Source organism: Phaseolus vulgaris, chromosome 4, assembly GCF_051622355.1.
Source record: "Phaseolus vulgaris cultivar YP4 chromosome 4, ASM5162235v1, whole genome shotgun sequence".
Lineage (NCBI taxonomy): Eukaryota > Viridiplantae > Streptophyta > Magnoliopsida > Fabales > Fabaceae > Phaseolus > Phaseolus vulgaris.
Window position 1 is genome coordinate 6,957,641 of NC_143501.1, and position 72,089 is coordinate 7,029,729.

The 72,089-nt window shown below is 31.5% G+C and overlaps 5 protein-coding genes and 2 pseudogenes across 6 annotated transcripts in view; 3 read left to right on the forward strand and 4 right to left on the reverse strand.

Moving 5' to 3' along the window:
- The window catches only part of LOC137837052 (amino acid transporter AVT6A), a 4,909-nt gene extending 2,806 nt beyond the window's left edge, over window positions 1-2,103 (reverse strand). The window contains exons 1-4 of the mRNA XM_068645909.1: window positions 1,707-2,103; window positions 1,122-1,608; window positions 705-857; window positions 227-430 (exon numbers count right to left, since the gene is read on the reverse strand). Of these exons, the coding sequence (XP_068502010.1) occupies window positions 227-430; window positions 705-857; window positions 1,122-1,554 (790 nt within the window). The 5' untranslated portion in view covers window positions 1,555-1,608; window positions 1,707-2,103. The remainder of the gene's footprint in view (window positions 1-226; window positions 431-704; window positions 858-1,121; window positions 1,609-1,706) is intronic.
- A 6,556-nt stretch (window positions 2,104-8,659) lies between these two features.
- LOC150027852 (uncharacterized) lies at window positions 8,660-9,179 on the reverse strand. The gene has a single exon (XM_090301700.1). The coding sequence runs from the start codon at window positions 9,139-9,141 to the stop codon at window positions 8,809-8,811; it is 333 nt and encodes a 110-aa protein (XP_090157826.1). The 5' UTR covers window positions 9,142-9,179; the 3' UTR covers window positions 8,660-8,808.
- Window positions 9,180-9,263: 84 nt separating this feature from the next.
- LOC137836970 (uncharacterized) lies at window positions 9,264-11,182 on the reverse strand (annotated as a pseudogene).
- Window positions 11,183-11,185: 3 nt separating this feature from the next.
- LOC150027853 (uncharacterized) lies at window positions 11,186-13,666 on the reverse strand (annotated as a pseudogene).
- A 14,991-nt stretch (window positions 13,667-28,657) lies between these two features.
- APS2 (Pseudouridine synthase/archaeosine transglycosylase-like family protein) lies at window positions 28,658-33,620 on the forward strand. The gene is made up of 5 exons (XM_068645910.2): window positions 28,658-29,484; window positions 31,162-31,567; window positions 31,756-32,016; window positions 32,367-32,453; window positions 33,129-33,620. Exons 1-5 carry the CDS (start codon window positions 28,910-28,912, stop codon window positions 33,261-33,263), a joined length of 1,464 nt encoding a protein of 487 aa, XP_068502011.1. The 5' UTR covers window positions 28,658-28,909; the 3' UTR covers window positions 33,264-33,620.
- A 12,830-nt stretch (window positions 33,621-46,450) lies between these two features.
- On the forward strand, window positions 46,451-51,001 carry LOC137837054 (WPP domain-interacting tail-anchored protein 1). Of its 2 annotated transcripts, XM_068645912.2 has the most exons (5): window positions 46,469-46,596; window positions 46,754-47,327; window positions 47,899-48,992; window positions 49,852-49,957; window positions 50,682-51,001. In XM_068645912.2, exons 2-4 carry the CDS (start codon window positions 46,799-46,801, stop codon window positions 49,909-49,911), a joined length of 1,683 nt encoding a protein of 560 aa, XP_068502013.1. In that variant the 5' UTR covers window positions 46,469-46,596; window positions 46,754-46,798; the 3' UTR covers window positions 49,912-49,957; window positions 50,682-51,001. The 2 variants fall into 2 exon arrangements, with proteins under 2 accessions (XP_068502012.1, XP_068502013.1); XM_068645911.2 differs by having other exon boundaries at window positions 46,451-47,327.
- A 3,521-nt stretch (window positions 51,002-54,522) lies between these two features.
- LOC137837055 (uncharacterized) lies at window positions 54,523-56,305 on the forward strand. Its single transcript, XM_068645913.2, has one exon. It carries the CDS (start codon window positions 54,722-54,724, stop codon window positions 55,859-55,861), a length of 1,140 nt encoding a protein of 379 aa, XP_068502014.1. The 5' UTR covers window positions 54,523-54,721; the 3' UTR covers window positions 55,862-56,305.
- Window positions 56,306-72,089: the final 15,784 nt, after the last annotated feature.

Sequence of the window (72,089 nt, forward strand, 5' to 3'; positions counted from 1 at the left end):
TACAGTTTTTTAAGCAGGTTTTGCCACACAACGGTTGTCTCCCCTAAGCCATAAAGGGGAGAGTAACTATGTGGTTGATGTATACGGGTTGGGATACCCCTGAAGTATCCCTCTTAATTTTATTTATTTATTGCTGATAAAAAAAAAAACATATGTCTGTTTTCAATAAAAAAACATTAAAACAAGGGTAAAGAGTTCAAGACAAAGTTCTGAGAAATTTTCTCACCATTGAAGTGGCACAGATAGGCTGTGACAACCACAGGAGTTACTGTGAACAGTTCAAAAACTGAGGATACATCAGTGATGATAGGGAATAATCTAGGCATCCCAATGCCTCCAATAGCAATCTTAAAAACTGAAATTCCCACAGCAATGACGAGAAAGACAACTGCTAAACCAAATGATAATGCAGAAGTGTATCTCAACGAATCTGCAAAAAACACAGCATGAACAAAAATCTTCATGGGTTTCTTGTTATAGAAATGAAGCAAATAGGTATTCCCATTTTATGTCAAGCCTTAATGCTAATTCATCTTGACTATCAACACATCAAATAAATACTTGAGTAATTTGAGATGAAAACTGCCATTTTAACAACACCTAAGCATTGTCACAACCACAACAATTGGTGGTCAATCCCTAAATTGTGCTAATATTATGTTTTTTTAATTTTTCACTTTAATCCAAGAAAGAAGAACACTCACCAATTCGCTTGAAGCAGGACAAAGGTGCAAACACAAAAAGTGTTATAACAAGAAGAACAAATGAACGTCCTGTCCACAAGTGAACTCCAAACCATTCTTCAAGTAAACCAGAATGATGAACTCCGCCAGAAGATGTTCCAGAAATCACATCACCTTCAATATAAACAACACAAGGCTGAATCACAACCCAAAATTCTCATCTAAACAGATTGAAGTGTTCAGGTTCAACTAAAATCTTAATCTATGAAGTAGATAACGAGTCCACCAAAATAAAATGAGATTAATTTCATACACGATAAGGGCAAAATTAATGATCAGATGACAACACTGTATAAAAAAATAAATATTTACCTTATCTGAGTATTCCAATTAAGTTCATAAAATCTTATGTATTAATCTTAAGAGTATAGTCTTTACCGATAATAATCATGTAAATGATCAGCATTCCAATGTTGTTGATTACCACACATATCTGCACCAGGGCTTTTCCAAATTTGCCAAATGTATCCCCCACTAGATTCGCATAAGAAGAAAGATTTCCTTCCCTGGAAATCCTAATCATGAACCCAATTGACTTCTCTGTCAACAAAGCAATTAAGGCTATAGCAATAAGACCAGGCACCATCCCCAATTTTTTCACACATGCAGGCAACCCCATGATCCCAGCACCAATAACTGTGGTGGACAAGTTGAAAACAGCCCCAGAAAACGAAGCACCGTTGAAATCATCAAACCCTGAAGAATCAGCTTCATGAGTCTTAGGTAACAAAGGTGCCTTTTCATCAGAAACTGCTTTGTTCCTCCTTGATTTTGTCTTCTGTGCCTTGGGTTCTAGGTTTACAATTGTCATTTTCAGCTTTCAAGTTTTCTCTTTTCCTTGAAATTTAAAACCAGCTCAAATGATCTGCCAGAAACCAAATACACCCATTTTTCAAGTTAAAGCAAAGATTCAAACTTTGGAACAATTAATACAGAAATATTTGCGTGCTCAGTTATACAAACCTGAAAATAAAAATTTCAAGACACCCCAGAATCCAGAAAGAAGAAAACAACAATCAAGATTGAAAATTTGAAACTCAAAAGAGAGGATCAACAGAACCCAGATCACCAAATTGCTCGTAACACAGAACCCAAATCTCTCTAACAAATCAATCCAAAAGTCAGAGATTTTGGGTGTGTTGGAAATATGGAACCAAAGAAGAAAACGAAAACAAGGAGAGAAAGATTAGAAATCAGAGGAAGTGCTTGATGAAGGCTGAATGAAGATTATTTATTTACTACAATTTGAGTAATATGCCAAAATAGATAAGATTGAATAAAGAAAAAAACTAACGAACAATAGTAGTTGGTGATCAAACTGTTGCACGTAATTCACATGACAATTAAGTCACGGGACAACATGCAATAAAAATTGATAACTTTATTTAAAGAAACATTGTCTTTATTTAATAAATGCATATTCATATATACTAAATACTTTTTCATTTTTCTTATCATATTATATATTTTATAAACTTATAACTTTCCTTTTTCTTAAAGTATATATGGAGTGTTGATAAATATTTTAGTGTACATGAATCATTTTCCTTATTTAGATTCCTTTAGATGAGTTTAATGTTTTAATGTGTAAGGAAGATTTGAATGTTTATCCCAATCTGTATTATTTTAATATTTTTATATAATATTATTATATTATAAATTTATAATATGTTTTTAATTAATATATGATGAATTTATAAGTATTATTATATATTTTATATTTAAATATAAACTTCATTTCTTAATAATTTTAATAATTACTAAAATAATAAACTCACATTACAATAATATCATTTTGGAGAAATAAACTTTAAATTTAATTTCATTTTATAAAATTAGTTTACTTTACATTCATTAATATATTTTATATCTAGTCATCCATATGGATAAAAAAAATAAAAAAATATATATTAAATTTTATAAAATAATATATTTTTGTTTAATAATATTTTTTCATGTGATGGTAAATGATTATTTAAAAAAAATTATAAAAAATATATATCCATAAAGATAATTATAAAAGAAATATTAAAAATGTATTCTCTCTTATATAAATTTTTTAATATGTTAACAAAAAAATTTATAGTAATTATTTAAAAAAAAATTATAAAAAAATATTCATAAAAATAATTGTGAAATAAATAATTTTATTGTACGTAATATTTTATTGTAAATATTTAATTAAATTTTAAAAGAAATTACAAAATGTAAAGGATAAAATAATAAAATAAATTATATTGACAAGGTATAATTGATAACTAAATGTGTAGAAAAATCATGTTATAAAAAAAATCATCTTTCTTAATAGTTATAGTAGTTATTTATGTACAAATAAAATTCATCTCTTTAAAATTTTATTTTTATCTAAACAGAAATTGTAAACTTTAATTTAGTGTTATTTAATCTTTAAATTTAACTGTTTTGTAAATAAATATCTCAAACTAATTTTATCTCAATTGTTATTTATTTTATTTTTCAAACAAAAAATATTGAATTTTAATTTTTGTCTAATTTAAATTTTAAGATTGACCTATTTTTATAAATAGAATTTTATATTAAATTCGGGTTAAATTTTTGTAAGGAAAAAACTTAATAATTTATTTATTTTAAATAAATTACTTATTGTTTTGATTTATAAATAAATACTATAATATTTATGGGGATGAGAATTATTTATTAAATAATTGTTAGCTTCAAACTGATATAATATGGTTATATATAACAAAATTGTAACTAAAAATTACATAAAAACTTTTGATTAATTTTCAATGTTGTATGTGTATTTTATTGTAATACTTGGAAAAAATATTTGTAATAAATAAAAAATTGGTAGTCCATCTACTTTCATATAAGTGAATATCAAATATTAAATGAGTAAAAGTAATTTTTTTAATTTATATTTATACATAGTAAAAGTTTTACATGTGACACTATCACTATATAAATAGATCTGAATTATAAGGAATCATCCAATATTTATGATATATATTTATCTTTTAAGTAATTATATTAATTCATTATTTTAATATGGAGGGATTAGTATAAAATAATATTAACAGCCCGACTTTTATTGAAATAACTATTAGTTATCATGGATGTGATATATCCATTATATTATCTTAATATTAATAATCCATATTTTTTTGGATTGGGTAGTACACTTAATATATAAGTAAAATATAAATTTAAATGTTTAAACTTTTGTTAAATAAATTCATTTAGAGCTAATTTAGAAATTTTTAATAAATTACGAAAATATGCTTACTAATTTAACAAAATATATTTAAAAAATTAAAAAAAATTATTACATTTAATAAATTCGAATATGTATTCCTAATTAACTTTTTTATGAGATCGACATTTAAAGAATATATATTTAAGGTTTATAGCTCTTACAATTATAGAAGTTTTACCTTTCCTTTAATTATCAATTTTAGTCCCTATAAATATTTATTGAATATCTTTCGGTCTTTATAATATATAGTTATATATATTATATATATATATATATATAACTTTAATATCATCTATATCTTATTTATAATGTAATAGGGATAAAAAAAATTAGTAATAACCTCTATAAAGACTAAATGAGATTATTTGTAGATATGTAAATATAAAGACTAAAAATAATGTGTTTAACTAAAAAGGAACAAATGAGTAGATTTATCTGTATTTAATTTAATTTAATTTTCAACCATGAAACATATTAAAGCATTAAGTACATTGTAATCTATCTCATTATTATTATTAAAAGAATTGGATAACTATTAGTACAAATGCATTGAATTGAATTATATAAAAATCATTAACTAATATCTTAAACTAAGACTAACTAGGGATGTAAAGGGTGGGTTCTTATCCGAAGTTAAAATTCATTACCATTATCATATTTAAAGTAAAAATTTGTTTTCATTCTCACCCATATACTTAATGGATTTTTTTTTCTCATCCTCATCTCTAATGGAGAACAAATATACTAGTATTTGAACATGTATCTACCATTTTACTATTCTAAATATTAATTAAATTATTTTTATTAAAACATAAAAGATCACAACAACAAAAACATTTTAATATCAAAATGATGCACATATTATTTTTTCCAATATCAAATATTAAATTATAATTGTATAAATAAATATCAAATGAGAGCATTAATTAATAATTGAATAAAGATCAAATAATTTTAGAAAATAGTAAATATGATCAAATGTATGACTGGAGAATTAGTTATGAAACCAAGGACCAAACAAAAGTTAATGAGTTTTGTAGGTTACCTAACAAACTAAATATGTTAGTAAATTAAAATGCCGACACGTATGAGAATGAAGATGAGTATGGAGATACGAATGAGGTAGATATGTACATATTTATTCTCATTCTCATACCTAATTTAAAAAATCGGATATTACACATACTCATATCTAGTTAATGTAAAGATTCATCGTAAAAATCAAAATAAATTCGGACAATACCTACATAAACAGACTCATTTATCATCCTTAAGAGTGAGACCAAGAAAAAAAAAATTAAAAGAAAACACCAAAAGGGTTCATTTCACCATTAGACCATCCTTAGTTTATTTTCTTAATGTTCCCTTTGTTTGGTCCATATACTCCATGCATCATTATTATCATTATGAACCCCACTTTTTAGTGTAAATCTCATGTTGAAAATTGTATATCAACTAGAAATTAAGTCAATTTACAGTGTATAAGTTAAATAATCATCACTTTATAAATCGGTTTTGTAAGAATAAGTTAGACTTTAACTAACTTCTTAATATCTCTTATCTCTTTGGAAGAAGAACCACAAACCCTTTATTTTGTTCAAACCTTTTAAAGTCAAAACCAAGTACATACCTTGAAAATCTAAGGCAATACGCCTATGATGTAATTGTTGGCAATGTTACCAACACCCTTAACCTAATCAACCACTTCATTGCAAAGAGTAATCCACATACTTAAGTTTTAATCATAAACATTAGCTTTAGCTTTTCTCTCTCATGTTCCCCACTGATATCTAACATGGTATTTAAAGCTCTTTTTCTTTTCCTTCTCACATGTCTTCCGCCACCTCCACACTCTCCATGACTTCTTCATCTTCCTCCTCCTCCTCTTCTTCTTCCTTTTCCCTCCATTTCTTCACCACACCGATCTCTCTCAAATTGTCCAAAGAAATTTTTTTGTTGTGGAAGCAACAAGTTCTTATCACAATAGACGACTTACTTATGTCCAAATTTCTTGATGGGTCTCAGGTTCCTCCTTCTCTTATTCATGTTGTTGATGGTTCTTTCACATGCAGTAATCATGCATTTACCGCATACAACCAACAAGATAGTTTTCTCTAATAATTTGGGCGTTGTTCTCCTTAATGTTAATCCTTTCATGCACTCTCTAACACTTTGAGTTAGATCTTCACTTTGTTAGAGATAGTGTCCAAACCCAACAAGTTCAGCTCCTTCACATTCTAGCATGTTATCAAGTTGTTGATTTACTCACTAAACATGTGTCAAGAGCCACTTTTCTTCGGGTTCGAAATAAACTCAAGGTTGTTCCTGGTCCAACCATGAGTTTACGAAGGGGTGTTAGACTGTTACTGCATACTCTATGTAACGACCCTCACTACAAAAAAAAAATCACTTTTAGCGACTACCAAATTCGGTCGCTAAAAACACTATAATTGGTCGCTAAACATATCTGCGACCGAAACGGCCACCAAATAAAGATGGAAGCGAAAACCCTAGTCACAAAACATTTAGCGACCGAATTATAAAGTGGTCGCAAATTTGCAACTGAAATTTCGGTGGCTAAATCAGTCGCAGAAAATTTGGTCACCAAAATATAGTAACCAAATTAGTGATCACTATTTTCGGTGGCTAAATCGGTGGCTGAAATAGAAGGTGATAGCGACCACCATTTCCGGTCCCTAATAAATAAATAAAAAATTAATTAAAAAAAACTTGTAGTTACTAATTCAGTGACTGAATGGAGACCCTTATAGCGACTGATTTAAGTTCGGTGACTAAATGAAGACCCTTATAGCGACCAATTTGATTTCAGTGGCTAAATATTTCTTTTAATTACAGCGATTGATTGTGTTTTGATCGCTAAGCAGCTTTATAGATATAGTCACCAAATCAGTTTCAGTGGCTATTTTTATATTTATTATTAATACCTATTTAAAAATGATATTTTTTTATATGTAATATTGTCTCTTGCCAGTTTCAAATTATATAATAGAATATTTTCTATATTGTGATAAAATGGTAAAATTGTTATTCATTTAGTTTAGACGAGAAACCAAAAAATAGAGGTATTACTTAAAAAAATAATCAATTTTTTATGGTTTTCTAAAGTGACAAATACTAATACAAACTAAAGTCAAATAATAAGAAACATATAGAAATATTGAAAATTGGTAATGAGAAGTATGTTCGCCTTCCAAGCAATGCAACTTTTCCAGGCTTGATATCCCATGTTGTGATGCTGTAAAGAAATCCATTCTGAAAAACAAAATATTAAAAAAAAAATATCAGAGTTATTATGGTTTGTGTTTCAGAACTTAAGAGTCTGCTCCTTGTGAAATGACTTTCATTATTGTCAATTGGTCAATTTATTTTATTTGGAATTATTATTTAGTGACATGTTTAGTGTGTACAAAAGATACAATTTGGTTTTTCCAGACTGAATGGGTGTTACCAGACTAATAAAAAGTAACAAATCATTAAGGAAACCACCTAAATTTTATCCCATAAATTAATGTACCCCAACCTCCTCTTTTAGTGCAGGACCCTTAACTAATTGTTCCCGTTATTTTTAGCTAATGTAATAAAAACGACAATTGTCAACCTAATCTAGGAAAACGAAGACATGTCAAATAAATAATTATTAAATCACTTCAATCATCCACGTCAAAATACCCACGTAGGTAATTAAGAGCATCTTTAGACATCTTTCATTTAATTTTTCTCTAAATCTAGATTTCAATTTAAAAAATTAAGTAACATTTTCTTGGTTCTATATTGCTCTGTTAATCTTTAAGTTCATTCCACCACATCTTAGTTCAATAGGCAGTCGTTATGATAATATACACTATATTATTTTAATAAAGTTCAAGGGATTATAATTTAGAATAAGGAGATATTTTGTTTCATAAATTAGAACTTTTGTTTATATTCTACCCAATGATCAATAAATCCATCAAATTGACAGCACGTGATGTTATGTAACTAACTAGTAATGTTATGCAATTTGAATTGATGTTAAACAAGGTGATATAAATCTGAGATGACAGACTCAAGTAAAAAATTATTAACATGCACCATAAAATATAAAAAAATCTATGAAATCTAGCTAAAATATCACCCTAACAGCAACAGAGAGATTGAAGACAAATATCTCCAGTTCCAAATCATCCTTTTGTTCAAACATTACAAGAAAAACTCAAATTACATACAGCCAAAATCCGTATATAATACACAAAATCCGTATGTAAAACATAGTTACATACTGATTACATACGGACAAAAATCTGTATGTAAAACTGTCGTAGGTAATTCTTACATATGGATTTTGGATCCGTATGTAATTACATACGGATAAATCCGTATGTAAAATCCGTATGTAATTAACGGACAAACTTACATACGGATAAATTTGTATGTAACATTCTACACATCAGTATCAGTTTTTGTATTTGGAAGCACCCTATATTTTTTGTATTTAGAAGCACCCCATATTCTACACCTGCATATATTCATCAACATTTCAGTACATTCCAGTTTTTAGAAGACAAATATTCATCACATTCAAAGTTGTCCATACATACAATCATGGTTGTCAAACTCGCGAGTCTACGTAGACTCGTGGGAGCTCCGTAGACTCGTAAGAGTCTACTTTCATATTAAAATAAATAGTGTAAATAACTACATTTAGTCCTGAATGAGAATTAATAATATACCAAATCATCTAACTTCAAAGTCTCAAATAAAGAAGGTCATACTAATACTACAAAAGTTAAATTGTTCAATTCAAGTCATAGAAATTAAATAATTAGAAATTCAAATTTCTATGTCCAATCCTCTAATGATATCATCTCCTCCATCATCTCCATCATCATCTCCATCATCATCTTCATCATCATCTCCATCTTCATCCACATTGACATCAAAAGTCAAATTTTCAAGATCAAATGCATCTAGAGTTGGAACTGTTATTGCCGGATTTAAGTGAACATTTGCATCTTGAACTTGATCAATCTCATCAATATTATCTCCCTCTTCAGTTATCCATTCATCATCTGATTGAATATCATCAAAGGGAAGAGCAACTGTTTTTCTAATTTGCTTATTACTCAACTTCAAGTTGTACATGACATACACCAAATCATTCATCTTTTTCTGATGCAAACGGTTTCTTCTCTTTGTATGAACTTATATTAAATAGGAAATTTAGTAACTAACCATATAAAACTAAATAAAGAAATCATAAATAACTTCAATTACCATATAAAACTTCAATTTCGCTCACATCCAGAAGAGCTACAAGTCAAGCTTAGAATTCGGATAACAAACCTCTTCAACTCTAGAGTTCTATACCCAAACATCTCCCACCATTCTCCAGGAAATATTGTTTTTCTACTTTCCTTTGCATCATCCATTGCAAAGGCTCCTCTACCAAAATGATACTCAACAAGTTGCACATTAATTATCCTTCTTTCAGCAGCATCCTTAACCAATCTTCTCATGGATGTATACAAGCCTTCTTTCACCTCAGGATCGTCAGATCTAAACTCAGGTTCATAATGGAATTGGGGATTGAGATAGTATGCAGCTGCATGCAGAGGCCTATGAAGTTGATTATCGCATCAATTATTTTCCAAACTTCTTCATAGCTACATACATTCATTCAATAGTAATCAATACCAACCAACCAACTATCATATAAGTAATAGAAGAAGAAGGAGTAATTAAATTTTTAAAGAGAAAAGCTATAAAATTTTTACCTTTTCTTAATATGATTAAAATTGTTCTTAATCTTCTCCTTTGCACGATCCATCTCTTCATATATGAAACCCATTGCAGGTTTTGCATCTGAATCCACCAATCTTAGGACCACCATAAGAGGGGCAGCAACTTTGAGGCACGTGGAGATATTCTTCCAAAATCGGTTGTCTAATATCATATTTTCAACCTTTTTCCCCTATTGTGAAGTTCCAAATTTACTTGTTTTCCATTCTTCATAACTGAACATGGTCAATAATGAGGCTTTCAGTTCATGAAGACAACCTAGAGTTAAATAAGCGGTGGCAAATCTAGTTACACTCAGTCTTATCAAGTCTCTTTCTTTTGTGAACTTCTTCAACATGCTAATTAGCATTGATCTGCCATAAATATAAGTGATGATCTTTCTTCCTTTCTTGATAGTAAGCTCATGGACCTTCAACTTCTTTTCAAAATCTTCAAAAATCAAATCAATGCAGTGGGCAGCACATGGGGTCCAATACAAATGCTCCCTTTTTTGCATCAACAACTCTCCAGCTGCCTTGAAATTTGCAGCATTACCAGTCACCACTTGCACCACATTTTCTTCTCCAACTAATTCAACAACGTCATCCAGCATCTTAAAAACTTTATCTACAGTTTTTTATATGTCTGAGGTGTCCAATGAATACATAAAAACAGTCCCTTTAGGACTATTTACCAAGAAGTTGCAAATATAACACCTCTTTTTATCTGTCCACCCATCAGACATGATTGTGCAACCTATTTTCTTCCACTCTTCCTTGTATTCTTGAAGCACTAAATCAGTTTTGTCAATTGCTTGCTTCAATAGTTTTTCTCTAATATCATGATAAGATGGGGGTTTATATCCAGCTCCATATTTTCCAATCATTTCACACATCTTTGTAAAAGCTGGATTTTTAATTACATTAAACGGAATGGCACTTGTGTAAAAAAATTCAGCAACTTGAGCATCCACTTCTTCTTTATAACCTTTCTTCATCATTTGATTTACGGTAGCTTGAACTGCCCCCTACTACCAACTTTTTCTTTTCCTTTAGAACCAAATATATGTTGTCTTTCTTCAAGCCCCTCACATCCTTGGTTTTCATCAATTATATTTAACTTTCTTTTTTTTCAAAGAGGCTTGCTTAACTTCTGCAATAATTTTTATCATTAAATCTCTTATTTCTTCTGGAACAGAACAACAAGGTTCAGAGTCCTCCCTAGTTCCAGCAAGATGATGTTTGAACCTAAATATTCCTCCACTCACAGTCTTTGAACAATAACTACACTTCACTTTTTTACCATTTCCATTAATATCTATCTCATGCTTCCATCCAACATCAGTTCTATTTCCTGGAGCATTTTTACTTCTATTAGAAGATGCAGTTCTATTGAGCTCACTTGAATTTGATCCACTCCCAGACATTTCTTAACAAAAATATTTCTCCTCCAAATTCAATTTCTGTCAAAAAAACAAAAGTGCAGGGCAATCAGCAACTATTCTCAATTAAAAAACAGTTCATTCTGCAACCAATGACAAAAAAAACAGAACCCTAATAATCCCTTCCCTTTCCTACCCTAATTTCACACCACCCAACTCTAACCTTATATGATGAGCAGCAACAAACCACAAGTCCGACGAACACTCTGACGCGACCACCGCAACGCACCACCGCGACACCCCACCTGTAACAACCCATGAGTCCGACGAACACTCCGACGCGACTACCGCAACGCACCACCGCGACGCCCCACCTGTAGCAACGCGACGCCACCACCTGCAGCAACTTGCGACGCGACCACCCCCTACAGCAACCTGTAGCAACTCGCGACGCGACCACCACCACTGCAACTCACAACTCAATCTATCACTGCCAGACTCCACAGAACAGAACGGAAACACAAAACGAAACGCAAAAACCTAAGTTTTTTTATTTCATTCAGGCCCTCCATTCAAAACGACACAGTTTTGTTTTTTTTAAAAAAAACCCAACTGGACTCGCCAACTCGGACCAGAGTCGCGAGTCCACACCGAGTCTACCGATTCCACACCGAGTCTACCGATTCCACACCGAGTCCACCGAGTTTACCTCAAAACTGAGTCTGCTACCGAGTTAACTCGGTAAGGCAAAGTGGAAACGTGAACTCGGACGAGTCAACGAGTTGACTCGCGAGTTTGACAATCATGCATACAATACTTACTATTTCCAAATATCTAAAATTTATTTTCTTTAAAACAAAGTTCTAGAGAAACTAATAATTATTATAATCTTCACCAGGTGAATTTGTTGTTCATCATGATTACTATGATGTTGCACTTCATTTGACTGCTGATTCGGTTGAGTTGGTGGCGGGGTATTTGGGTGCTGAAAAAACTGTTGTGCTGTAGCTGCTGCCTCAGGTGGTAGATATTGCATCATAAAATTTTGAAAGTTTTGAAACTTTGCATCCATGCGTTCAATATGCTGCCTAAGTTCAACAATTTCTTATGAATCAGCCTTCTTATTACTAGAAGATGGTTGTGTTTCTTGTAGGTAACGACTAACACAATCGTCCTGACAATCAACACGTCCAACCCCATATACTCGTCCCTTGTACCTTCCACCTACAGTTTCTAACCAACAACGGCTTCTCAATCTTTCCTCCTCAACAGGATCTAATGGAGTAGATATTGAGGTAGATTGTGACTCAGATAAGGCTTGAGACAATCTACTTTCAAAATCTTCCTACTAAAATGAAAAATATTTTTTATCATACTAATTAATGTATATGAAAAAAAAGTTTAAAATAACTAACATGAGTCCGCCTTGATCTATCATCAACAAAATCTCCAGTGCTCTTTCATATATGTGTTTGTTGAAACACTTCATCAACATGGACCGAGCAGCCAAGCTCCTCTGTGTATAAAGAAAACATTTCATAAATTAAGAAGATAATAATTAATCAAAAATTAATATAAAAAAATTATATGGAAATCATACCATATGAATAGCGTGTTAATAAACACTAATAGATCCTCCAGTGTGCAAACATCCACCTTTTTCAGACAAACGATTCTTTTTAGTTGTATCACATTTAGATCGATACACAGACATGTTCCACTGTTCAAGAAGGTTGTTCCAAACATTATTGCCAATCCATTCTGGTCGTTTACCTTCTTGGCTAGCATCTTTAAACATTTGTGAAAAGGTGTGAGAAGCTTTTGTATGGAAATTTTTCTTAACTTTTTCCTCGTCCTCAACCTTCCATGTGACCTTCCTCTGCAAAACAAAAAGAATCATCAATCCAAATTGTAAAATATAAAAATTTTAAAGGGAATAAAAAAACAAGTACCTTAAAACGTTGAAAAAATATATCTCGTTCACCCTTTGGGATTGCCCCCCATGTTGGCCATGGCTCACCAAATTGTTGCTTGATGCTGGCAGTGATGGCCTTTGATACAATTTTTTATGGATAAAACCTAAATACCTAAACAAAGTTAGTCAAAATTATAAGACAATAATAATAAATTATATAAATTTAATTTTGTTATATTCTTACCCTCCCCCAATAGGCTAAATCAGAGGGCGATCACCAACTGAGAAGACCTCGTCCTCTAAGTTATTCGCTGCAGAAGCTGAGTGCATCCCTCCAAGATTTGTATATGGGATGGTGTAATATCTGGTGGGGTTGATGCATTATAACCAACACGTGGAGATGGTGTTGATGCAATAGCATCTTGTACTGGTGGGGTGGATTGGGTAGCATCTGCTACTGGTGGGGTAGATCCATGAACTGAAGAAGAAATAGGTGTATTGGGTTGACTGGATGATGAATTTTGGTTGTTAAATCGTGATAACAATTTTATGACATTTTTTTCCCTTTTTTTGTTGTTACTCGGTGATGGTTGATCAGAATCTCTGGATGACATCTATATATATGGCATGAAATGATAATGAAGGTTATATAAGTTTATCAATGAAGAAGAATATGCCGAATATAGTTTAATAAAAAAATTGAAATAAACATGTACAAATTTCATCAGCAAACATAAACCTCAAATTAATTGGAGTAATAAACAGTATGTTAACAACAACAATACAATACTAGTTCCTACAATAAATATTATTTGTTAACATTAGCTTCCTAAGTCTATTCAGAGCTAGAGATGTTAAAGTCATCTCCATATTCATCTTCACTTTCTCCCTCTTCATTGTCTTCTTCCCATTCATTTGTTTCTTCATCTATCTGATATTGAAATGATGATGCATTGTTTATGTCAACTTCTTCAAGCTCAGCCTCTAAATCTTGTAATCCTGAAACCCTTTGAACTTCAATGACTTCATTAACATGTGACATTTCATCCACTTGATATGGCACTTCAACTTCTACATCATCAGAATCTATACTACCTCTGGGCTTCGTTTTGATTGCAACACACCAACCACATTTGTCTCTGCGTGATGTTGGATATGGTACATAATAAACTTGTCAAACATTATGTGCAATGATAAAAGGATCAAATGGCACATATCTTCTATCCATTCGAATATCCACATTAATAACTTACATACGGAAATATCCGTACGTAATAATTTTTATTATTTTTTATTTAATTTTAAAATCAGTTACATACGGAAAACATTCGTATGTAACACTTTTGTTTTTAAATAAAATTATAAATAACTTACATACGGATTGGGTCTGTATGTAATGTTTCCCGCTTCTTGGCGCCAAAGTTACATACGGATTTTATCCGTATGTAACGACATTTTGCTTACATACGGAAAAATCCGTATGTAATGTTTATTTACATGCGACATTTTATCCGTATGCAATCCCACTTTACATACGAATTTTTATCCGTATGTAATAATCTGTATGTAATTTGAGTTTTTCTTGTAGTGAAAGTTGTTTGAGAATCCAAACTACCTGATGAATGTAAACACTCTACTACTATTAGATATATCTCCCCAATAAAAAGTTTAAAAGCAAAAGCTATTGTTATGCTCTGAATATAGGACACTGTCAATACAACTTTATCAACCATTAAATTTATCTAATTGAGCCAAGTGGACTAGGAGAAACCCGTTATAGAAAGACAAAATAATTCCAATCAATGATAATATATCAAATATAAAAAGTTTGGTTTTCTTACAATGCAACATCAATTATAATAAACTTCTAAACAATCTCTATCAAACAATATAGAATCATAAATAACAGTTTCAGTTCATTTAAGAATAACCACTATTTGATTTAAAACTAAGTTCAAAATTCAGAGGAAATATTTTCAGCAACATAGCATTTCTTCATACTCTACTCATTAAAATAGAATATACCATCCTGGGAAGCAAGATTGTTTCTTGATTCTGCAAGCAAAAGCTCAACTTCCATTACTTCATCTTGAAGAGCAGGTACATATGATTCATCCACCTGAACCTAGAGAAATTTAAAACAGAGATATCAACAAGTGATACGTTTTATGCAAACCACTTTGCTACTTTGTTTATTTAAATAGTAAAGAGAATTATGAAATAATGAAGTAAATTCATGAATGCGTTCACAGAGAAATAACCTTAAAATCCAACAAAATGCTTTAACATCCAAGTTGAAAAAAAATTACAGATGCAAAAGAAAAAGGCATGGATGAGGATTGATCACCCTCTCAGAGAATCGACTTCTTCCCGTGTTGAAGTATCAAGTGTTAAGCAATTCTTCATAGTGGATCATCGATTGAACTTTGAGGATAAAATCATGGCCCGCTCCAACTACATTACCACTAAATTAAAATTATGAAAGCTTCACAACTTAGTGCTATTGGTGGGTTCTCAATACTAATTATCTTACCCCCGTTGCCTTCGACTTCTTCGTTCCCTCCTCGCCGCCATTCCACCTGTCTCCCTCGCTGCTTTCCTTGTGCCGCTTCGACGACGACACGTACTCGTCAAAGTACTCCCCATTTCCATGTGCCTTCTTCAAATCCAGCCTTCGCTTCTCCCCGGAATCTGACTCCTTCGACGCCTTCACTTTACCACTCTCCTCCTTGCTCCTCCGATCCTTCGTGTCGGAATCTCGCTTGGAGTCAGAGTGTTCCCTCGCGTCCGAGAACTGTGCTTACTCGATTTGTGCTTCGAACTACGCGGCATCGCGGAGGCGAACCACGGAACAACAAAACCCTAACCGTGGAGTTGAATCGGGAGAAGTGGAGCATGTCGCGAACAGAAACCCTACTAATAAGGGATTGAGTGAGAGAGAATGAAACGGTTGAACCCTAACAGAGAGAGTCATCGCACTGGATCGCAGAGACCGATGTCACTCTCATGTTCAGTGGCTGATTCGGTTGCTAAACTAACTAACATCACTAAAAATTTATTCGGTCGCTTGCAGATTTGAGACTGAGGGTATTCAGTGGCTATTTCAGTCGCAAATTGCGACCACTCATTTTCGATCGCTAAATTCGGTGACTAAATAGTTATTTTCTTGTACTGGATGCATGCTCTACGTAACTACTGTTGGGTTTAATAGTGCCAAAGTTCAAGAGGGGGGGGGGTGAATTGACCTTTTAAAACGTCTTCGCAGAAACAGTGTTTAACCCAGTTTTACAGAAAATAAATCGATTTATGTGAAAATGAACAGATTTATTTCAGCACTGTTTTTCTGTTTGAAACGCTTTTAATTCAGCAAGATTAATCACAAGATTATGCGGTGAGAATTTCCAGCAGCACACACACAAATATCATATTTGAAAAAAACAGTGAATCACAGAAACTGCAAGCTTCAATTTCAAGCAATTGATTAAGGTTCAATTGATAGCATGCTAATTAATTGAGTTACCTTTGCACACAAGCTGTTCCAGTGGACTTTAACAGACTATGAATGTTCTTCTTGATATTAAGCAATTTTCCAGAAATTAAGAACACTTAATCACAGAACAGCAAGCTTCAACTTTTAGCAATTTGTTTAAGGTTCAATTAATGATATTGACAGTTTCTTGATCAGTCTATCACAGTCAATCTGTTCCACTGGTTTTAGCAGATTCTGTATGTTCTTATCAGATTACAACAGCTTTTTCAGAAATAAAGAACAGTATGCACAGTGCCCAGAAAGAACAGATTTATTTTCAATTGAACAGATTTATTTCTTTGCTGTTTTATCAATTATGCAGAAACGAAATTGCAGAGAGAGAGAGAGAATGAACACAAGCAATTATACTGGTTCACTCAACCTGAGCTACATCCAGTCTTCACCAACAACAGGTGGAAATCACTAAAACACAGTACAATCAAGTACACTTCCCACTGTTCTTGAAACCTACAAGAACTTAGGTACTCTTGCTGAAAAAACCTATTTCAGCACTCACACACACATCCACTCTCCAAGAACACCAATCAAGAAGAGGATTCAACCAAACTTTTACAAGTAATAAGAAGTGAAACGACTACACCTGATTGAGGTAACAAAGATCAGCCTTAAACCAGTAGGCAAGATTGCTAGAACAGTAGCTGCACCTCACACCAAGCTTTTGGAACCAAACCAAGAACAAGCACTTTGTGATTTTCGAAATCTTTGAAGAACAAATGCTAATCCTTGAAAACACTTAACTCTCTGCTGTCAAAACTAGTTTTTTGCAAATGTATGAACTGTTTTAATCATTATTAAACTCAGAAAACAAGTTTGCATTTTATAGAAAGCCAGCTTATAACAGATTTTTGAAAAACAGTTAAAGCTGTTATAAAATGAACAGATTGAAAATAAAATGAACAGATTTATTTTCAAAAAGCAGTTAGAGAATCTGTTAAGTGAGGAGATTTAGTCAACCATTCTGGTGCAGAGATAAAACTGAAAACATTTAAGCTTGTCATGGCACCAGAGAGAAAAAGAATCTATTCATTTACAGATGAACAGATTTATTTTTCAAAACGAAAACAGAGAAGGTTTAACTATTTGAAACTCAGTCGTTTTGAAAAGAAGAAGACTTAGTCAAAATTCCTGATGCACAAAATCAAATTTTTACAAGACTTTAGCCAAGGCATCAGTGAACAAAATGAATCTGTTTATTTAGAAAAGAACAGATTTATTTTTATGCAGTAAAACGTGTTTTTGTGTAAAACATGTGAAAAACAGTTTTAGAAAACTTATGCTTGTTCTTAACACATGGCCAGTGGTTATGAGGTGAGTTACTCAGCAAAAAGCTACTCTTAGACAACCTCTAAGCACTAACTAAGACATACTTAAAGCAAAGCACAAAAGCATGGAAAGTACATAAATGTCTTCATCAAACACAACATACAAGTCTTCATCAAACACAATCTTGAAGGGGCAGCAACCATCTTCAACAACTACATGGGTTTATTATATATATTCATTTGCACCTTCTAATACTTAAGTTTTAATCAATACCTAGAGATTTATAAAATATATCGTATCTCAACCAATAAATAAGATTTTTTTTTAACGTTTTCAATAACAAAGTGAATTAAGTTTTGAATTTTTTTTAGAAAATGTATTTACATGTTAGGGAAAGAAAATATCCCATACATATTTAACAAGAAAATGCATATAGGAGATAAAAATAAAATTATAATAAATTTTTATGGATATTATTTTACTAACTTTGTTTCCGTAATTGATTTAAAATATATATATATATATATATATATATATATGTTTTAAGAGATTTTTTTTAAATGAATGCAACATGAATATTTTATTACTAAAATTAAAGTTCTTGTAAATAAAAAAATCATGTTTTATTTTAATATAACAATCATTTCTCTTAAGATTTTTTTTCTTTTTCTCCTATGTCATCTATTACTTTTTTATTAAAGTAAGTGTATTTTTACTCATTCTTCTTTGACTTGGTTTTTACGTCTTTCTATGTACCTATATTTCTATGTATCTATATAGAAGTGCATTACACGTGATGTGATTGATTATAGGTTTAGTCTATGTTAGTTTAGGATCTTAGTGATGTTTTTCGATCATTAATCAGAACTTTGTGGTGCATGTTAGGTCGTCTTTGTTGGAAAAAACGGGTAATTTTCCCACTAAAACAAAACCCTAACAGAGCTACCCGACAAATAATATTGAATAAATAAAGCGGAATAATAAAATAGATAAAAAGGAAAAACACACCTGAAAATTGTTAACGGAGTTCGACCTGTTTAGCCTATTCTCCGAGCACAGCAAAAACAACTCCCTTTTATTATTATGAGAGAAGATATTACAAATTGGGATATTCAACAGTGAAGGAGGAGAGTTTAATTTATAACCCTCAAACCTCCTTCCCAAACAATGAACCCACCGATGTGGGACTTGGGATTAAGCCAAAATCAACAAATCTCCACCTTGGCTTAATTTCAAGTCTCACCTAAAACAAATCTTCTCAAAACATAACAAAAACAAACTTTACAGTGCTTCAAATTTGCGCCTCCGTGCGCCAACTTCAAATGTGCAAAATATTAACCAAGTCTAAACAATATTCAAACTTGGCCCTTGTAATTACCTTGCCTTGTAGCGAACATCTTCTTTATTAGAAAATTCTTCTTTCTTTGCAAATACCCATTTGCACCCAATTGCCTTCTTACCTTTTGGTAATTGTGCCAACTTCCACGTCTTGTTCTTCTTCAAAGACTGCATCTCCTTTTCCATCGCACCCGCCCAATTACCACTCTCTGAACTCAGAATGGCTTCTGGGTAAGTGGATGGAATGTCATCAACAACTGGAAGTGCATAGGCAACCATATCCATGAAACGAGCAGGCTTCTGAATATCTCGTCTCTGTCTTCTAACTGCAATTGGCGCTGATTGTTGTTGAGATTCTTGGGTAGGAACCTCTTCCTCATCTGACTCTTCTTCTGCCATAGGAGAGTCACTTGTGGTATTTCGTGTTGGGATCACCACTGTCGGCTCAAACTCCACCTGCTTCCGGGCACACTCCACCTGTTGCGGAGTACTATCAGCTCCTTCTGGATTTACCTTCTTTAACATGGCAGATTCATCAAAGGTAACATCCCTGCTGATAATCGTCTTCTTTGCCTCTAGACACCACAAACGGTATCCCTTCACTCCAGGACTAAAGCCCATGAAAAGAGCCTTCTTTGCCCGTGGATCCAACTTTGATTCAATCACATGATAATATGCAATAGAACCAAAAACATGCAAAGAATCATAATCAGTTGCAGGTTTTCCAGACCATACCTCTAACGGGGTTTTGCCATCTATAGCAGATGATGGCAAACGATTGACGAGATGTTGAGCGTATGTCACAGCCTCAGCCCAAAACTCTCTGCCTAACTCAGCATTAGACAACATACAACGAACTTTCTCCACAAGTATCTTGTTCATATGCTCTGACACCCCATTCTGCTGTGGTGTTTTTCTAACAGTGAAGTGCCGAACTATGCCACAATCTTGACATACCTTCAGGAACGGATCACTCTTGTATTCTCCTCCATTGTCTGTTCGGAGAACCTTAATCTTCCTTCCTGTCTGGTTTCAACTTCAGCTTTCCACTTAAGGAAAATTTCAAGCACATCATTTTTGTTCTTCATAGTAAACACCCAAACTCTCCTGGAAAAATCATCCACAAAAGTGACAAAATAATGCCTACCTCCGATTGACGGAGTCTTGGCAGGTCCCCACACATCTGAATGCACATAATCCAGAATACCCTTGGTATTGTGAATTGCAGTGTCAAACTTCACTCTTCGTTGTTTTCCCAGAACACAATGCTCACAAAATTCAAGTTTGCAAGCCTTCGTACCTTTCAACAATCCCTGCTTGGTAAGAATTTGCAAGGATTTCTCTCCAGCATGTCCCAACCTCATATGCCACAACTTCGTTGCCTCAGCATCCTTCTTAGAGCTAGAAGTTGCTGCCGTTACTGTCCCCACCACTGTACTACCTTGATAGTAATACAAATTGTTCTTCATCACGCCTTTCAACATCACCAGTGCTCCCGAAGTTGCTTTAAGAATTCCATCTCGCATCGTCACAACTAGGCCTTTAGATTCTAAAGCGCCCAATGAGATGAGATTCTTCTTCAACTTTGGCACGTACCGTACATCCCGCAAAATTCTGGTGGATCCATCATGATTCCGCAGCTTGATTGAACCTATCCCGACTGTCTTACATGGATTATCATTACCCATGTAAACAACCCCGCCATCGAGTTCTTGAAAATCAAAGAACCATTCCCGAATGGGACACATATGATAAGTACAACCTGAATCCAATATCCACTCATCTGGATACGATGATGCTGAAAGCGAGACAATTAAAGAGATATCTGATTCCACATCACTTTTGCATTCTGCAACATTTGCATCTTGCGGAACCTTCTATTTCTTCTGCAGTTTTGGACAGTCTTTCTTCCAGTGTCCTTTCTCATGACAGAAAGCACACTCATCTTTGGCAACGGCTCGACCTTTAGATTTAGACATCCCTCTTCTCTCCTTTGTTTGGCTTTGCTGACGACCTCTTGCCACCAGTGCTTCTTCTGATGTCGTTGATTTGGTTTTCATCTTATCCTGCTTTCTCAATTCATGACTATATAAAGCAGAACAAACAGCATCTAACGACACATTCTCCTTCCCGTGAAGGAGCGTAGTCTCCAAATGTTCAAATTCATCAGGAAGAGATGATAACAACATCAAAGCCAAATCCTCACCCTCAAACTTCACATCTAAATTCAACAGGTCTGCTACTAATTGATTAAACATAGTGATGTGTGCATTCATAGTAGTACCTTGTTGGTAGTCAAATCGGAACAACCTTTTCTTCATCAGGAGTTTGTTCTGACCACTCTTCTTCAGAAAATTGTCCTCCAATGCCTTCCACAGTTTGTGTGCAGAAGTCTCGTTTTTTACAGCGTACTTCTGCTCTCTGGACAGGCAGGATCGAATAGTTCTGCATGCCAACCGGTTGATGATGCTCCAATCTTTCTCCTCTACCTCTTTTGGTTTCTCTCCTTCAATAGCAATATCAAGACCCTGCTGAAAAAGAGAGTCAAAGACCTCTCCTTGCCACATGCCAAAATGTCCAGTGCCATCAAATATTTCCACCGCCAATTTCAAGGTGGACACCGGGAACCTCGACCATGATGAAGAGGAGTCCGACACTCTGGATACATCCTTGGCTTCTTCTTCTTGATTTGCCATTACAAACTCAAAATATAATATTCAATATTACAAATAATTTCAAACAACCCAAGGCGAACCTTCGGCTCTGATACCACTTGTTGGGAAAAACGGGTAATTTTCCCACTAAAACAAAACCCTAACAGAGCTACCCGACAAATAATATTGAATAAATAAAGCGGAATAATAAAAGAGATAAAGAGGAAAAACACACCCGAAAATTGTTAACGGAGTTCGGCCTGTTTAGCCTAATCTCCGAGCACAGCAAAAACAACTCCCTTTTATTATTATGAGAGAAGATATTACAAATTGGGATATTCAACAGTGAAGGAGGAGAGTTTAATTTATAACCCTCAAACCTCCTTCCCAAACAATGAACCCACCGATGTGGGACTTGGGATTAAGCCAAAATCAACAGTCTTTGTATATTTATTTTTTTTGGAATTGGAGCTCATATTAGGTACTCAACGATCCAATCAGAAAAGGAAAGTTAGACTTGAGTCTCAATAGTAACATGGGTTAGAAGTTCTGAATGTGGAAGTGACTAGGTAACTTAGTTGAAATTTCTTATAGGAATTAAGTGTTATTGAATTACATATTGTTTAAATTGATAGGTATTATGAAATTATATTGATGTTTGGAGTTTGTGAGTATTGTTTACTACATTAATTGAGCTTGTTTAGATTGATTAAGATGTATTGATAAAATTATGGTTATTATTGATATATGTATGAGTTTATGTTGATATCTGACTTGTTGGTGTGGACATCTACTTGTTTGAATTGTCTGAATTAGTATGTATACTTATATGAGTAGTTGTAGAAATTTGAATAGGATCAAGTGATTTGAGTAGGGGTGTTAATCTTCAAAAACAAGTAGAAAAGGTTCTAAAAACCCTTTTGGGTCACTTGGACCAATTTTAGAATTCCACAAAATATGTATAATTATGCAAATTTGTTGGGTGAGTCCTATGCTTGTTGGGAAAAATTCATAATTTAGAAAACCCAAGAGCATTAATTGTTGGGCGAATTTGGTTCCAGAAGGCCATTCCCTTTTATAATAATAATAATAAGTATAATTATAGTAATTCACACACCTAAGAGAGAACTAATTGTTTTAAAAATCATCATACATATACATATATCAATCGCATCACACTATACAACTAACACAACAAATTACTATTGAATCATGTCCATCCAAGAATATAAGAATCTTAAACTATATCTTAATGAAATATAGTGTAATTTGTCACACTTAATGTCTTTCAGAAGAATCATATTAAGATTATCTTATGATGACTATTTTACGGCAAGTGTACTGTGTCAAAAGTAATAAATTTGTCTCTAAGGACGTATATCGAACCCACAAGGAATAGTTGAATTCTCAAGTATAATATTCACTAAATAGAAAAAATTATAATAAATTTTATTGGAAATTTATTGTGTATGAGATTGCAAGAGTGTAAATAAAGCAAAGTAAAAAGTTGTTGATTCAATTGGGAAAATTGAGATTGTGGTTCATCCTTCTCACTCTTTTGTATTTTGAAAAACATGATAATATTATATCTTTGATGTTTCTCCTTAACAGTTGTCTCCTTTAGGATTTTCTATCTTCTTTTATTCTCCCAATGATTTCAATGATGTCTAGGGTTGTATCTCACGCCTCATATTTAACCTAGTTGGGCTTTAGCTAAGTGACTTCTTGCTTAGGCGAGCTATAGCTTGCTTGGGCAAGTTGGACGAGAAAAAGCCCAACTTCTTTGGAGTGATCTCGCTTGGGCGAGATTGGGCTCGCTTGGGCGAGTTCCTCTAAAGTGATATGGTTAGGCGAGTTTTGAGCATTCCAACTTTCCCTTTTCATCTTGTCTTTTCTCCTTTAGCTCTTTAACACAAATTTGAGAATAAATCGTTCTTATTCATATTATAATCACAAAATATGTAAAAAAGGTTTAAATTCATAAATTAAGGGTTAAATTATAGTTATTTTATCAATAAATATTCATTAGTGTCTGTCTTTTAATGTAAAATATTACTGAAATATGACACTTATCATCTTAGCAGAGACTAACATTTGACCCATCGAAAATACCATTGATAAAAAACAACCAAAGTTTCTTATGTTAGGGTGATTCTTTGCATATGTTATAAAAAAGTGTTAAGACAAAATCTCCTTCAACTTCTCACCACCTATTGTCTTATCGATGATTGAATAATTAATTATGCATAGGATATTTTCTTTCTCTAGTGAATTGTGTGCTCAATATTATAATCATTAGGGTCACAATATCATTTGAGGTATTCGTTACCACACACCTATAAAGGGCTATAACACACCACAAAGAGCAACACACTCATAGGGGTCAGAATCATAAAAGGCAATATATCCTTAAAAGGATATCATATCATACATATATCACATACAATATAAAACACAATGTATATCAAATACTAACATACATTTAATCATTATTAATAACCATACCACATATGCATATCAATATACTATTCTCATGTATAAACATCATCACATGTTCATCATCAACATCATCTCATCACCAAATATGGGTCGTTTAAGCAAACTCATTTCGCGTGAGAAACTTTATTTCCTTAAATAGAGGAAGACTTTATTGGTTCTTCATCTTGCTACTTTTTCGGAGTTTATTCTACTAGCAAAGTACAATAGTAATTTGATTATCTAAGAAAAAAAATTATAAAAATTTAAAATAAAATAAAGTGTCTATAACTTATTTTATTCACTTTATATTCTTTAACTATTTAAAAATTACATTTTACTAAAGTCTTACAAATTTAATAAAATTTAAATAGGAAAAAATACAATTAATACTTTTTTTCCCACTATACAAAATTAAACTTTAAATAAAGACATAATAAAGCAGATATCGAGCGCATTGAAAATACAAATAAAATATCAATACTTTTATTACTTAATATAATTTTCTTGGTAAGGAAATAAGTTAGAACGATTCAACATTATTTATTTGTTTTACTTTTCTGAATAAAAAAAAACAGAAGAATCACACAAAATTTGTTTTCATTTTCATTTATCAATTTCGACTACGAAGAATATATGCTAGAGTGATGTTTTTCACACAGCCCACGTGAAGTGGTGAGAAGGGTGGGAAAATGACAAAGGAATAAAAAGGAAAGAAAAAGTGAAAAGAATGTAAGAATAAAATAAAAAGAATAAAAATTAATAAAAAAGGAGAAACTATAAAATGAATTAATTAAATATATTGATAAGTATTATATGAAAAAAGTTACAGAAATATATTTTCCTATTTAACTTTAGATTTTAAATTTTAAGATTGGAGTTTAGAGTTTATGATTTATGGGTAGGATTTAGGGTTTAAGGTTTAGAGTTTAGGATTTAGGGTTTATATTTACTTTCTTCATAATTACATCAAAATATCTATAAAATATTTTATTTCATTCTTTTTGTATTGATATTTTTTCATAAATTTTCATATATTTAATTTTCAAATTTCAATTTTCAAATTTTCTTCTATTTCAATTTTATAAATATTTAAATTCACTACAATTTTATAAATATTTAAAAGTTAAAATAGTGTTATATGATGAAAAGTCAAAAATAATGTTTGATAGAAAAATAAAAATAAAAAGATATTAGATAAAGAAATAAAAGTAGAAATAATGTTATTTAAGAAAACAAACACACTAATTAAACTCTATTTAAAAGAACTCACACTTGAGTTTATTTGGATTGAGTTTGGTAAATATGTTATTTTTTTTTTAAAATAAATTATAATTTTTAAGTATTAATCTAATTAAAGAAAATATCACAATTTTCATAAAATTTAATTCAAAACTTTAAATAAAAAATCATAATAAATTTGTTTGAACTAATTCAAAATATTAAAAGAAAATATAATATAATTTATATATAAGACTTATACTAAATTTATTATTTTGATTTAATAAGAATAAGTTATTTGGATTGAATTAAGTTTAATCAAATTATAAATAAAAATTTCACTCAGTTTTATTAGTTGATTTGAATAATCAATATCCTAACTTAATAAACATCCCTAATTTTCCTATGACAAATAACTAATATGCTTCTATGATCCATCTAAAAAGTAATTAATTTCAATTACTCTTGAAATAGATGATCTTTTTGTATATATATAACAAAAAATTTAAACTTTTTATGCGCAAAGAAAAAAATCATAAAGAACATAAAGTAAAAGAATTTATTTTATTATCGTTGTATATATTATTAGTAAACCATTATTAAAATGATTATATTTTTATTTAAAAGCTTTAAATAATTTTATTTATAATTTTTTAAAATACATCAAGTTTATACATTTTTATAAAACTATATAATATTATACAAAACTAAAGTTTTTTAAGTTTTATTTTACTATAATATTCATATTTTTTAATCATATATTGATTAAATATAAGTAGTGAGAAAATTCGTTTTATAAGATAAAGTTAGATTTTTATAATATTTTTTTTAATATCTTTTTTTCCCAATTTTTTATTTTTACTTTCGTATTTATTTTATACATATCAAGTTAAACAGGATTTTGATAGAAATAAACCTATTCTTCATGTAGAATTTTTTTAAGACCCATAAAAAGTTGGTCTCTAAATATGTTTAAAATTTATTTTATTTGCAAGGAATATAATATTGATAGGCATATTGGCTAAAAAAATGTCTATCAACCTAAGAATGTGTAGTAGTCTTGCACATTTTTTATATTATTATTTTTATTATTATGTATAAGATATTATATGTATTAATATAACTCCATTTATAAGATATAATATATTTTTAAAAATATTTAATTCTAACTTTTTTAATAAACTAATGAGTAGTCTAACTTATTTTCATTGTAAATTTTTTGGATTGGATTTAATTTTCTTTTAACTTTATTCTTTCGATACTCTTGAGACCTAACCCTCACCTTATTTGGTGAATATATCCATAAACGATTGGTATTTTTTCTTTCACTTCCAAATTTTTGACTCACTTTCGTAAGTTTGACATTTCTCATTTTGTTTTCTATAATTAAAAGACAACTTTTTAATAAAAGTTTTTAATTATATAATATATGAAGAGATTTTTTTTAACATGAGAAAAATAGATATAACTATTATAATACAAGTTCTATAGGTTTTCATATAAATTTGGAGTTTTTCAAAATATTTCTATTATAAGATTATGTCTCATAGGAATACAAATATTTATAATATAAGGTTTAAAACATCCTAAAGTCTTTCAAGACCTTCTACTCCTGTGTGATCATATGTTAATGTACGTACAATCATCGCAGTTCAAACACAACAAGAAAAACACAAAAGTAAGCTAGTGAAAATAAATGTTTATAATATACACAATTAAATCAAAAGAGAAAATCAAATTACATAATCATTTTCTCAATTATTCAATATTCTTCAAATCTCAAGAATAAAACAATCACATAGATCTTACATCGATCTACACATCCAAGATATTTAACAAACAACACTTTCTGAAATACCCGTATAATGTAAGTTCTACCATAGACTAATACCTAATCCAAAGATTACCAACAAATCCAACAGAAAGGAGGGAAACTCGAAAATCTTTGTTACCACATAAACATCAATACTTAATACATAAACAAACAGCAATCCATACATTATTCCAAATGTATGAATTCAATTTTATACCATTTTCATTATATAATATCATTCTAAACGCATCTACAATATTCAAAATCCCATTTAACATAAAAAATACTTAAATATTAAACCATCAAATTCTAATATTTCTACAAGTTTAAATAATATATAAACAAACAACACAATATATAAATTCACAACATCCCTACAAGAGAAATTGAATATTAAGACCATGTTCCCTCCACATCCAGATCTTCTAGCCTAGGGTACTATTGAAATATAAAGTTAACTTCCCTTACCTGAAATTCCATTGATGAAAATTCTCCCTTAAATAGGGAAATCACTCTAAAATTTAGGAACCTATAACAAATTATCCAAATATTACCAAACTTTAGTATATGATAAAATAAGTTGAGAGGAACAATTTTCTCAACTGGTCTCACTAATATTAACGACTAAATCATATAGAAAAACATAAAATAAATGAACTTTAGAGTAAAAATGAACTTACTATGTTTGAAAATCTGATCAGATATAAATGTATCCTTGACTCCTCAGCTACTACAAGGTGTGATCAGATTTTGAAATAAATGACATGAGAGAGAAAAAAAAAAAAGAGAGAGAAAAATAGAGAGAGAAAGTGAATTGAGAGAAAAAGAAAAAGAAAATGAATGTTGGGGGGCGCTGTTTCCTTTTGTTCTCTACTGCTGTTACAATTTTCCCTTTTAAATTGCACCATCTAAAAATAGTTAGATTATACAATCTAAAAATAAAAATAATTTCTAAATTATGTAATCTGTAAACTTTAAATTTAATAAGTAAAAAAATGATTTTTAAATTATGTAATATAAAAGTTAAAAATATTTTTTATATTGAATAATATTTTTTATATTTAATCGTTCAAACGACACTTTTAACTTATGGATTGAAGAATTAGAAAAAGATAAAATAAGAATTTATATATTGATGACAGTAAAGGATGAAAATATGAAATTGAGGAAAAATGAACGGTTGAATGAATTTTGATTTTGGTGCGGTTTGAAGAATCAATGGCTGTAGTTTGAGGTTCGAAGCTTTTAGTACAAATCATGGTCCCCAGTTGCAGCAGCAATGACTGCCACCCTTCTCTCGTCCACACACTAAAAAAAGCATACAACCCCACTTGCGTGGCCTTATCACTCCGACATGTGCTCCATATTCATAGGTTGTGGTTGTCAGTGAAACCATGCCATACCATAATACCACAACGCTCTTTGTTGTTGTTGTTGTTTCTGTGTTCCCTACGTTGTTACACGCGTTGGTTTCTCACTTTCCTTTTCTCCTCACAAACTTACTTGTTTCTCTCTCCAACAACACCCCATTTCCTTCTATAGCATGTCTCTAAGTTTAACCATCAAGCTACACTTGGCTTCATCTTCTTCTTCCCACCTTACCCTCAACACCCACCACCACCATGCAAAAAAGGTAACAACTTTCAAAACTTGCTCCCACAACACCAAGATTCGTCCCAAGCCCATTTATAGCACCAACCCTTTGATCGTCCCCACGTGTAGAGTTAGGTCAAGAGTTCAGTGTGCTGCCATGATCAAGAGTTCTTTGATAGAGCCTGATGGAGGGGCATTGGTGGATCTTGTGGTGCCTGAGAGTTTGAGGGGTGCTAAGATCATTGAGGCCGAGACGCTGCCCAAGGTGCAGCTCACAAGGATTGATCTTGAGTGGGTGCATGTGGTGGCGGAAGGGTGGGCTAGTCCCTTGAGAGGGTTCATGAGGGAGGAGGAGTATCTTCAGAGTTTGCATTTCAATTCCCTTAGGGTCAAGGATGGTTCTTTGGTGAACATGTCTCTTCCCATTGTGTTGGCCATTGACGACGAGACCAAAGGGAGAATTGGGTCCTCTTCGCATGTGGGGTTGCTGGGGCCTGATGGAGATTGTGTTGCAATTCTTCGAAGGTTAGTCAGTCCGATGGCATTTTTTGTTTCTGGTTGGTGTTTAATTTCTTGTTGATCCTTCCATTGTGGTGTTTTGTATGAATTTTGGAGGGATAGTTTAATGATTAAAATTGTGAAAGGAACAAATACTAGGAGTACGGTATCTCCATTTGAATCCCTAATGAGAAATTACCATTGCAGAGGGGGTTGGTTGAAGAAAATTTTTTAAACCCCAAGAAAGGGGATTGGTCGGCTGGTTACTGTTACCGTATAGTCTTAAAGGACTCAGGTTTGGTTTCTGCTGCCAAAAATATGCGCTGGTAGATGATTTGTGAACATTAATGTAACTGGCTATTGTAAAACTGAACAGTAAGCTTCATAGAAGGATGAGTGAAAGACTCAGTTAATTGGAACACTTCACAGAAATTATATATTGAACCATCTTGGTCAAATTACAAAATTCTTTTCCTCAAGTGTTAATACGTATGCCCCTTGATTTGAAATGCCAAACTTGTTGAGCTAGGATGAGAATTGTTTCCATCCGGATGCTCTAGTGCAGATGGCTACAAACTGCAACTGGCGTTGTGTTGTGGAGAGATATGTTCTCTGTTTGAACTTGTTCACAAACAGTGTGGCAGTCCATTTCACTATGTCTGGGGTGTTCGTGAAAGAATTGGATGATATGTGGAATGGGAACTGTTTGTTAAAAAAGGGATGTTTCAATGGGGTTGAAAGTCCAAAAGTGTCAGTAGCACTCATGTGATCTGAAGTATCAGTATCTAGAGTCCATTCTTTAGAGACATGGATTTGAGTTTTGAAGGGTCTAGCTGACATGAAAGGTCTTAGCTTCTGTTTCAAATTTCTGAAAGGCAAGACAGTCTTGCTGAGCATCCTCTCTTGCTACAAAGTTATGAACATTGCTCAGATTTGGGAGTGGCTCAATTCAAATTTGAGATGGCACAGCACATCACTCCAAGCATAGTTAATTCCATTTTTGCGAACTCCTTGGTTGCAGGGATGGCCAAAAATGTCACCAGTTCTTCTCACAAAGTCTTCATCTTTATCAAAATATGTTGTCGCAGTCCCTTGTTAAAAATCAACCTGAGATCTACACTCATTTTTTCTAACTGTCTGTGTAGGCAAGACTATTGTGAAAACCTTTTGACACAATCTTATCCTTTGAGCATGTAAAAAACTAAAGAGGTGCTGGGATTATCTGAAGAATTTCCGGAACAAGGTAAATAGGGATGAAAGGAAGTTAGGTTTGGAGGGTTTGTGAAGCTTGAATCACCCATGGGATTTAGATTGTGCTTTGAGCTGTGGAGCTAAGATAAATAATTTTGAGTATATGCAGAACAAGCATTCTACTTGGTGTTGATACTTTTGTATTTGGATTGTATGAGACTGATTATGCAGCTAATTTGGAGACCTTAAATAACTGAGTAAAAGACTTGATAAAAATTGCTAAGAAGAAATGTTGACCTATCTTAACTTATATTTTCATACATCTCACATTTTAATACTTGGATGATTAAAGTTATTCTTCAGTTTCAGTCTCCTGTATTGTTTTAACTGTAAACCATAAAGTCATTTTGTGATTTTATTTTGGAAATAAGATGGTTGAAGTACATTAGCTATGTAAGTAAATTTCTGTCATGGTGTCTCTAAGCTATCATTAACCATTAAGCTCCTATACAGTTTTGAAATCTACAAGCATAACAAGGAAGAGAGAATAGCTAGAACTTGGGGAACAACTGCTCCTGGATTACCGTATGTCGAGGAGGTGATTACTCGAGCTGGAAATTGGCTTATTGGAGGAGATTTGGAAGTGCTGAAACCTATAAAATATAATGATGGCCTTGATAACTACAGGCTCTCTCCCAAACAACTCCGAGATGAATTTGACAAGCGTGAAGCGGATGCAGTTTTTGCCTTTCAGTTAAGGAACCCTGTGCACAACGGTCATGCCTTGTTAATGAATGATACCCGCAAGCGCCTACTGGAAATGGGCTACAAAAATCCAATTTTACTGCTTCATCCTCTTGGAGGATTCACAAAGGCTGATGATGTTCCCTTGGATGTTAGGATGGAGCAACATAGCAAGGTAATTCCCAACTTCCCACTGCTCTTCTAAAAAATTAGAGTAACCGTAATGTTAGTGTGAATGTGAATGTTCTGTATCAATGGATGCTCAGAAGTGATTGAACTGTTGTTCATTTTCAAAAATCTACCCATTTTTTAATTGCAGTCCATGGAATTTTATTCTATCAAGTCTTTTTGTGTTCATCTTAGGTCCTGGAAGATGGAGTTCTTGATCCCGAGACTACCATAGTCGCCATATTTCCATCCCCTATGCATTATGCTGGTCCAACTGAAGTACAGTGGCATGCCAAGGCACGCATAAATGCAGGTGCAAACTTCTATATTGTTGGTCGTGATCCAGCAGGTATGGGCCACCCAACTGAGAAAAGGGATTTGTATGACCCTGATCATGGAAAGAAGGTGCTTAGCATGGCTCCTGGTTTGGAGAAGCTTAACATTTTGCCATTCAGGGTAAGAAGTATTACTTTTATATATGGTTATAGCTTCTTAATCCAGTGAGAGATACCTTCTTTCAATGCTATCTTCTGCACAATGCTTTACTTAATATTTTGTACTTAGTTTCTTTCAAGCTGATACTCAATTAAATCAATTAATCAACTACTTAGTCAAACATACAATGACTTATTTTTGGGATGGGAAATAACATTATTTTGTTTATTTATGCACAATGTTGTTTACATAAGTTTAATATGCTAGCTGAAGTTATGCTGCTGATTTGTTTGTTTCCTTCTGTGACTGTTTGGACCATACATATATGTCTGATAATAGCCGTTTTCTTGCATGTCATTTTTAAATTACAGGTTGCAGCTTATGACACCAAGGTTAATAAGATGGCATTTTTTGACCCAACCCGTGCTAAAGATTTCCTCTTTATATCCGGAACCAAGGTATTTGATTCCCTCTCCTTCAATCAGATGCTTCAGGTTTCACAACCTTAACTTTGATATTTGTCAACAATACTCCTAAGTTACATACTAGGATACAATGTCAGGATCCTGGTTCCTGCTTCTTACTTGAATTGAATCTGGTTGCAACTTAAACGAAGTAAATTCTATGTATGCAAAGTGGGTTGATTGAACTTGGACCAATTAATGAAAGGCATGCAATACAACATTTGGATTTTACTAAAAATCTGTTTCTTAATTGTCAAGTTTGTACATGAATACTTGAAATTCAAGTTTGTTAATCTCCAAGTTTAAATTTTAATCCCTCAAAATGCTGTGAAATTCAGTTTTAGTCCAATAAACATTTACCACAACTTTAGTCTATATTTTAACATAAACACATCATTTTAGTCCTTGATGAAGAACTAAAACCATGTCACTTTTGGTAAATGTAAGGACCAAAACCGAATTTTGAGACATTATGAGAAACCAAAATATATTTTACTCGTTATAACATGTTAATTGCAAGATATTAAGATGCTGGTTCTGTCAATGGGATTAAGTGTCTTTTATAGTCCAACATCACATGTATCATCAAGTTTGGTTTCTGAAATCATTTGACAATGGAACAGCTGTTCTTTACAAGTTTTCATGGTTTTTTGATGATTTACGTTGTAGATGCGGGCTTTTGCGAAAAGCGGGGAGAATCCACCGGAAGGTTTCATGTGCCCAAGTGGGTGGAATGTTCTTGTCAAGTACTATGAAAGTTTGCAGGCAGAAGAGCCATCTGAGCAGCCTGTGCTATCTACCTAGACATAACTAGGAGTAGAAGTTTAGCATCAGTTGATTCCAAAGGGAGAGTGTTATTAAAAACACAGTTCTGGGAGTGCCAATTTTTATGCCTGGTCTTCCAGCTTCATGATCTAGATTTAATCAATGCGCAAGCATATTTGGATTTTTTGTACTATATTGAATCATCCTTTTCTTTTGAAGTTACTATGACTGAGGAATTTGTTGTGGTGCATCATTGCAGATGTAGTCCTCTGTCTGTAGACTCCTGTAAGACCAGTTCAATAAGGGTTAGGGAAATTCAGCACATCCTTGGTGCTTATGGCCATTATGGATCAAGATTTTTAAAAATGGTTTCAAGGATTTTGGAGTTTGTGATCATCATGATCTTAATTGTGACTGCATTATCTATTTTGTCTACAATTTTTCACAATATTAAGTATTCAGATCACAATTTTTTGACTGAGTTAGAATTTGCAGATATTTGCACTTATTATATATATAATTTTTGGTTAACAGTGAGATTTCGAAGATTTTTATTTTATTTTCATTTTGTGCTTATTGAAAACAATGTCTAGAATTAAGAAAACTGTTTAAATTAAAAAAAACTTCAAAAGAATTTACATGTATTTTGTCTGACATTCATACTTGCATTGAGTGGGGGTGTTTCTTCTTGCTCCCTATCAAAGTTCTTCAACCCCATCAAATAGGTAAAATGACTAAAATATTTTGTCTAATCGATCTTATTCTGAAAAGTTATTTTTAGAATATATTATAGAAAAGTTATTACGGAAAATACATTTTGAAATGATTATACACATTATGAAAATCTTATTATAAAAATTCTTTCTAGAAAATGCTTTCCGAGATTCCACTTATTTAAATTCTGGAAAAGAGTGTTTGGAAAGATTCTGAAAAAGCTAATCCGAAAGTCACTTAAAAAAAAGGATAAGGTCGTCTTTTCGGATATTGATGAGGTGCAGCAAGAACTGTGATGGGGGACAGGAAGAAACACCTTTGAGTGGGTCTTTTCTGTGACAGTGCTATGTCATTCCCCTCCTCCAAGTAAAATTGAAGGACAAATTCTCCCTCTTCATGTCTTCTCCATGCATCTTCATTAATTTCATGCATCTTCGTTAATTTGTGAAAAGTTGGTTTTAACTTTTTTTAAAAGTTTTAAATAATCTTAAATAAATTATATTCTCACTTTTTTAAATAACATCAATTGCACTCTCTTACTCTCATACCCCGTTTTCGTCACAACATTTTAATTCTTCTCCAGCGGCAGTGTTTAAAAGAACACTCTCAAATAACACTCTCATTCTTCTCCGGTCGTAATGTTTGAGAGAGTAATTTCATCATTTGAGCGTGTGTGAGAGAATTGACGAGAAGATTCATTGTATTTGACATTCTCCAGTGTGAAGATAATTTTAATTAACATGTTAGGTTCTTAACAGCGCATTAGTGATTTTTTTTCTTCGTAAACGATACATGATCACCTAAGTATTCATTGTTGACCATTAAGGCTTAAAGAGCTTTGGAACAATCTACAGTCTTCGAGTCAAAAAATAATTTTTTTACAGAGTTGAATTAATGCAATATTCATATTCAAGTTAGTAAGATGCGGAAAGGACTTTCAAGTAAGCTTAAGTTGTTTAACAACCATAAACAATCTCTCAACGACTATATTCTTCAACATCCACATAAAGTCAACTTTCAAGTAGGAGAATAGAGAGATCTTCATGCATAGAGCATAAACTCTACCAAATCTCTAGATCCATTTTTTTTTCAAAAAGATTAGTGTGAGTGTTCATGTAGCAAACTAGGAGAGAGTGCTTAAGTCTTTTACACATAAAAAAATACGTTATCCCTCCCTAGTATGAAAAACTCATGATTTGATGATCATACCCTCATTCAAACTTTATATCTTAGCTAGGAATGACATTTTGGAAAAGAATACTTGTTAAGTTAGAAGTGACTTGCATAAAAGTACTTGGTGAAGTTAGGAGTGTCTAGTACAAGAATACTTAGTTAAGTTAGGAGTGTCTTGTGAAAAAATATACTTAAATGAGGTTAACTAAGAGTGGTTGGAGGCTGAAACAATACTCAAGGGTTAGCCAGGAGTGGTTACGAGTCTAAACAATACTCAAGGGTTAGCCAAGAGTGACTATGACCCCAAACAATACTTAAGGATTAGCCACAAATGGTTACGAACCTAAAGAATACTTGAAGTGTACTTTGCAACATTAGTTTGTTTAGTGGAACTCAATCTGTTGTGTTATTTTCTCTCTTCCTTATCTCAATTACATTCAATGTTATTATCACTTGTACTAACTTGGGAAAGAGAATGACTGTGAAAAATACATGTTTAACCTATTTCAGTTAAGCTAAAAAGTTGTGTTAGTTGTACTTCATGATAAGCAAAGTCCTTTGTATTATCATTTGTTGAAAAAAACTATCGTCTGAATATTTATCATCAGACAATATTGGTAAAAAGTTTTAAAAATTAATTAAAACATAATTCAACCCTCCCTTATGTTTTTCCTGAAAACTTTGTATTTAAGCACCAAAAGTAAAGCTCAATCCTTTGAGCTTAATGTTCTTCCATGGCTCTAGCTACTCAGGTATGACTTGCCTTTCTTCTCGAAGAGCGTCTTATATCATTACTTGGACGATGTCAAACACAACATGTTATTGAGAGATGGGCACGACATGAAGGACATTTGAACTTAAAGTCTTAGGTTGTTTGACCTTTAGAGCAATACTAAACATTTATTATTCTATAACAACTTTTACATGCTGATTAATAGTCTCCTTAGCTTCCTTCCTTATAACTTCTTCTTCACCAAGCGTCTAGCCTTAGAATGCCACTCCAACACAAAAGCCTCATTGTTGTATACATAAGATGTTGAGGTATGTTGTGTGTCTCTCATCAACTTCCCTCTCCAAGCCACTACAACTTCTTCATCATTAAGGGTTTTAGCAAACTTGTGCTTCATGAAAAACATAACTCCAATCTCTAGGCAAAGGTGTAGGTGAATGTTTGGACTCTCTAGGGAGCTGGCAGTGTGGTTGCTTTCAAGTTTCTAAAATTTAGCATTGGCAGCCTTGGAAAAATAGTTTATAGGAACACCTCATAGATTGTCTGCCTAGTTACCCTCATGGAGAAAGAGACGACTATGGTTTGATCCTTCACAAACTACTGGAAAAGATATTTCCTATACCTTCAAAAATGTCCCTCTAAGGCATGTAGAACTTCGGTGTAAAAGGTGGAAGAGTAACCACCTTTTAAAGCATTAGCCATATCTTGATAGAATCATCAAAGATCTTCCTTAATGAGCCTAAATGCAGTTGGGTGGGGATGGATGGAGAATTTTTAAAAAAATGGTGTAATTCGCTAATGAAAATACCAAAATGGACAAATGCAAAAAAAAAAAAAAAAAACCAAAATGGGCAATTTGTCTTCAAAGTTGTATATCGTGAGTATGAAACACCTAAATTTGAATTGAAGTCGCTAATCATATATACGAATTTAATTAAACCCATTAATCTGCCAATTAATTTTTTTTAATAAAAGTCGCATCTGGGATGACAACTTCAATTCAAATAAAATATAAAGAATTCGTACTTCAGGTTTCAGGTTGGCGACTTCAATGTATTTTATTTGAACTGAAGTTGTTATCCCAATTGCCAATTTTAGTTGAAATATTCTTTTCCCTTCAAAATAATAGTTAATATTTTTTAAAATGAAATATGTATATAATAATTTAAAAATTGTTTAAATTTACATGAATTGAATAACAATGTTGTGAATGATTTTTGCATAGAGTAAGTGAGGAAAATTGCCCATAACATTTTTTGTATCAAAATATTTTAATATGCAATTTTTATGTTTGTTCTATACATAAAAGAAGTTAATAACAAATAGTATTTACGATGTTGAAATGTATAAAACCTTCACATTATTTATTGAATTTTATGTTTTAAAAACTGATCAATAAATACATAGATATTATTTTTATATTTTATATAATTTAGATATATAAAAAAATAACTTTTTTTTCAGTCTTATGAATATGTTTATATTATATTTTTACATATGACTTTAGGGTCGATAGAGAGTGAAATTGAATTCAAATTCTTCAATTTACGTATAAAAGAAATTTATGCATATCATTAACAATAAATATTGTGGCATAAGCATAGTTAATATTTTGAATTTAATTTTCTGAATTCTATCTTATTAGAAATTCATGGCATCTCATCGCCTTCTCATGGATATGTTCTTATTTCAATTCCAAGAGAAACATGTTACTAAGGATCTATGGGAAGGTAGTGAAAGACTCCTGAGACCCAAATGACATGCAATTTGGATACTAATGCATGAGGAGATACTTCACCATCTAGTCAAATACTTAATTGATCACGTTGGTTTTAGACATTTGTTAAAGTGTAAGAACATTGACATCAACCACCTACTGCTTACAACATTAGTGGAAAGGTGGAAGATGTGGATTTCCACAGAATATTCCAAGTGACCCATTAAACCTTGATCAACTTCACAAAGAGGATATGAGAGGACATACTGATCGACATTGGCCAAAGTATCATGCCACATGGATAACTATGTGGAATGACCATCATAACCGTCTAAAAGAAATCAGTTTAACGGAAATGACCATTTGCATGACAATACAACATACATGCAATGGTACATTTATCATTCTTCATTGACTCATAAAAAATTAACACATATGATCAAAACAATATGATATGTCATAGGAGACTATACAACCTCTCCATCAACATCATGTCAGATCTTCTTCTCATGTTGGATCGTTTCAATAACAATCTTTTCGTCCACTAGGTGTCACTACAAGAAATATTGATATTAGCCTCCCCAAAAAAACCCACACAAAGACTAAAAGGGAGACACTAAATGATAATTAGAGTGAGTTTAGTGTCCCTTTTAGTCTGTGTGGGTTTTTTTAGGAGACTAACATCAATATTTCTTGTAGTGTGTTCACCCGACTCAGTTGTTCATGTATATGGATCAACCCCACATGTCATTCCAATTGTCATTCCATCAACCACCTTTTAACTACTCAATATTTCCATCTCAACGACAATTTCTTGTTGGTCCATCAAATTCCTTTGCAACCTCTATCATGAGCCCTCATCTGCTTACAATCAAATATCGTTCGTGCATTGTTATCGACCAACAATGCTTTCATAGGTGTTCGGAAATCAGAATGAGGATAATGAAGTCGAAGACACTGACAATGACATTCCACCTCGGCCTCCTCCTACCATTCCATTCGAACAACAATCATAAGGACTACCACGAAGAAGACCACCTTCTGGCACAACTTCTCAAAGATGACAAATTTTTCTACATTTGTATTTTCTAATTAATGTATAAATTGTATTTATTTATCGCTTTATAAATATTATTTAAACGCTATCCCTTTTATTTTAATTGTATCAACCCTAAACACTACTTCACGAACATAATTTAAATATTTTAGAAACAACAAAAATATTTTTAACTTTAACAATATTTAAAAAGTACTAAATATTTTTAATTTATGACACAACCTATTTTTAATCCAATTTATTTAAAATACATCATATATATTTTAATATATCAAAACTTGATTTAGGGTAAGTTTGTTTTTTGTCAAACAAATTTTTAGTTTTAATTCTTCAACTTTCACTACAAGAAAATCATTAAACAGAAACTAATTTTAGAGAAAAAAATAATTACTTACTATATTGACTAAATATAATACCATTTTATAAACTAAAACAATTATTTGTATCTAAAGTAATTTCTATTATTAATAAAAATTTATAAAGTAGTTTCTAAATTGGTATCTCAACATTAGCTACCAAGGTTTTAGCTACTAACTACTCTATATTCTAAATTAGTCTCTATTAGTCTTTCAGATACTAATTTAAAATCTAAAATATTAGTAGCTAAAACCTGAGTAGCTAATTTATATATTGATTTAGAAACTATTTTATAAAATTTTATTAATAATAGAAAACACTTTAAATATGAATAATTTTTTTGTCTTTAAAATAATATCTAATTTAGACAATATAATGATTAATTATTTTTTGTCTCTAAATGTAGTTGCTATTTAATAATTTTTTTTGGAGTTAATATATATTATATTAGTTAATTTTAAATGAAAAAAAAAATTATATATTATTTTTAATAAAATAAAATATCATTTAAATTTATTAAAAATAGAATTATATAATTAAAAAGTAACAAAATATAACTATAAAAAAAATATCCTTTATATAGTTATATAAATTAACCATTTTCTAACATTCATAAGACAATAAGAGATGAAGGTGCATCACCACTAGTTTGGATGGGTATCTTGGACCATATAATAAAGACTTGCATTGACATTTAAGTTGTAACATCCATAACTCAATAATAATATTAATAATACCCATAATTTGCTTTTATATAAAATTGAATAGCACAACGTGGGTGCTCCACAAAGTATAATAAATTGAGTTGTGAATACAATACATATCCTTCATCACATGCATGTCATACCAACACACATCCTTCATCACATGCATGTCATACCAACACACATCTTCTATCAATGGATGCACTTTTTTCTTTTTATCTTTTATAAGAATGTCAAATAATTGTTGCACATAAGCATGAGTTACAAAAATTAGAAAGTTTGAGAATATGAAACTGTTTTGGAAACCTTGAGTTCCAATTGTTGATAATATGATTTTGAGAGCTTTGGCTCATTATGAAAAGGAAAAGTTTCATTATCATATGTGAGTACCGATTTTTCTAAGATAAAACTTATGGAATTTATTTTTCATTTCCATAATTTTCTTTTGTATTTTACAAATATAAAAATTCATGTCCTGAAAAAATAAACTTTTGAATTATGTAATATAGAAATTTTTTACTTAAAGATTGTATAATTTAATGACTTTTACATAGTATAATTTGGAGACTTTTTTTACTTATGGATCGTGTATTTTAGAAGTTTTTTTTGAGTTTTAAATTGTGTAATTTAAAATTTATTTGCATTAAAAAAGTTTTAAAATTGTATAATTCAAGAATTACCTTTTTTTAATTTTTGCTTGTACAGTCTGGAAGTTTTTTTATTTTTTATTTATTTTGAAGTTGTGGGATCTAAAAGTCTTTTTTTTTTAAGAAAACTTATAGATATACAATTTGAAAGTAATTTTTTCATAAAAAAAAGCTCTAGATTGCCTAATTTGAGAGTTTTTCCGATTACACAATTCAGAAGTTACTTTTTTTACTTATGAATTACACAATTTGAAAGTTTTATGAATTACACAATTTGAAATTCATTTTTTAACATCTGGATTGTATAATTCAAATACAAATTGTGTAATGTGAAAGTGCATTTTGAATTACACAACCCAAAAGCCTTTTTTATGCAAAAAAATAGTTTCTAAATTACAAAATACAATTGTGTTTTTTGGATTACATAATTCATAACGCTTTTTTTAGTTAATCTATAATATAATATAAAGACAATAGTGACATAACGACAAAAAGGCGACCATGACAAAGGGAATATGTCGATGATAGTAAGTGGTGATGAAAACAAATAGGTAATTTAATCTTTTAATCAACCTATAGAGGTTCTAATGGAAAACTATAAAGGTGAAGAAAGAAATGAAAATATAATGTATTACATTACAAAGCACAAAATCAATATGTATCAGATATATTTACAGAGGCAGAGATAAAGTTGTGGATGTCTGAGATAAGAAGGTAAAGAGGAACGAAATAGAAGAGAGAAAACACTTATATGAGAAACGTAAAAACGGTGTATTAGTAATGTGAGCAGAAGCTTTTTATACAAGGGGTGTAAAGAGAAAAAGTCATAAAAGAATAAAAAAAACAATAAGGCACGAGCCAAAGCCCAAACCCAAAACAGAACAAAAAACTATAATAAAAAATAATTAATAGAAAAATAAAAACTAATTTTATCAGCCCCTCAAGGTGGGAGTAAATATTTTTTATTCCCAACTTGGAAAACAGAATATTGAACTGAGTTGTAGGAAGCAGTTTGGTGAAGAAATCTGCAACTTGGAGTGAGGATGATATTAGGAAAAGCTTGAGTAGACCAGTGTTGAGTTTTTCCCAAACAATGTGACAGTCGATTTCGATATGTTTTGTCATCTCATGGAAAACTTAATTATTTGCAATTCGAATTGCAGCTTGATTGTCACAGTATAATATTGCGAATTACAAGTGCTCGATATTAAGTCCACTAGCAGATAAGTGATCCACTAAATCTTGCAAATAGTAGCAGTTAGGGCCTGATATTCAGCCTCAGAAGAGCTTCTTGATATGGTCTTTTGTTTCTTGGACTTCAAAGAAATAAGAGATTCTCCAAAATAAACAGAAAAACTAGTTATAGATTTTCTAGTCTTAGGACAAGTTGCCCAATCAAAATCACTATATGCTTTTAATTGAATAGGAGTTTGGCTATGAAGAAAAATACCTGGCCCAGGAGCATTTTTGAGATAGTAAAGAACACACATGGCTGCTTGATGCTCATATGTGGGCTTGAAAACAAATTGGCTGAGATGGTTGATAGAGAAGGATATCGGGTCGAGTATTTGTTAAATAAATGAGACGTTTAATGAGGTGCCTATATGCAGTGGCTTCCTTGTCATTGAGATGAACACCTTTTGTTGCTGATAACTTTGATGTGTGAAGCATTAAGGTAGACACAAGTGCACATTCGAGCATGCCAGTATCTTTGAGCAAACCTAAGGTATACTTCCTTTGACTTAAGTGAATCCCAATGGTATTACGAGCCACCTCAATGCCTAAAAAGTAGGTTAAATCGTCCATATTTTTAATATGAAATAAATTATTCAAAAGATTTGTTATGTTTGATATCTCCATAGGGTTGTTTCCAGTGAGGACAATGTCATCCACATAGACCATAATTGTCATGGTGTGATTGCCATCATGTTTCAAAAACAGGGAATGATTAATAGTGGAAATAATATATTTGTGAGAAAGTAAAAAAATTGAAAGTTTAGCATACCATTTCCTTCCTGCTTGTTTGAGGCCATAAAGTGACTTCTTGAGGCGACAAACCAGATTTGTAGATGGAGATTGAAGACCTGGAGGAAAAATCATGTAGACTTCTTCATCTAATTCCCCATATAAGGAATAAAATTGTCATTGAAAATCATTGTAGCAGATTGAGAGGCAGTAACAGAATCACCATTGAGAAGTTTAACAATAATCGGTTTAATTTGATAATATGATGCAAAGTTTGACAAAGAAAAACAAACATGGTATGTTGCACTAGAATCTAGAATCCAAGCATATTTATTGAAACTAAGGTTTATGAGTCTATAAGAGTTACCTGTGACAACAAAGTTCTAATCTTGAAGATCAGTAGAAATAGAACTGTTCTTGCCGGTTGACCTGCTCGCTGGTTGACTCTGATGACAAGCTTTAGCTCTGTCTGTTTCTTTAGGAATCTGTTCTATCTCTTGTTGCTCTGGAACGTAGCTCTGTTGAAACAGAGGGGGCCCTACCTGTTGATTGCACTTCGACGATCAAGTCAGTACAGGGCTTATAAGAATTAAGAAGTAATAATTTTCAGTCTTAGAAACAGCGTACCTTAATCTGGGGTCTAAAGCCCCTTTTATAGCTTACCTCTTGTAACAACTTTCTATCACGAGAATCTAATCTCAATTGAAAGCATACTCAACAGGAAAATATTTTGTTCAAGGGCACACTCTCACAGTGCTGCAACAGAACAAAATCTTTCCTCCAAGGAGTGCATAAAATAATAACAGAATAACCACTAGGGTACCAACTCATGTACCAGCATCTGGGGTCCAGTCTGTTTATGTAGGCACCCTCAACATGGCACTACGCTCCTTCTCATCATACATGCAACATAACCATTACATGCCCTAACACACCTGAGCTTAGGTTTAAAAGAAAGTATTTACTTAAGCTAGACCCCATGCACACTAAGCGCACCCCTAGGTCCAAAATTACCCGTCACCAGTCGCCTAGGCCTTATGCATGAAGGATTACTTTAATTATACAAAAATGGACCTATACATACATTTGAGACCCAATTACATGGCCCGCTATTCTTGTCCAAAAGCCGAGTTGATGTCTGTGACAGATGCCGATGTCCGACCACCGAGTGCTGAGTTCTTAGCGCTCTTATCCAATACAAGAACCAACCTGGTTCACTTGAACTTGACCATTTGAGATATTCACATTCTTCAAAAAAATATGAAAGAATTTGAAACTGGTTTTAAGTAATACGAAAATCACCACCATTATTGTGTTTAGTCTGATCTCGTTCACCAGAGTTGTCCTCTTGAGTGATGATATTATTGATTTGAGTGGATTTTCCATACTGAGATCTATACCTAGGAGGATACTCGTGTTTCTTGTAACAAACATCAACAATGTGCCCAATCTTATTACAATATGTACAAACTTTTATGTTGTTACTAGATCTCTTAATCTCTTGGTTAGGAAAACCATTTTTCTTAAACAAATAGATTCATTGTGACCCAATTTTCCACAAAAAGAACAGGTGACAACATTGGTATGAGTAGTAGGGTTACTATTTTTGATATTGGCAATCAAAACACTATTGTTAAGTTGTCGTTCTTGCTGAACAACAAGGAAAAATATTTAGTAATGGCAAGAATAGGTTCCATAAGAAGGACATGGGCTTTTATGTTATTGTATTGATCATTTAGGCCACGTAAGAATTGCATGACTTGATCCTCTCTTTTTCTTTGAGTAATAATAGAAGAACCATTACAAGAGCATACAGGGCAGGGTCTAAAATTATCTAATTCATCCCATATAACCCTAAGTTTAGTGAAATAATCAGTAATAGAAAGATCACCTTGATTGAGAGAGGAAGACTCCATTTGAAGATCAGAAATGCGGGATAGGTCGCCTTGTGAGTAGCGAGATTTAAGATCGTTCCTGATATCCAGTGCCTTATCCATCCATATGATGCATTTTCGTATAGGGACCAAGACCGAATGTACAAGTCAGGATACCATCATATTATTGCAGCGAATGCAAGACGAGAATGAAGGATTTGATTCTGGAGAACGAGGTATTACACCATTGACAAATTCTACCTTGTTCTTTGCACTTAGCGCAGTGAGGATCGAGCGACTCAAAGAATGATAATTCGTTGAATCGAGAACATGAGAAACAAGAGGAGTCACAAGATTTTCACTAGGGTGCAAATTCAAGAAGTTGTGAACAGGCTTATCACCTTGAATCGGGTTCTTGTTCTGATTAGGGTTTGGGTTCTCACTTCGATCAAAGTTTTGATAAGCCATTGTAAAGCAATTTCAAAACTGCCAAAGAAACAAGAAGGGAAAAAGAGATCAGAAAGCACAAAAAAGAATAGTATAAGAAAACATGAATAAGAACAAGAAACTTGGAAAGAGGAACCAAAGTGAGCGCAACAGAGCTCTTCACAATGAAGAGCTCTGATGATACCATATTACAGAAAAGTGCACAAAATTAGCTTTATGTATCAGAGACATTTACAGAGGCAAAGATACAACTATGAAGGTCTGAGATAAGAAAGCAGAGAGGAATGAAAAAGAAAAGAGAAAACACTAGTATGAGAAAATGTGTATTATTAATGTGAGCAGAATCTATATAAACAAGGAGTGGAAAGAGGAAAAGCCATAAAAAAATAACAGAAAAAACAATAAACCTCATGCCGAAGTCCAAAATCGAAACACAAAACTAAAATAAAAACTAATTTTATCATAATGTTTTTGAGTTGGGCATCTTGTAAGGTTAGTATTTAGTGCTTTGAAATAGGACTATGACTTTCATTTGCATGGTCCAAAACAATATGTGAAAGAACAATAATGTTATAAGCCAAAAGCTTTGGAACTTAATTAGACATCCATTTCTTAATTCTTTTTTCTCTACTTTTTTATTTGATAAAAATAAACAACAGTGTTTCACTCTCCTACATGAATTATTTGAGTTGCATATAATTATTGCTCTTTGAAGAAGGACCTATATGAAAGAGAGATGTAATAAGAAAAAAGAAAAAAAAGGACTTGTCTGCTGGTTTTTGAAGCAAAATAATTCCAACTCACGTTGAAATGTTTCTTTGTTTTTATTTTTTGATTATTTATATACAAAATAAAAGTATTCACTTCAAATAACGTTTCTTCTAAAAAACAAATAAAAGGAATTGTTTTAAGTAAGATTTTCTCACAAAAAAAAGTTGTCATTTTTTATTAGAAAAATAAAAAGTCATTAATTAAGTAACTGACTTCGTTTTAGAAAGTCAACTTATCTCAACCTAGAAATATTTTTAAAGATTATCCAAATCAATAAATTCGGAAAATTATACTGCTTTTATTCCAAAAACCTATGGAAAACTTGAGGTGATAAAATCAAAATTTAAACTGAATAAAAAGTCAAAACATAAAGAGAAACGTAAAACAATAAATTTAATAATACACTGTATTTGAACTGAAAAGTGAAATAATTATAATAAATAAATTTCAATCTATCAACCCATTTAATTATAAATTGATTTATCTATCTATCTATATCTATATAGAGAGAGTGTTACAGTGTTTTAAAATAATTAGTTTAAAATTTGTAATCTCAATATTTTTTATTATTTAATTAGTGGATTCCTAGGTGTCATTTGAATTTATTTATTATGTTGTTAAAAAAAGTTATAATTACACACACATATATATGTATATTATTTTTTATTTTATATATTTATTTATTATATGAAAATAAAGTAATTAAATATATTATTTATTATATATTGTATTGAAACATGTTGTAATAAAAAATAATTACTTTAAATATATAATTTAATTATATCTAAAATATGATTAGTTAATTTTTTTAATTTATGAGAGATTATTTTTCTATTAATAATTAGTTACTTTTTTAACCCATTTTTTTTTACTATATTTTAATATATTTTTGAACTTTTACTTTTTAAATTAATTTTTTTTTGTAAATTTTATATTGTAATTTAAAAAATTATTAAGAATAAAATATAAACAATATTTTATCTTATAGAACATATAAAAACTTTATACTAACTCACTGTAAATAAAAATTAAACTAATTAACTAACCCTCCTGTAGAAAAAATAAACTGATAACCAAAGAAAGAAACTGATAACAGTTGAACACAAAAACGCTGCGTTGCAGTTAGGGCGCGGAGTAAGTGTAACTGCCAATGGAACTTGTAAATTAGCGATCCGATCAACTGTATCATTTAATTTCTTATGCTCTCTGGAACTTTGTAATTCCTGAAATTCTGATTCTTCCTTCACATGCAATTTTTTCAAATTGTGAATTCTTTGTCTCAATTCTGCAATTTCCATTTTTGAATTCCTTTCCCCAAATTCAGTGAAGTCAACTTTCTGGTAGCAAATTTTAAACTTTTTTTTCCTTTTTAGTACTTAACTTCGTTCCCACATTTTTGGAGCAAGTGGGGTGCTACAATGAGCACTGAAAGTGCTGAACATGATGCCAGTGGTGTTCTTGAAGATGTTGTTGTTTCACCATCCAGTGGGAATGTGATGGGAGATCTGGGTGACGTTTGCAGCAGAATGCTCACAAGGCTTGATTTGGGTGTGGCTGGTTTCTCTGAGAAAGTTTCCAACTTGAGCATTTTTGTGATGTATGTGGAAACCATGGAGTGTGAGTTTGAGGCCTTGGTTTTGAAAAAGGAGGAGGAGGATCACACTGGTTGCTTGGAAAAGGGTGTGATGTTTGATCTGTTGTCTGTGGTGTTAGATTCAGAGGTGAGAGAGTTGGGGGAAGTCTTGAACACCCTTCAAGGGTGGGTTGGCGAGGCTAGAGAGAGGGTGTGTTCTTACACTCATTTGGGCGAGGCTTTTGTGGCAATGCAAGATAAGTTGGTTGATTATGAACAACAGTTGAAGCAGTCTGAAGTGGAGTTGAATGACATCAAGATGCAGTCAGCTGATTTGCAGAGGAGTTTGATTTCTTTTAAGAAGGCAGAAAATGGTATGTAGGGGATCTCATTTTGTTCATCTGCTTACATATTACAATAAATGGTTTTGATCATAAAAATATCACAATTTTTTTAGTTATTACAAAACTTCATTTATGTTCGGTTTAACAAAATGATGTGGTTTTAATCCTTTACATGGTATTAAAAACGGGTAGTGAGGGACTAAAATCACTTGGTTTTGCTAAATTTAAGGATAAATACTTGTAAAATTTGAGCTTGACTAACATGCACTAGAGGCTTTACACTATCAACCATTGAAAAATTATCCTTGCTATGACTTTTAAGGTAATTGTTACAGAACTTCATAAACTTACCATACTTGATTAAGTTGTTAGAAAAGGTAATTCTTATATGTGTGTCCTGTATTCTGGGCTTTCTCTTCAACTTTGCTGTGAAATTGATTGTGTACGAGCAACCAAAACATCTCTTTTAGGTTATTTTTATCACAAAATTGATACAAAAAAAAAGGAAGGGAGAAAGAAATAACTATGAAGAACATTGAACTGACTGGCTCAAACTTTCTGCTTCTTGATTGATTTAATGGGGAAGTTTTTATGACAACAGGTAATGGCGATGCAGTCAAAATCATCAGAGAGGATGATAAATCTTTGAATGCAAAAGCAGGGATAAAACTGCAAACAGTCGAGCAAAAAAGAAATATTCTTATGATGCTGGAGAAATCATTGGCAAAAGAACTGGATCTTGAGAAGGATTTACATGATTCAAGAGAAATTGAAGAAACTCTAAAACTAAGGATGTTCTTTACAGAACAACAGCTTGTTAACATGGAGGAAGAAGCAATTGATGTTTGGGAAAGATGGCTTGAGGCAGACAATGCAAGTGAGGTTCTGTTGGGAATTTCAAAAGGCCTTTTAGGTAGACTCCACATTTCTCAGTTCAGTTTGAAAGGTCTCAGTCATCGTGAATCTGAGCTTCGAGCTAATCTGAAAGATGCTGAAGATAAACTAACCCTTACCAATTCTGAGGTCTTCTCTTTAAGTGACAAGGTGTCTTCACTTGAGAAGCAGCTAAAAGAATCTGAAGTTCAGTTACTGAATGCAAAAGCCTCTGCTGATGAATATCAGAAGCAGTATAATTTTGTGTGTTCTGAAGCAAGAGACATGAGGAGTATCATTGTAGAGCTGAAAGAAGCTGTATCTAATGAAGAAAGTAGGGCTAATAGTGCAGAAACAAAGTGTAACTTACTGACAGAGACAAATTTAAAACTCAACGAGGAGCTGGCTCTTTTGAGAGGCACATCTGTGAGAGCAGATTTGCTAGAGAAGCAGTTGAAAGAATCTACTCTACGATTGCAGAATATGGTGGCATCTGCAAAAGCTAGTCAGGAGAAACAAAGTAAGTTGTATTCCACAATTAGAGATAAGGAAAGCTTGATAAAGGATCTAAATTCAAAGGTTTTGAAAGCTGAGAGTAGGGCTGACAGTGCAGAGGACAATTGTATCATATTGTCTGAATCCAATGCTGAGTTGAATGAGGAACTCAACTTTTTGCGGAGTAGATTGGAAAGTGTGGAGGGATCCCTTCACCAGGAGGAAGAAGCGAAAATGGAAACTGCAAAGGACATTGGAAAGCAGGCCAAAGTAATCAAAAAATTGATTACACAACTGGCTGTGGAGAGAGAGCGTATTAAGCAGCAGGTATCTAGATAAAGAAAATTTATTTTTAACAGAATCATTAATCTTTTCATACTACGCCACTTGCCTTTACTCCTCAACCCCTTTCCGTTACTAAGATTTCACAAAATTTCATATATATTCATGTGTGTGTGTGTGTTTGACTACTATAAACAGATTGATGCCTTGGTATAGGATGGTTACATCAATGTTACTGTGTACATGCATGTTTTGCCTTCCCTTTGGTATGAACTTTACTTGTTCCATATTCAAGTGTTCACTCGTGTAAAGCATGGTGTGTTAAAAATCTTACACTAACTGACTAATTGAAGATATGACTAAATTCATATATATATATATATATATATATGTGTAAATTTCATCTTATAAATTTGTTTTGTGAGGTTAAGTTAGAGTTGAAATTCACTTTCTAAGTGGGGAATTGTATTGAAAATCCCACGTTTAATAGAAATATAGTCAAATTATAATATATAAGTAAGGATAAACTTTATTTTACAAGTGAATTTTTTGAAATTAAGTTAGATGTAAAATTCACTTTTTAAGTGAGTGTGTGTGATTGGACTAAGCATTTTTATCCTTTAATTTTTCCACTTGCTGTTTAAGATTTTCTTTTTATGATCTGTGTGATTCATCATGCTTGCAGGTTCTTCCAATTTATGCTTAATTTTCACGTAAAGCAATTGGATTGAAAATTCATACTGAGAATAATGAGCTGTAATGTTAACACACAAAGTTGATGATGCAGTAACCATGTAAAAATATTAATGATCTTGATAGATGAGGTAGAAAAAGATCAACAGACAATAAGACTTCGATGAATGATATGGTGAAACCTAAGACATCTTTTGTGTTTTATCTACAGATATCATCCCTAGCAAGTGAGAACAAAATTTTGGTAGTGAAATCAAAGCAGACATGTTGAGGATCCTTCTTAACAAGCCACTGAGACTTCAGCCACTGGCTATTAGGTTGGTACTTTGAACCTTCTTCATTTGCTTCTTGATTGATTCATTGTACATGCAAATGTATGGTAAATTTGTTGAAGTCATACAAAACTGAATACGTAGAAGCTTCTATACCGTCTATAACCACTAAACTACTAATATTATGTCTAATGAAAGACTAAATACAACATTATCATGTATGTTTCTTGAAGCAAAAACATACAATTTGTTAATATATACATACAAACACGGTGTATTAAATTGTGCCACCAATGCATTAGTCTTACCACTATCAGTATACCAGATTGATTTTTCAACCAATAGCATTATACTAGTGAAAACAGAGACGCCACAACACCTCTCTGTGTCATATTTCTGTAATATAGAAGGAAATAATTATCATCATAACTTATAAGTAGTTACCAAGTGTACACCAAAAACAGTTATTAGAATTGGTTATATTGGTATAGAAATAGAAAACAGTTATATGTAAACCTAGTTGCCAAAACAATAAAGATAAGATATGTGTATGCCAAAAACAGATATCACAATTGTTATCCTCTTTATCTACTTAGTATAGATGACTAAAAGATTTACTGCATGAATCAAGACAAAAAAGATTTAAACTTAAGGAAACAGAGAAGTAAAAGGATGCATTGATGGAGATTCTTACTAATATGATGATATCCCAAAATACCAAAAGAAAATCTTATTATTGCCCTACTTTTTAATTTTTGTTTTACCACAGGACTTCAGAAACAAATATGCAGCTGTTAATGAAGTCAAACCCACTGATTCAGTGCCAAAAGTGAGGAGTGTGAGGAGAACTGATGCAGGAATTCTTGGATTTTTCATGTCAAATTCTTGTTTTACTGGTTCCTCTTCATCATGTTTTACTTGAAGTTGTTGTGTCTATGTATCAATAGTTAACATGAATTTTTTTTAGTTTCTATTTTTTTACCTTCTTGTTGTTGTATTTATTCATAGGAGGTACTCAATACAAAGCACATTGCAGTAGTCAAATTTTGTTGCAAGTGTTGAATTCAATGAAGAATAATTTTGAACGAACTTCTCATAATCATAACGCTATCAGGAACAATTTTACAAAACTCGAAACAAAACAAATATTAAACTTTCATAATCATATTCCTGGAAATAGAAAACACTGTTAGTATCATTCAACACAATCAAGTTAAAAGAAATTTTATGTTAATTTCTTTTAAGAGTTATATATATTGTTAGTATAAAACATTTTTATGTGGATATTCGATCTGAAATAATGTTATTTAGCTAATGAAAAGTATAATATGATAAAAAAAATTAAATCTTATATTCCCATAGGATGCCTATATATTAATGACAATGTATTAATCTCAATTTTTTATATATATAATGGTTGGGTAAGTAGACAAATTTTTTATATATATAATGATTCATTTTTAAAATATAATACTTTCAATCCTATATATAAGAAATAACTAAGAAGTTTTTTCTAGATATAAGAAAAATATAATTACTTTTAAATTTATTTACCCCTTTTATTTCTTTTTAAGTGTTGTTGAAAGTTGTTTTTGGAAAAAATCAACGTAATCTTCCATATTTCATAATATACTCATACATAAAGCTAAGATACATACATTCACAACTTAATAATACTCAAAACATATTGGAAATAAAACATCTCTATTCCATTATTTATAAAGCATAATTTCTTCTTATACCAATTATGATAATAGAAGTCATCATACTACAAAATAATATAAGAGTAAGGTGACATAAATTTAATTAATTACCAATGATGAAGTTTATGTTTGTGTATATATACATATATCATTATACATGCAAAAACAACTTTTAATTTTTCTAATACAAAGGTCTAAGACAAATAATATTAACATATTTATCTGTTTGTCTTACTAACGAGGATTAGTTCATGAGAGTCATTCATAGTCTCAACAAAAAATCAAATAAGTATAACACATTCCAAAAGAACCATAAATCCTTTTGTTCTGCTCTTGAAATGAATTCTGCACATTCTTTAATGCCATTAACATTGCCTTTGGTGTCTTTGACTTAGAAATACTTGTGCTCCATTTCTTAACAACTCTATTATGTACATCAACACTAGTCAAATTTGAATTTTGTCTAATAGAAAACTCCAACTTCCCACTTAACCATTTAACATTGAGTAAATCTACTTTGAATTGTCTACCACAAGTATGAATGTTATTAATTTTCCTTAATGGTCAACAACTGGTCGATGGTAAATGGCCAAAATATGCACACCACTATACTTTCCATAGATCCTTTACATTTAATCCTAACTCTCCTATTATCATTCTTCAAGATTTTTAAATTTCTCTCAGAATGGACAACATATGTTCCTATTGCATCTTTGAAAGTCTCCTTGTCTCTAAAATAGGTCCCTAAATCTCACTTGAAATTAACCATATTTTTGGGCATTCTAAATGTATCAAATTTACCACTACTTTGTGGTCCATCATCACCTTCCTCACTCTCATCCCCACTGTCTAAATCTTCCCACTCCTTGTTAATATCTGCAATCATTCATATTATTTTATCGCATACAAAATTATTAAGAGAGCATCATGAATATCGATTCCTCGCATATTTATAAAAACTTTTTATCATTACGAACATATGTTATAAAGCAATTAACATTTCAAATTTATTTCTAGCATTTAAATATGTTCAGCATTATCATTTATGTCATATGCTTATAAGTACTTTCCAATCAAATTTAAGGATCAAAATCATGAATAGTTTCAATCATCAATCAATAATTGAATACTATAGATAAATATCACATTAATATATAAGAATTTGAACATATTAGTCTCAATCCCAAATAAAAGAATTAGCCACTCATGGTGGCTATTACAAGCATGGACAACAAGAAAAAAATATCCAAAGCGTTTCTCCTTGACAGCTGCCTCTTTTGGGTTTCCTTCATTTGGTTCCTCCCAATGATGTTTAGGGTTATGCCTCACATTTTCTATTTAACCTAATTGGGCTTGAGTTAAGTGACATATTTATTCATAATATATCATTTTGCTTCATCTCTCCTTAAATTTCTGAAAATAACACAAAATTGGGAATAAATTGTTCTTATTCATCTCATAATAAAAAAATATGTAAAAAAGTTCAAATTCCTAAATTAGAGGTTGAATTATAACTATTTTATCAATTTTGTATGAAATATTACTGAATTATGACATTTATCACTCATCTACATCACCATCAATGTCATCACCATTAGTGCCCTCACCCTCAGACTCCTCACCATCATTGTCATAGTTAACTTCATTCTGAATCCCTCCATCATTACCACTCTCATATTCTAAAAAAGGTCAGCAATGACTTAGGATTTTGACACAATGCGTACCACAAATAAATGTATTTTCTCATATTTATTTGCAATGTTTGTTTACCATATTAATTGTACCACTGATATCAAACAATAGGTACGACTTATTTTCCAACTTAGAACACCCACCACATGAATACCACAACTCCTTTAGTGTTAAATAGTCCATTATTTTAGAAAGCCTAGTATCTCAAAATAACTCCATCTATCTGAATGAGATGATCATGTATTTGTCTCACGACCAATATCTTACTCTATCACTATTTAAAAAAAAAACCTCCATAGTGGATCACAACGTTAAAAAATCCTTCATATATAATAACCAATAAATAAAACATTCCTATCAAGCATGGATATACACACAAAGATAAAATAATTTACAAACTAATCCTTCAATTAATACATTGAAAAGGAAATAGTGGACAACATAAAACAAAAATTTTCCACGCTAAAATCCTAAATCCTATTTAACTGTAAAAGTGCCTTGAAAGTATTAAGTACACACTAAAAAAATTAATTTTTAGTCATACCATAAACCTCCAAGCAATCAATGGAAACTTAAATTGATAAAATACATCACAAATATATAATTGTTACAATAAAAATAAATTGAGAAAAAAAAATCAAATTTGAGATATCAATTTAAAATAGTCAACATATTAACATAGTAAACAATATAAATAAATAGAGAACTTTAACCAAATTTTTATAATTTAATAAGTATTCAATTTTAAAAGATAATTTATTATACAAGAAATCAATTATATAAGATGTATGAAACTTATGTAAGCTTATTAAAAATCATAAAACATGTTTATGCGTAGTTTTGAATAGAAGAAATGTCCCAACTCATGATTATTAGAATGAGTTATTTATTTTAAATTTATGTATCTTACACTGTTATACAAACTTACTTTGTATTATACATAGTTGAAGTGAAAACTTAGTTAATTAATTTATCATATTTTTCTGTTGATTTTACTATTTTTTTCATCACACATAAATAATCCAGTGATAGTTTTTTTATAATCATCTCCTCTTATTCTTAAACAATGGACAAAAAGTTCTAATAAACTTAATTGTTTTGATATTAAAAAAATTCAATCCACATTAATAAAAATCTACAATTAAAATGAATTTAAATTCACAGTTAAACTTTTTTTTTACATTTTCTCATCTTCGCACTCTTGCTGCTATTACTCTTCCAAGTCTCCGTCACGAAAAAGAACAAGAAGAAGAACGTTAAAAATCACACGCAAGATACCACAAACGATAAGAACAGATTTTATTTTTCACAAACCTGAAATCTTTGTCGTGTTTTTCTGGCAGAACACAACACAGAACAAAACGAAAGAGATTCAGAGAATCGCATTGAATTTGTTTTTGTAACATAACATAACATGTCTCGTCATCATCACCTTCACCACCATCATTCTCCCAATCCCTTCGCGTCCCTCTCCACTCACTCCGATTCCGATTCCGATTCGGACTCAGTGAGTTGCTTCGTCACCGATCTCTTCGAGACTCGCTCGCGACTCTGTTCATGCGACGACACTGACATAAACCCTTTCTCCGACGCCGTCTGCGACGTCCATCGCTCCGAGCACGTGCTAGGGTTAGGGTTAGGGTTAGGGATTGACGTCGAAATTGATTCCCAAACGCAGGACAACGATGAGAATAATTACGATAGGGTTTTCAATTTCACGGTGGGGGATGGTTGGGGAGGGCTTAGAGTTGAAGGGTTCGGTTCGGATTCGGATGATTCGAATGGCGAGGAGGGTGGGGTTCGTGATGAGGGTGGTGGGTTTGACGATTTCGATGTTCGGTTGTGTTGGGATAGTCTCTGTTTGGAGGATCAGAGGACACTGAATGAGGGTTTTGAATGGGAGGAAGTTGAGGAGAGGGTGAATGATAGGGAGGATTCGGGTTTGGTGGTTGATGAAGTTGAAATTGAGGATGATGATGACGGTGATTCGGTGGGGTTTACTAATGCCGAGGAGGAGGAGGAGGAGGAAGATGGAGGTGAAGAGGCGCTGAGGTACCTTGAGTGGGAGATTCTCTTGGCGGTTAACAATTCGGAGAGGAATGTTAACAATGGTGGTGGTTTGGAGCATGAGGGCATTGCTGGTGCTGCTGATTTGCTGACAATCCAAGATGGTTATGTGTATGCGGCGGAGTATGATGTTTTATTCGGGCAGTTTCTTGAGAATGAGAGTGCCTTGAAGGGAAGTCCTCCCGCTGCGAAGAGTGTTGTGGAGAGTCTTCCATTGGTGGAGTTGTCGAAGGAGGAGCTGTTGCAGGGGAAGAACTTGGCCTGCGCCATTTGCAAGGATGAGATTTTGTTGGAGGAGAAGGTCAGGAGGCTGCCTTGCTCTCATTGTTACCATGGGGACTGCATTTTGCCATGGTTGGAAATTCGCAACACATGCCCAGTTTGTCGGTTTGAGCTTCCCACAGATGATCCGGACTATGAGCAGAGGAAGGTCCACAGGGCTGCTCATGATCTGTTGGAGCTTGCAACAGCAGGGATGCAATTTTGACTTGTTGTTGCTTCAGGTTATACACCCAGTCTTGTGTAAATAGCAGTTTGCTTTGTCTCACATCCAACTGGTGATGAGAACAAATCTTTTGTAAGTAGTCTGTTGTGGTGATTTTGGAATAAGTTTCATACCATATTGCATGCCCTTGATATACCTGAAATGAGTGCCTATCAATACTCAGTTTATATTCAAAAGTTAAAGTGTACCGCGAGAAGGATCGTGTTGTTGGTTTAGCGTTTCCTTTTAATTATGTTATAGTTTTGGAATTTCTGCAACTGTGTTCAGCATCATGATGTATATATTAAGTGTTGGTTTTCTGGATATCTACACTTTAGTTTGCCTTGTGCTGATCCTTTCTCCAAAGAGTTGCTTTTCTAAGGAAAAGGAAAAAAATTGTATTTATGTTCCATAGTTGAATGTTATTCTAAATTTTTTGTAAGCTAACATGATTCCAATTCATACGCTCACACACACACATATAATATATATATATATATATATATATATATTCCCTTTATTATTTTCATTTTGTGTAATGAAGGATATTACTCCTTCCCTATGTTTTCAGAGATTTTGCCTTCTTTCTATTTTACCTGCTTAGTTCTCTTGCATAAACATAATTGGATGTCTTTGTCTCGCATGGAAAACACGTGGGGCCATGAATTTGGCTATTATGGTTTCTGCAGCGGAAAGCTGTTAGTGATTATTGCCATACTTTAGTCGTAGTTGTAAATAGTAGTCCCAAACAGAGGTACTATCTCAGAATTGTCATGAAGCAGCCAGAGTACCCTACAGAAATTGAACAGCGTTATGGCTAAATAATAGAAAATTGTAGCCGAGGAAGGCTATTGGAGTGGATCAACAAATACATATTTGAACTATAAAACAGCATTATTCAGAGCTGCTTTAGAGGGGAAAATTTTGGATTTTGCCTTCCTCCTTTGAATCAGAACCAAAACCAAAAACCCTACTCGGTCACTTGTGTGCACATTCTCAGATGATAGCAACCTCTGTTTTTCCTCTGACATATAGCCACTCTCTGTGTCACAGTGTTCTTATTTTCTGGCTAAAGAGTGACTTTTTTCGGCCATCCCGTATCTCTGGCCATTTTCTGGTGAACCTGTCACTCTTTTCAACTATCTGTGAGTTTGTGACCCATATATCTTTTGTTTTGTTTCTTCTGGGTTTTATTTTTACTCTCTTTAAAACTGTATTTTCATCTCATTGTGTTTTGCACTTCTAAGTTTTAGGTTTTTTTAATTCTGATTGATCAGAATAGGCATACCGACCATGTAAGTACCCGTGCTATCCTACTAGTAATATTTGGTTGGCCACTGCCTCTTTTTAGAATTGACAACTATCGACCCTGTATAGTAATGTGGACCAGGCAACTCCAAAACTGGCTTAGGGAGATGATGAATAGCAAGATGACCACTAAATAGATACAAATTAAATAATTTATATATTATGCATTAAGCTTAAATAATATAGAAGTATAGAATAGCAAGAAAACAAGATCACAAATTGAACCTCATCCTTTTCCTAAAACCATGAAATGAATTCGTGAAAGACAACAATCTGGAGCAAAGATGTTCTTATAAGTCCATTATCAATTTTAGTTGCAACAGCTGCAAATTGGCACAATTTCGCCCCGAAGCAAACACTCCACAAAAACAGGATACTACAGCTTCTCTGGAATGGCTAGATTCTGCAATGCTACACTACACTGCTTGCAGAAGTGCTATCTTGTGTGATAGAAATAGAATATTTGAATGTGGCTTTTGAATCATCATTCTTTTTCTTTCTGTAGTCAAGTTATTTTGCTGTTATCTCACCCTTTTTTCATATCTATTTTTCTTTCAAATGTTTTATGGTTTTGGTAAGGACGGATGATTTGATATTCTTATATAAACTATTCATTTTTGCATTGAGTATTGCACATATGGGCAATTGATTTTCCTTTCCTTTCTATTATTACTATTATTGAAATTTGCATTATGATATCTTTATTATGCTGCATCTTTTTACATTTGACATTTCAGTGAGGTCATTAACACTTAACATCTAAAATATTTTTGTTACTTAACCTTGATCTTGCATAGCATGTTCGATTCGGCTTAAATTTAGTGAAAATCGTGTATTTTTTAAATGCTCTCACAAGGATCTGATCAATATTTTTGTGTGAAGCAAACATGTGCGTAACTGCGTTGCCTACTCAACTAGCTGTTATGCTTCTTTATTTTGTTTTTATATATAGTTTGTTATCACCGTTGTGACTTACATTTTTGTATTGGACATATTTTTGGATGTCCAGCACTCTTGGAGTGGGAGAAATGCTTTGGCTGTTGGTTCTTTCTTATTTCGCAACTTAACAGCTGGCAAACTTTAAAATTGATGTTTACTTCTTAGGAAGTTTAATGCTATATTGATTAGTGTGTAATGGAAGCCTAGCGTAAGTGTCAAGCAGACATAGCAGGCATGGACCCTGATTGACAGGGTGTTCGGTTATAGCCATATATTTGTTGTGTGCTCAAGTATTTTATCCAATGTCATTCATTACCTGTTGCTCTTATCAAACATTGTTTTCTCAGTGTTCCACAGCACGGACAATCCTTTGTAGTTTCTATACATCCTCAAACATCTATAGATCTTGGCATTGAGGTAATGCTCATTATTTGGTGATATTTGATTCATGTGTATCGGATTGTCAACATTCTACTCAAGAGGGCTTTGCCTTTATTCTTTCAATTTGATACCATTTTCAATTTAATTTCTCTCGAGTTTGTCTTCTGATTTTCTATAGTGTTTTCACCTTATTGGACTGAAATGTTTTGAGATTGATCCTTTAGAAGAGGAAGGTACGGTTTAATCCCATCTGCTTTCTTATTGTTCTATAGCCCCTTTTACTGAGGGCAATGGTTCCGTAAAGAGCCTCTTTGTTTATGCATGGGAAGGTGTGAACAATTAGCCTTCCTCATACCTGTGTGAAGTGAGGAGCATCTATCACCAGGGTACTTTAGTTTCCCCCGTTTTTCCCAGGACTTTCTCTGTTGCCTCAACCCAGTACCTCAGTTTTAATGTTGATTTCTGTCTGATAACTAAAATACCCTAAGATGGCTATTGGTGCTTCGAAACAACAATGAAGTTATTCTAGAGGTGGACTATTGTTGTACAATACTTAGTATTCATTTTGGAAAAGTTGGAGTTTACTCTGTTAGACATGAACAAATTTGGTACTAAACTAATGTGATCAAGTTGATGCTGTCGTTGTCGTCTGTAAATAATGAGGTCAAGTTGCTTTTATGTTTGGTACTGATGTGAGACCTATTGCCTCTTGTGCTCTCTCTAGTGCCAAATTTCAGTCTTTAATTTGAATAAATACAGTATTTTTGTTGTCATTTAGGTTTGCTTAGGTTTATGTCTGTTTCAAGTGAGTGGTAGACGAGTATAAAAATGGGTCACGGGTCACCCATACTAAACCACCCAACCCGGATAAAATTGAATTAGTTTGAGTTGGGTGAGATTTGACTCGATCATATATGGAACCCGACCCAATCTAATACGGTTTATCGAGTAATCCGACCCAATGAATACTCCTAAAGCTGATTCACCACACTAATTGCATGAACATTGTTTGGTCTCTTATTACTAAAAAGTAAGTTTTCCTACCAATCTCTGTCATTGAGTGTTTTCTACAAGACAACTCTCTTCACTTCCAATTTCATGATTTTGTTTGATAAGAACCCTTAAAGTTTAACATCCCAACTTATTTTTTTAAGAGAAATCAGGTACATATTTTCTAAGAGATGATTTTTTTTAGAATAAGCAACCTATATTTTCAGAAAATATTAGTTTTTTCAAGTCTTTCATTTCAAATTAGGCCTTCAACTATTCTTTTAAAGTCAACTTCTCAGTTTTATAATCTCTTGTAATAATAATATAATTCACATGGATCGATAATATAATGAATTTACCTAGAAGAGAGTGTTTTAGCAATAACTATGTGTTTAAAATTGAGCAATCTTCATGTACATTTTCTTCTTCTATAGCTATATGCAAAAATACATTCTTCATATCCAACTAGTATATGTCCCAACCAAAGCAAGACAAGAACAACTTGAATTGTATTCCTCTTTGTCATTAGAGCAAATGTTTTGTAATAGTCAATTTCATAACTTTAAATGTATTTCTTTACAACCAACATGACTTTATATTAGTCTATTTTTTCATCTGTTTTGTATTTAATTGTAAATATCCATTAACATCGTGCAGCTCTTTTGTCATTAGATTTGTAAACAATATTCAATATTGAGTTTCTTTCAATGTATTAATTTCTTTCATGGTTGGAGTCAATGTTCACTTTTCATGACTTCTTATGCTAAAGTAAAAGAGAACAAAAGAATAAATATTCAATAAGACTAATTTTATTTAAGATCTCAAGTAGGTAACTTGTTGAAGTATGTGATAGATAAATCAATTCTATCCACTTCTTCATACACCTTTTTCCTTTTTATTCTCAATTTGTAATTTGCTCTTTGAATATGTCATAAGTTTATGTTGTGGTGCATTGCTCTCATTTTGTTTTTATTTGTAAAGGTTAGTGTTTTTTCCTCTTTTCACATTTCTTTGTTGGGTTGCCAACATTTGTTTCAGATTGATTGATCCATAATTTTTTTGAATTGTACAATTTGAAATGTTGCTACAGATATTGTAATCCATAACGTGTTTAATTTTGGGATGTATTTTGGATCGTGGAATCTAAAAATACACTTGAATTTAGACATGTATTCTAGATAGTAAAATTTCAAACATATCTTTTTAAAATAATGTATTTTAGATTATACAAATCAAAATACATTTCCAAATCTAGAAACATATTTCAGATTGTAAGATCCAGAATAAATTTTGATGGTAAAATCCATAACACATTTCATTTTGGAAAAAAATGTTTCATTAGGTTAGTTATATATCTTTATTTTAAATAAATAGATTTGGTGTCATGTTATGTAACTCGTTTTGTGTTCACCGTAATTTGGATTTAACCTTGTACTATATAAATGATGATGCTTTTGAGAGTACCATTACTTATTTGCAAATACAAATTATAGTTTTGATTTAAACTTGAGATTGCATTATGCGTTACTTCTTTCTTTAAGGTAGATAAAACTTCAAACATCCTAGGTTATTGTTTTTGTTTTGCTTTGAAGTTATGGTTGAATAATTTTAATTTCAATACAGGTATGACAAGGACAAGAGGTGGTGCCTTTTAACTTGATTAGTGACAAAGGCTTTTAACCTTAATTCATAGAATTTTTTTTGTTGGAGCTTCTCATGTGCGTGTTGATATACAAGATGCACCTGCACATAGAGTTGTATACAATGAATGATTTATTGCAGACGAAGAGGTATGCCTTTTTGACGAGCTATGTTGATTATGTTGATAAGATTGTGTGGGATATTGAGGTAAAATGTTAAATTTATTGAATTTTTATGTTTGCTTTTTGTACTAAGATATTCAATGTTGTACTTGTAGGATCATGAAAAGTTAAAGTTAGTGTCCCATGAGCATATTAAGATATTCATGTTTACTTTGTGCACTAAGATATCCATGTTTACTTTCATAAATAAGAAAGACTAAGTCTGGTCTACATGATATGCACTACATTCAATAGTATACTACTAAGTTCATATCTACGTAATTCCCTTCCATATGGTAGTTCATGAGTACATCTTAATATGTAAGTACAACTTTGATTGTTGACACCAAATTATCTTAATCATACTCTTGAAAAATGTATGATGACATTAAATATATATTCTACAACATGAAGACTCTTATGAAATGATGCTTTAATTTTATTGTGTCGTAAGGTTATGATATTGTTCACTACATCCCAACTGTTACACAAATCTTTCATACTACTTTGAAGCATCTTCTTCAAGTTCCAATGTACAACTTTCACCCTAAAAATTAAATACATAATTTTTTTCATATTTATTAAGTAGAAGACATACACATAACAAGATCCCTATTACTTGTTGTAATGTCCAAATAAAGTTGTTTTCTCATTTATTTTCAAACCAAACAAAAGTTATAGAGAAAGTTAACCCAATGAATATCAAGCAAAACAATATTGTTGAATGTAATGGACTTAGTCCATAGTTTATATTATTTTGTTATTATGTTATTGATTATGCTATTATTCTCATCTATAAATAAAGATCCCTATGTGTGTATTTTACACGAGGGGTATCGATTCTAGATTCATTTTCTTCATTCTTAACATGGTATCTAAAGCTTAGGATTAAGATTCAATTTTTTTTAGGTGAACCCACTATTCACCGTCAACCGCCACCGGGACTGCCGACACAGCTGCCGAAGTTGCCACCACTGCTAGAATCTCGTTGGAGCCGCTGCTATTGTTGTTGTCATCAATTGGATAGCAAGTAGATCTATGGATCCATCTCTTACCACTATGCTGCCGACAACTGGGTTTATGACTTCCTCGACTACCACTATGCCCAATCCATCCATCTATACTAGTTATGTCAATGTTCATCTTTCTATTGACAAATTGGATGAAACTAATTATGACACTTGGGCCTCAGATATTAAATTATGACTTAAGAGTCAAGATTATGTTGATTATCTTACCCAATGTGTTCGCATTGTTGTTGCAGATGAGGCTTCCCGTAGGTTGAAAATTGATGCTCAATTATGCATTGTTATTAAATCTACTATTCTCTTATCTTTAAAACAATTTTTTCGTGTTTTTGAGACGTGTTCAGAAGTTTGGGAACATGCGAAATTATTATACACCAATGATACTTAACGTCTTTATGGTGAGTGTCAAAATCTCCTTAGTGTTGTTGTTCCAAACGTCTTGATGGTATGATGGCTGAATATTTGGGTAAACTACATGCTTTTCTTCATGAATTATTGCCTCCTGCCTCCACTCCTACTCAAGAACTAAAACAACAGTCCAAGTTCTTATGTTCGAACAACCGTCCAAGTTCCCAATTATTGGGCTAACATGGCCTTTCCGATGATTATTCTCATGTCCGTGATCAAATTTTGGGATCTCCTATTGTTCCCAATTTTACTTCCACTTGTTCTACCCTTCTGCGTGTGTCAGGTAAACACATCACTGATATACCTCTTCCAAGTCGGGCAAAGGGCGTCACAAGTGTGACCATTGTCGCAAACTTGGCCACAAAATTGATCGGTGTTATGCCTTACATGGTAGTTCTCTTATTTGTTGCGGTTGCCCAAAATGTTCTTGTGCAACCTTCTACCATGGATCCTACTTCATCTTATATCTCAGGTCAACCTGCAATTTTCAATGAATTTCTTAAATTGTATGAGGATCGTCAGAACTCTGGTTCCACTACTTCTATTGCACATTCAGGTACACCTTTTGATGCCCTTACTCACTCCAATTCTCTTGGTCCTTGGGTTTTCGACTCAGGTGTCACTGATCATATTACCAGTAATAAACCTTTTTTCTCTCTTCGTTTTCTACCTCTGATTATTTACCAACCATTACCATGGCTCCAATAGGATCTCATCCCATGGTGTTGGTACTATTCATCTTCTTCCTTCTTTATCTATTGATAATGTTCTTTATGTTCCTAGGTCTCCCTTTAACTTATTATCCATTAGTCGTCTAATTCGTTTCCTTGATTGTGTTATTTCTTTTACCAAAGATTCTATTTGTTAACAAGACCGGAGTTCAGGACGGATAATTGGCACCGGATGTCAGTCTCATGGTTTTTACCACCTACGAACATTTGTACATGCTCAGCTAGGTCATCTTAGTCTTGCTAAGATGCAACACCTTGTTCCAAATCTGTCTAAAATGTCTAATTTTTCTTGTGAGTTGTGTCCTCTAGGTAAACACAATCGCAATTCTTTTCCTAGTAATGTCTCATGTGCTTCATCCTCTTTTGCCTTAGTTCACTTTGACATTTAGGGACCAAGTCGTGTTAAGTCTAATTTAGGGTTTCAGTATTTTGTTACTTTTATTGATGATTATTCAAGATGTACTTAGTTATTTTTAATGAAATCTCGTTCTGAGTTGTTTTCTATATTTCAATCTTTTTATAACGAAATTAAAAATCAATTTGGTGTTTCAATTCAAACCTTACGCAATGATAATGCTCGTGAGTATCTTTCTCATTCTTTTATAACTTTTATGAAATCTCATGGCATTCTTCATCAAACCTCATGTGCTTATACCCTTCAACAAAATGGGGTGGCTGAGCGTAAGAATAGACACCTTGTTGAAACTACTCGTACTATGTTACTTCATGGTGACGTTCCTCAACATTTTTGGGCGATGTTGTTCTTAGTGCATGTTATCTAATTAATTGTATGCCCTCTTCAGTTTTAGAGAATAAAATTCTTCATTCTATTTTATTTCCTCATGAACCTCTTCATCCCTTACCACCTAAAGTTTTTGGGTCTACATGTTATGTTCACAATTTTTGTTCTGGTCTAGATAAATTATCTGCTAGGTTACACAAATATGTTTTTTTAGGGTTTACTAGATCTAAAAAAGAATATAAATGTTTTTCACTCTCTCTTAACCGTTATTTCATTACTTGTTGTCCACTTGTTGTATATAACTTCAATATGAGATAGTGAAAAATTCAAACTTAAATGTTACCTCACGAACACATCAAGTATTACATATAAAATACCTATACAAATACATTAGGACATGTGAAAGTTCAGAAACAAATAAGGACTATTTTAATGATATTGTGTGTTGTATACATCATGACATGTCACTTGTGAAATTTAATTAATATACCAATCTGAACATGTGAAAGATGACTTAGAAAACAGATTCTTAACCCAAGCCTAGAATTTTAGTTGTGTTTCACAAAAAACTTGTTCAACATCAACCCTTGCATTATTAAATACAACATCATTCCTCTGTTTCCACAGTCCCCACACAACTCCCACTCATACCTCTTTTCATATAGAATTACCATTTAAATTAAACAAAGATGTACATAATAGGCTGAAATGCATAGTTTACTGAGATAATTCTTAGCCACCTATGACAAAGATTTCATACCTGTCAAAATGATTGATGGTTTCACTAAAGGACTTACATAAAGGACATACGTTGTTAGAGTGAACTACTCCCTTTCTACTAAGATTGTCTAAAGTAGCAACCTTACCTCTTAGAACCCGCCAAGTAAAATGCTTAGCAATGGGTAGACATTTGATTTTTCAGAGAGAAGGGGAGATAACATCCATTTCCACACTACCCAAGGTTGACAACATCGTGTATAACCTACTTTTATTTGGACTCCATACCCACTTATTATCCCTATGTTGACTAAGGTTAACCTCCTTAAATTCCTCCATGAATTGAGCAATGACTTTTCCCACTCAAACAATACTCTTCTTTAAGCAATGTTTCAAATTCAAAATACCATCTTCCTATCGTCCTGTCTCATTGACCTTTATATTTTGTCTACTCCATTCCATACTTATGTTCTATCCTTGAGCGTATTTTCCCCTAATAAAGGTTCTGGAGATTTTTTTTTTCTCCATTACCCACTGGCCACTAAATATTTTTAGTAAGTCATGTTTATTAAGTATTTTTTTATAATTATTATATTTTATCTTTGTAGTTTAATATTTTATTATTAAAATAGTTGTTATGAGGATGTATAAAAACACATTATTGTCAAATTTTTTTACAAATTAGATTTGAAGAAAGTAGATTTTTTGGTTTGTCAGAAGAAAAAAACTTGAAAGAAAAAAACTCGAATATGACTCAAATAACTATGATAAGTATTGCAAAATAAAAGGGTCAAGATAGGTCAGTGATCGTTGTCCATCTTTTAGGTTTTGTTTATTTTGTGGCATTGGGGTGTGTTGATGTCTATTTTCTCAAAAGAGTAATGCTCTTTTAACAACATTTTTCCACATTTCACAACACAGAAAGATATAGGCAGAGAAAAGAAAGAGGCATGGAATAAAAGATGTGGTGCCATGAAGAGAAATAAAGAAAAATTGCAAAAAACTGTTATAAATTTCTTTTTTCTGTGAGAATGACACTATTCTTTTAAAAAGGTTCTGAAAGTTGAGAAAGTGACATAATAATAATTTAAGTAGTGGCTTCACTTTATTAACCTTGTTTAATTTCAAAATCTTTTTGACCTAAGGTTTAGGTTGAGTTAATTGTATTTAATTAAAAGTAGATTCTAATTTAAATTTTATTGTATTAGTTGTTAATAATGTATACAATCATAAAGGTAAAATTAAAGTGTTCCTTTTATTTATGTACTTAGAGACAAAATATGAGATAAACATTCCATTTTCATTCACTAGAAATGAGTAACTCTAATTAAAAATTAGTGGTCCTTGATCAGCTAGAATAGGATTTCCAATTTCAATTGATGCTTTTAATTTTGGCTTCCATTTTCAAATTCATGGTTTTCAGAAAAGGCATAATATACTTTCATTTTCTAATCCAAGTCCTATTGTAAAAAATAAAAAATAAAATACAAGTCCTGTTAACAAGTGTCTGAAAATTACTGAATAAGGAGTAAGCATATATGTTTTTAATTGGTTTTCAGTTTCTAATCTAACCTTCCTTTAATAATAGAAATATATTTGGTTATGAACAAATAATTGTTGGTAACTATTTGTATGAAAAATATATAAAATAAAATAATATGAAATTCTCAGTATATTAAAATTAACTTAAAATCTATAAAAACTCTTTCATACTGATTTTTATTTAAAAGATAATCTTTAACTTATGTATAAGATAGTTCTAATTTATGAAGAAGTTTGTTTTTTTTCTTCTAAAAGTGTTTATGAAAAAATTACCTAAATCCTAGGAAAATGCAAATATAGCACTAAAGCATCTTCAACAAATTTCTGCAGGAGTTGATTATATTATTCAGTGCAGAAAACACAAGGGTCATTTAGTTGAGGTTTTGGAAGTAAAACACCATTTGATCCCTATTAAAAGTGTTCATATTAGTTTTAAAAGTAAAAAAAAAAAAAACTCTTAAAAGTGTACGTAATTTTCCAATCACTTGAGAATGATAACATTAATATAAATTTAAAGATAAAAATGGAAATAAATAATCAAATTTAGAGACTTTTTTTTAATCAGCAAAAAATATATTAATAAATGAGTATTGGGGTACTCAAACCCATATAAAAAAATAAAATAAAATTAGATACTTATTTTTTTTTATTGTTTTAATTTCAAGAACTATTAAGATGTTTTTCATTTTGACAAACTAAATGATGTTTTACCCTTCTGGAATTACAAAAGATATAGAACCATGATATTTGGAGTATTTGTGTTAGAAACATAAGTACAAAACAAATCATTTTGCCAAAAGAAATCCAACATAATAAAGCAGATGAAACATCAGCAAATGGTCTTGCCTTAATACTAACAAATTCCAGTTCTTGGTGGGATCATTGAACAGTGAAAACAATTTTATGTTTTTGTAAAGTTAATAAATAGTAGTGCACTGTGTTAATTACTCCATCAATGATTGCCATTAATTAGGCCAATTGTCATCTCCAATGTTTTGTTGAACATAGTCTTAATGGAACTCTAGCCTTAAATTTAAACCCTAGCACCAATTGCTAGCTAGATATCTTTGATTAGTGATGATGATTTAAAGTTTTGATCTTTAGTGACATATGATTACTTTTAAATGGGCCATGCATCTCTAAATTGAAGTTAGTTTAACCACATCTTTTGTGTGAGAAATCATGTAAGTCTAAAATGGAACTATATATAGGATAAATATACTACAAGAAAATCAATAAATAAAAATTAATTTTAGAAATTAGTTGTTAAATTAGATACTATTTAAAGACTAAAAAATTATTATTATCTAAATTAATTTATGATAAATAGTTTCTAAATTTGTATCTAATTAGATATCAATGTTTTAGTTTCTAATTTTATAATCTAAATAATTGGCAGTTAAAACTTAGTAATTAATTTAAATATCAATTTAGAAATTATTTATTAATAATAGAAATTAATTTAGACACTAATAATTTTTTAGTATTTAAAATAGTATCTAATTAATCAAAATTTCTAAAATTAGTTTTTATTTAATGATTTTATAATATTGATAGATGTGTTTATATGAAAGAAAATTGAGTTTATTCAAGAGGAATAGAGAATCATTTTCCTCTTCAAGTATTCAATTAGTCCCTAAATATAATAGTACAAGGGATGTATTTAAATAATTTTATCTAAAAGTATTTAATGATGAATAAATAAATAGATAGACTTCAATATATTTTTAACTCTTTAAAAATTAGAGAATTTTGATTCTAGTCTCTATAATTTTTTTTTCCTTTTTTTTCATCCTACAAAATGTGAAATAATTATTTTAAACCTTACATTAATTTTGGTTTTACTTGCTATAAAATATTTCTTTACCAATGTGCATCCTTCCTTAATTTCAAATTATTTTTAGTCAAGAGATGGTTTGAGAGTTCCAAGATTTTTAATTTTAAATTATTTTTAGTTCAGAGATGACGTGAGAGTTCTAAGATGAAAAAAATGATGACTTATCTATGACTAATTTTTTTATAATAGTATATCACAAAGAAAGAAGGGAGATTCACATGCAAAAGACTATCACACTCAAGTCACTAAAGATATATGATATTTGTGAGTATGAGAAAATATGAAAGAATTGAATAAATATTTCTTAAAAATAATGATGTGTTTACACGTCTTCTTGAATATAGATTGTTAAAGAAGACATTAAATAATAATTGAGATACAAATTAATTTTATATTAGTATAACTTATAACTTGCTAGTAATTTTTAAATAAATTATAATTTGATTTATTTATCTTAAATATTATATTAAATAAAATAAGTAACTTATTAGTTTGAATGTATTTGACCGTAACAGTGAGTAGATACATATTTTAACATAAATATAACTTTTTGAGATTTTTAGCCAATGATATTATATCATAACGTTAATATATAATTTGGAATGATGACTTTATCTCTTTTTGTTGAATAGAAAACAACTCATTGGTGTCATGTAATACTATAAACGAAAGGTAATAATTTTTAATTTCAGAGACTAAACACTAACAATACATTTTAGATAGACACAAATCCAAAATCACTAATTTTACATCGAGCATATTTAAGTTTAAATAAATTCTCAGTATATTAAAATTAACTCTTGGGTAAGTTAATATGAAAAAACTTATAAAATACACAGCTTTATATATAACATTATTTTAATTTGTGAAACATTTTTTTCTTTTAGTTTCTTATCGTATAAGTGTTTATGTATTCAATTAAATCTTATATTAAAAATCTCTTTAAGTATTTAACATATATTCCTATGTTTAATTCCTAATTCATATTTTATAAACGTTCAATAGAAAATTTGAAGAATGTTTTCATTTTTTGAGAACTACTTACCTTTCATATATCGAGAATTACTATATGCATATATTGCTTTTTTTTTCTTTTTCTCTTTTTTATATAAGTATGGTAATTCTTACTCTTCTTTATTAATAAAATAAAAATAAGAATGAAAGCAAAATAGAAGTAAAAATAGTTTTAAATATGATAGATGAAAGTGTGTATTATACCTAAGGAGAAGAAACACTAGTTAAGGCATTATCTTCTTCTTACTTCAATATTGCTTCTTCCATCACCTTACTCCCAACTTTATATATCCTAAATAATTGTATTATCAGTTAGATGTGAGCTTCAAAGCTATGTGTGTTATTGAATACGAGGGCTTCAAAGATTACAAGAATATATTGCAAAGAAAAATTAACTTTATTACTTTTCACTTTCACAGTGAATTAGTTATTGGATGCATTTTAAAATAAAAACCTTAATTTAAAATATTTCAAAATTATGAGAATTAAATTTTAACAATTATAACTAAAACTAAAATTGCACATAAAATATACGTACATCAAAAGCTAAAACAACATAAGTCAGGTTTTAGAAGTATGAACTTGTTGTAACAAAATAAAACTAGGAATTATATAAACCAACTACCATCAATCATAAGAAATATGCAAATAGTTTTGAAATACTTATTATCTAATATTAGTTGTTGAAATACTTATTATTCAAGGTAATTTTTCTTTTAAAATAATTTTTTGAAACTTTAGAAAACTTATTTGTAATGTAAAGTTACACTTTTCAAAATTTTAGAGAATTCAGTTATAAAATATATTAAGACTATATAGTTTTTAATTATTTATTTATTGAGGTTCTACACTAAATATTTGTAATTTAACGAAGGTTAAAAAAACTTCCGTTATTTTGATGAGGTTTTAAAATAAACCTTTGAAATTTAGTGAAGGTTAAAAAACCTCCATTATTTTGCTGAGATTTTAAAATAAATCTTTAGAATTTAACGAAGGTTAAAAAAACTCCATTATTTTGCTGAGATTTTAAAACAAACCTTTCAAAATTTAATGAAAGGTTAAAAAAATCTATGTTAAGGTTTTAGAATAACCTTTGGAACTTAACAAAAGTTAAAAAAAAAACCTTCATTAATTAAATCAATTTATATATGATTATATTAACATCCGTTAAATAACCTTTGTTTAAAACCCTTTTTTCTTGTAGTTAGTTATTCTAAGTATTTATGGAAGAGAAAGGGAGAGAGAAAAAGTGAGATGTTTCTATTTTCATAAAAGATTATTAATATGTACACATAACTCATTAATTTAAGCTATTAATGTAAAAGAAATTGATGAACACTCATTTGATGAACTATCTCATAAGATGAAATTGATGTTTATTCAAGAATCTAAATATTAAATAATATTTTATAATAAAAATATAATATAATTTTTTTATTAACAATAAAAGAATAAATAAAAATATTTAAGAGATATTTTAATCCTATAAAAAAACTACCTTTAATAACCCAACATACATGTTCCAATAACAAAAACCTCTAAAAAAAACCACATGAACCTAGTGAAATTCGTTTACTCAACATAATAGATCACTATAAAACATTACTATCCTAACAAGAGTTGTACCTCTATGTGTATCAATCATATGTCATTCTATATGAATGCAAGAATTGAAACAATTTATGTATTAAAATAAGGCAAAAGGTTTTTACATTGTTTTGTGATTTCAAAGTGCACTACAACTTTTTCACAAAAACTACATAAAAAAGTTATAGTAATATTATTTTATGGATTAAAAGGGTAATATTTGTACATAGGGAAGAGAAATTGAAGGGTGCAAGAAATAGTTGAGAAAAAGGCCAAAAATTTGCATGGGAAGAGAGTGGAAAAGAGTGCAACTTTTTTGTGAGTGATTAGATGGTCAAAATGATCATGTTGTGAGATGAGGTTATAGAAAAGAAAAGAGAAAAAAAAAAAAGCAAAAAAGCAACAACCGTGTGATAAAGAGCAATATAAAAGGAGGTGACAAAAGGGCATTGAACTCACTCCTCCAACCCTCTTAGCCATAAGCCCATTTTCCCTTCTGTGACAGTCAAAAGAAACCAAAATTCTGACCCCACCATTTTTCTTTCCAAGAATACACAATTTGCATTATTTCACTATCAAATAATTCACATCTTATATCAAATTATTTTTTCTTTTGCTTGCTTTTTTATCTTTCTTATACACACACAACATCTTGGTGTACTTTCCCTAACCAAAGGAGAGACCAAAAAAGTTGTCCCATTCTCTTGTACACAAAAGCATTCAAGATATACTTCACATCACTTGTGTACTTTTTCTTTTGTTTGAGATAATACGGTTTTCACAAGATATTATTCTTTGTATTCCAAGCCAAATTAAACAAGAAAACCACTAATTTCAACTAAATCCTTAAGCAAGGATTTGGAGACAAAGCCAAGTTGTTTTCTTAGATAAGGAAAAGATATGATCCTTGAGGACAATATTTTGTCCTATCGTTATAAAAAATCATTAAATATCAATCAACTTTAGAAAAAATAATAATTAATTAGATTAAATTAGATATTATTTTATAAATTAAAAAACTATTAATATCTAAAATAGTTTTTGTTATTAATAAAAAAATTATTAACTAGTTTCTAGATTGATATCTAACATTAGTTGTCTAGATTTTATCTATCAACTATTTTAGATTCTAAATTAGTCTATATAATGACTAATTTAAAATATTTAGTAACTAATTTTGATAGTTAATATTATATACTAATTTA

What these genes read in the sequence shown, in the direction of transcription:
- APS2 (XM_068645910.2), top strand. Translation starts at nt 28,910, where the DNA reads ATGTCTCTAAGTTTAACCATCAAGCTACACTTGGCTTCATCTTCTTCT. An exon ending in GGATGGAGCAACATAGCAAG is followed by an intron (nt 31,568 to 31,755) that starts GTAATTCCCAAC and finishes TGTTCATCTTAG; the next exon opens with GTCCTGGAAGATGGAGTTCT. An exon ending in TCTTTATATCCGGAACCAAG is followed by an intron (nt 32,454 to 33,128) that starts GTATTTGATTCC and finishes TTTACGTTGTAG; the next exon opens with ATGCGGGCTTTTGCGAAAAG.
- LOC137837054 (XM_068645911.2), top strand. Translation starts at nt 46,799, where the DNA reads ATGAGCACTGAAAGTGCTGAACATGATGCCAGTGGTGTTCTTGAAGAT. An exon ending in TTTTAAGAAGGCAGAAAATG is followed by an intron (nt 47,328 to 47,898) that starts GTATGTAGGGGA and finishes TTATGACAACAG; the next exon opens with GTAATGGCGATGCAGTCAAA. An exon ending in GAGAGCGTATTAAGCAGCAG is followed by an intron (nt 48,993 to 49,851) that starts GTATCTAGATAA and finishes TTTTATCTACAG; the next exon opens with ATATCATCCCTAGCAAGTGA.
- LOC150027852 (XM_090301700.1), bottom strand. Translation starts at nt 9,141, where the DNA reads ATGAATGATTTGGTGTATGTCATGTACAACTTGAAGTTGAGTAATAAG.
- LOC137837055 (XM_068645913.2), top strand. Translation starts at nt 54,722, where the DNA reads ATGTCTCGTCATCATCACCTTCACCACCATCATTCTCCCAATCCCTTC.